The sequence below is a fragment of the Girardinichthys multiradiatus genome, chromosome 7, assembly GCF_021462225.1.
Source record: "Girardinichthys multiradiatus isolate DD_20200921_A chromosome 7, DD_fGirMul_XY1, whole genome shotgun sequence".
Taxonomy (NCBI): domain Eukaryota; kingdom Metazoa; phylum Chordata; class Actinopteri; order Cyprinodontiformes; family Goodeidae; genus Girardinichthys; species Girardinichthys multiradiatus.
In genome coordinates this window covers 24,809,741-24,881,829 of record NC_061800.1, presented here as the reverse complement: position 1 = coordinate 24,881,829, position 72,089 = coordinate 24,809,741, and the positions used below count along the sequence as shown (strand labels likewise).

Sequence of the window (72,089 nt, the reverse complement as noted above, 5' to 3'; positions counted from 1 at the left end):
AGAGTTTGTCAAAAGATGCAATGTTAATACATTAGTTTGTTTCCCATCAAAATCAGCCATTGGTGGGAGAAACCAATTGCCTTTCCGTTTTTGCCTCAGGAGGGTGACAGTAAAAGGTTTTATGGACCAAGGTTCATTGGATGAGCTTAACTTTCCTGGAGAGGCTCAAAGTGACATTGCTTTTCATGTGAAAGGGTTTCATGTGAAAGTTGAGTTAGGCTGCGTATCTGGTAGGAAATTCCTACATGTCTTCCAGTGTTTTGGACACCTCAAGAAGGCATTGAGACAGATAGTTGCAAGACAAATGGTATCTAACCACTGACTTGGGATCGCCTTAGTCTCTCTTAACAGAAAAGCTCAAAGAGGAAGCTGAAGAGACGGAGGTATGGTGATGTTTCTCTAAACTAATCCTCCAGCAGTCTGGTCTCAAAGGAGTGGCAGAAAATACATGGATGTGTAGTTAAATCAGTATGCTATTTATAAACAGAAGAAGTGGTAATCAGATGACCAAATAATTTGTTTTAAGGAGTAAAATGTTTAGAAAAGAGACATGATTAAATCTTAGTGGCAGAGTCGATATTAATTTTAACTCAAAGTTTGGGATAGAAACAAAAAATGGAAAATTACAGCCTTTCAGAAAATAATTACCAATATAACTTTATAAGAAATTATGTTGTGGAATAGAGTCCAAGAGGATTGTGTTGAGAAAAAAGGGTGATTTATTTGCACCATATATTTCATGGATGCTATTTCAAAGGCAGTGGGATGGCATCAACCTGTAGAATAATATTAACTTAACTGAACATGGAAGAACCATAACAGAAAAGCAAAATGAATGCACACACAATAAATACATTGTGTGTGCATTCATTTTGCACACATATTGTAGCAGATTAAATAACGTGTGTTTTCTATACTTGCATCTTTTTGTATGATTACATTTACGTAAAAACAGAAACAAAATCCACTCTTCTGACTTAGAGATGTGTAGCAACAGACTGATTCCAGAAGATTCACAGCTTGAATCCATGTAATGCAGCAGGAGAGTGGGCCAGAGAGAAAAACAAACATATTAATAATAATAAAAAATACTGCTTGATGGACATCCCTGCTTCTAGCCCACTGGGCTTGCTGGCATTATCATACCCTAGTGTCTTCATGGCAAGTGTTGTGCTCAAGAAAGGGAAGGAGAGTGTCCTGTTTTATTGTCATTCTGTCTCCCAAACACATATTTGGAAGAGCAATAGGCTTTATAATTAGTTTGGTATAGCAATGCAGAATGTTTTTGTATCACATGCAGGACATTATTGTACAAAAGTAAATGGTTACCATCTCATTTCATTGTAGATTTTGAAATCAACACATAAGATCTTCTGCTATCATGGGTATAAAGAGATGTCTGCTTATTAATCAATAAAAAATATACTAATCCATCTAATTTTGTTATGATTTGGGGTTGTTTGATGTTTGGTTTCTGGTTTTTTCTTATATGTTCTCACAGTTTTTGAATCATGCTTCTGTTTATTATTTTCCTGGTCATGCTTTAGTTTTTGTTTTGTATTCAAGATTCTCTGTTTTTGCTCCAGCGACATTTTGTTCTGTCTGTCAATTAACCTTATCCGGTTCACCTGCTCCAAGCTAATCTGTCTCCTTGCTCCACCTGCTTCACACTCCATATATACACACCTGTTCAGTCATTCGGCACAGAAACATTTCTCAAAACATGTCTTGTTGCCAAATCATGCTCACGTCTTGTTTTGTGGATCATGCCAAGCCTGTCCTGCCTGTCTGTTTATTGTTTTGTTCCTGCTTCTTCTGAGAGTGAGTTTTTGTTTTTTATTAAGTCGTTTTGCACTTACCGTCATGCTTCCTGCTAGTCTGCATTCCGGGGTCTCTATCTCGCAAGCCCTAAGAAATTTGTATTGATGTTAAAATTTTAATTGTACCGTTTAAACTGAGGTCAAAATAAAAAGAGCAATCATGGGGCAAAATGTGGTGTAGTGGGTGCCCTACATATGGAGGTAAGTAGTCCTCAATGCACTTGTCTGAGGTTTCGATTCCCAAACGCCACACTTCTGCTGCATGTCTTTTTATCTGATGACAGTTTAAAGGTTCAAAGAAAATGTTTTACAACAAATAGCTATGGTGGTTCGATTTAGACCCCTCCCAGACCACCCGTCAGCTTAAGCCGCTGGTACCAACCAATATTGATTTATCCTAACTTTAAAAAGTATTAAAAATATGTCCTGCAGGTAAGATAATTGTTGCTTATAACCTCATAACTGTCTGTACCAGTGGGACTCCTAACAGATTACCATTTCAAATCTTCAAACAACCTTGAAGGCAGCAAATATTACTTATTTTCTTCTTTGCAAAAGAACAAAGTAATAGAAAGGATTTGTCTCTGAAACAGGTTAATTTCATCCTTTCAAACCAGCTCGACCTCTTTATAATTGTCCATTTGTAAACACAGAAATTCAGTCAATTCAGCAACAACCTGGAGTTGCTTATTAATTTAATATGCAGGTAGAATAACACAATGTGAAAAACTGACTAAATGGAACAAATACTGATCACCTAAGGCAGGGCTTCCATTTTATTTTAGCACACATTTTGCTCACTGAAATGCTGAAAAGTTTCTCACAGGGTAACATCTACAGACAGCAACCACACATTCACACTAATATACCTCGCCAATCGAGTGGGCAGGGGTATGCAGTACTGTTTAATGCTGATGAATTGCAGTTAATTGTTAATCAACGTACGCTGTTAATTTACATGCAAGAGGTGCATGTTTCACCACAATTCTAACAATAATATGCAATAATACAATGTTGGGAATATACTGAGCCTTTCAAAATTACTTAAAACTCTCAAAGGTTTTCTCATTTTTTGAGAACAGTAGTGAGAGGAAAGCCATTTTTTAAAGAAAACAAAAAGAGGCCCTGTTTGCCGTTTGTCACAAGCCAAGTAGGGGACACAACAAATGTAGAAGAAAGGGCTCTAAATAAACGAGACCAAGACTGATATTCTTGACCTACATGCTAAATGCTATGTACAGCAGAACACTAACACTGCACATTATCCTGAAAACATCAGTGTCACCGTGAAACATGGTAGACATGGATGGAGGTAAAAACCTGAAGAAGACAACAGATGTTTTCCATTTAATCTGACTGAGAATGAAATGGGAATGTGGTTTTACACAGCATTAACTAAGGGGAGGAAATACAGATGCATGCCACACCTTCAGATTTGTATTTGTAAGAACAAAAATTGAAAGCTATGTATCATTGTCCTTCCACTTCCAAATGTATCACTGCATTGTATTGGTCTATATATCATCAAATCCTAAATAAATACAATAAAATACAAGCTCAAGGTTTTAACTTGGCATTATAATCCAATGGAAAAAGGTTTTGAAACCGGTGCCTATCGCAAGCAGTCTATGGGCCAGAAGCGGGCTACACCCTGGACAGGTCGCCAGTCCATCGCAGGGCAAAAAATTATATAACAAAGGAAAATTATCTTAGATTTTTTCCAAACTGTCACTGTCCCTCATTCATCATGTTAATATTAGCTTCTTGAATCCTTGTAAAATAAGAAGTTATTTGCAACCAGCTCACTCTTTCTCTACCTTACATTTTTTTGACCTCATAATGTTCAAGGTCAAAGAAAAGGGGTTATGAAAATAAAAGAAAAGAAAAAGGAATAAAAACACCACTGTGCTTTATAGTATTCAGATCCTGCTCTAATCTCCTTTCTCAAGATGATGGAAGGAAAGGATCACATATGACGGAAGAGTCTTTAAAATGGATTGGAAAAAAATATGACGAGAGCCCATGCAATCACTCCACCCTCTGGTGCAAGAGCTAAATCCCCAAAAGGAAAGTCCTCATAAACATTCATTTTTTTCAGAGCACCTCTAACTGTGCTCAGATTCCCGTTTATTGTACCTTTGGTGCATATCCACTGGAGCAGCCTGGCAGCATGTCGACCAATCATGTAACCTGGAAACAGGTCTGCTGCCTCTGCCAAAGTTGTAATTTCCATTCCTCTGAAAGGCCTTCCAGTTTCATATAATTTAGATACATTTTACATGAGTAAATTGTGTATTAATTTCATTTGATATTGTCTTAATTGGTAACATGATTTGTTTGTTTAGAACAGCAGGTGGGTTCACAGAACTGCTGGAACATGGGATTTAAAAAGTCATGCTGAGTGGTTATGTTTCATATCCCTTACTAAAGGGGATGAAAAAAATGAGGAACTGAGGAAATGTAAATGCTCCTTCACCTCATCTAAGCCAGGATGAAACTCCATTTTAGCAGCCATACATGCAGAGTTTTCAGGAGAGGCAGCAGTGAAAAGAACACATTTGCCTTCACAAATTCCATGAAATCCTGCCCAGGATTTGCTGATAAGGACTTGGGGTTTGAGAAGTCACACACATATCTCACTGGAGCCTTCATAAATGCTTTTCATTAAAACATTTTCTCGTCAGCAGGGTAAGTGACCTTGAAGAGAACGGTCGTTTAATTACGAAGGTTAAAATATTTGGAGCAATTAGTGTTATCATTCATTTTTTTCTCTCGCCCTTTTTTTCTGCGTAAGATGCAGCGTCCTTGTTGCAGACGGATCACAATGAGAATTAAAATGAGAGTGGATTGGATAGAAGGAATTGCATCATAGTCTGCTGTGGAGTCTGTGCCAGTCATAGGATACTGGTTCAAAATGAAGGTCCAACTCATTTTATTTCCCCTTTGTTAAAGACTTAAAGAAAGCAATAAACAGAGCTTCCATTTTTTCTCTCAGGATGTTTGAAAGTGTCATTATTCCATGAAGAACTGTTTGCAAAACCTAATTGAGAAATTACTTATTTACTGACTCTAGAAGAAGATCGAGCAGATGGAGGAGAAGAGGTAGAGCTGTTGGGAAAGGATCTCACTGCAGTAGTGGCTCTGAGGTCAATATTGCAAACACTGTTTTGATTCAAATACAAACACTTCTGATCCTAGTGCTCCCACTGAGAAAAACATTTACTTATTCAAATTTACTTCCAGTTATTGCCTGAAATGACAAAGTGGGCCTTTCCCCTGCTGTTAATAGATGTCCTAAATGGTTTATACTCAGGCATTTTGGCACGCCATGGCTGTCTATCAGCCAGTTCTTTGATTGTGTTTTATTGCTTTCATTGTGTCATACTGACACATTATTAGCATTCAGGTCAATATTTTGACTGACCCTAATTTTAATGAGGTTTAAACACTATACCATACAAGCCCTGAGGTTCCTTACTTTGATTAAGGATTAATACCACTTTTTCAGAATAAATATAATTTTTATTTATTCATTGCAAGGGTTTGCTGGGTATCAGTCTGAAAGTAAAAAATGTTTTTCAGTAGCAACATATTCTTTAATTGTGACTCATATTCCTTTGAATGCATCAACCAAAAATGCAAAAAAAAAAAAACAAAAAAAAAAAAAACAATTCACATGTTTAAAATATTGATTTTAATCAGAAATGTGTTTTAAATATGATGTTAGTTGAAAATTGAGCATTTTTTCATAGATCTACTAAAGTAAAACAGTTTTTTTTTTGTTCTTTCTGTTTTAGTCCTCCACTCCAGTTCTCTCATATAAAAAACGCACAGACCAAGGTGATTCCTACAGAGCTGTTAGTTTTAAGCTAAATACACTTTTGGAATCACCTTGATGGTGAGAAAGAGTATTTTGTAAATGCCAAACATTGTTATCTCCAGCATTGTAGGCATTTTTGGAAAGATAAAATTATTAATTTGGTCCCTGGGGAGTTATAAGCTTTATCTAGATACAACACTGATATATTTCTTTTAAGTTAGGTGGGATTTTAAGCCTAAATTATTAATAAATCATTGTAAAGTGGTTTAATAAACAAGGGAATAAATTTGATTTAAAATGTTCTGGTATAATTGGTGATGGCATCAGTCACCAATATGTAATAAACATAAAAAAAAATAATATAAAATCCAAACAAGAAAATATTTAAAATGATTGCATCTAACAAGGGAAAAAACACCTTCTGAAAAGAGAAAAATTGTTCTTATAAGAAAGAGTAATACTTACAGTAATAAACTGAATAACTGAGAACTCTTCTCAGTCATCAAATAAGTACAGCTGATAGATATAGCATCATTAAAGGCACACATACTGACTTTTGGCATAGTTACAATATTTTCTCAGCAAAATTTGGCCAGTTGAATTTCTTTATCAAAAAGAAAATGCTTGCAACTATTGTTGTTTCTTTACAGCTCTCCACAATGACAATTATTTGAACAAGGTGTTGACAACCAGTGCACAGCTTTGCTCATTATGAATTCTTATTCTAATACTGATAAAAAAAAAAAGAATCGGTCAAATGATATATTAGAGAAAAAGGACATCTGGACATGTGAAGAAAATGTTCATATATCGATGTCTAATCACTTGTTTATCTCTGGAAAAGAATGTTATTATATGGCACTAAAACAGCCAAAGCTTGTTTCACTCCTTAAATAAACTGTTTCTCCAGTTCTGCTTCAGCTTCCTATTTTGTAAAGATGGCATACATTTTTTCATTACATTTTTGGTAAAAGATATTCTGCATGATATTCTGCGAGATATTAAAGCGAATATCAGTGTTATATGTGAATTTATGAGTATCAGACTTACCCCCACAATTTGTGATATACTTAAACCTAATATGCTGGGAAACCTCACTGAGTGTTTACTTAGTTAAAGCTGCAGTAGGTAGATTTTGTAAATTTTTTTTTTTACATATTTGTTAAAACTGCCCATATGTCCTGACACTACAATATGAGACTGATAATCTGTGAAAAAAATAAGCTCCTTTTGCTCCCCCCAGTGGCACTACTGCCATTTTCAGAAATACACCGCTCCTGGTCAGAAACAACCAATCATAGCCAGGAGGAATGTCTTAGCAGTGTAAATCACGCTCCTGCATGAGCTGCTCACACTTTTCTCCACACAGTGCACACCATCATTTTAGCTCAAGACTACAGATTTGTAGCTGTGCTAATGGTGGAGAAAGAACCTAACATTACAGTAAAACTGCCAATTTCTCGAGTGGCACCTGCTCAGAAAACAAGGACAGGTAAACAGAAGAAAACCGATGCCGAAAAGCAAGTTAAAAAGAGAGAATTGGACCGAGCCTTAAAAAAACCCAAAGGTAAACATCGGAGTGTTCACGGCAGGCTCTACAGTGGGGAAGGAGCTGTGGAGAGACAGCTGTAGCACAGCACAGAGCAAGGGGGAGGGACCTGTAAGGTGGGTTTGTTCAAATTTTTCGGCTAGGTCCACGGTTTTCTTAGAACTCCCTACTGCAGCTTTAATAGTAATCAGACTCCAGTTTCAATAATATAATGTGTAACTGTTGGGTGGTTTACTCTGAAAACTGCAAATAAAGATATGAGCTAAAAATCAAGTTTATATCTGTCGATGATGTTAGAGAAGTGAAACTGGTCATTAACTTGTCATTTTAAATATTCTATTGTTCTACTAATGTTCTACATGTGTATTTACTTATCTGAACCCAGACCCAGTAATAATGATTTCTATAAAGGGTGAGTTTTCCAGGTCCAAACCCAGAAAAAATCTAAAAAGGCATTGGCCAGTATGGGACTTTCATAGTATAATAACCTTGAGTAAAACTACCACGGTATAATGGAATTTACAGAGACTTTTATTCCAAAATGTATAAAATGTATAAAATGATACAATCATTTATTGTGTTTATTAAGAAAACAACATGAGGCCTACTATGGCTGCAAAAATAATGAAACATACTGATTATTAAGTTCTAGTGATATACAGTCCTTAATTTCTTTGCTGCATTCAGTGTAATACTGATAACTGGCCTATATCTAATTCTAATACATACACAACAAGTAAGTGAAGGTTTTTATTAATGATCAAAACCAGTTAGCATATAAGATTTAGCGATCATGAAGAGGAGAAGAGATATTATGGAACTGAATGCTATTAAACTCAGCATTGCATGCAGTTTTATTCAAACCCATGCAAAAGTAAAAAATGTCTGATTTCCTTGAGGCTTTAACTTATCCACTCAAGTTCTATGACACCTGTTCATGTTCTTCTTTAAACACCTTATGTTTTTTATCCTGGTGTAAGGTTGCATTATTTACATGCACTTTTGCAGCTACAAAAATTACAGGATCTGAAAATGTTCACTCTGCTCAGGGCCACAGTTTACCTTAAATGTCGAATCCAGATAAATCCCCATACACATCAACACTGTGAATGTAAAACGACAACAATGTTGGTCACCTGTGTCACATCTACGGGTCTCAGTTTTTATTCTTTTTGATGAATGCCTTTTGTGAGACTCCATCATGAAACAGCTGCCAGTAAAAATGAAAAGAATGACAACATTCATCAATACCAGTACATAAATTTGAGATTACACATAATCATGCACTACACAATGATTTGAGCCCCTGCAATAATGCTGATCCTTACTGTGTGTTTATCCCTGATGTCAAAGAGCTATAGGGGTTACATGTATTTCCATTGAGATATCTTGCTTTAACAAAGTATGCCAAATTTTCCCTTAATGTTTGGAGAGATATTCAGTGGCCTAAAAAGTCCACACAGACAAATGCTCTCATTAGGATGTTAAAAGGCTTGGTTTGCAGTGATATTTACTCAACTTGTGCAGCCTTATGGGTAACCTACTTTAATTCAGAGGGGGAGGGGTTTTGCTGGCAGCTGCCTTTTATATAGCTTTATGCCAAGACTGTTCTCTCTCTTGGTTAAACATCATAATAAGGAATATGGATGTTCTGTTACTTGAGTTTTCTTTAAGTTTATTAATGCCCCTGATTAGAAAAAAACTGAAAACTATGAACAACTCAGTTTGGTTACTATCTATAGTCTTCTATATATTTTGACAAATGACTCCAAAAAACACACAAAAAAAACAAAAAACAAATATCCACTTTTGTCACAGTGAGACACCTTTGATGTTTTAAAATATGCCAACGCTTTCATAAAGGATATAGAGTATATTTATAAGTTTTCCTTTTCAGTTGTGTTAAGTCCTTATGATATTTCCAGGGCCACAATTCAGAAATACGTAAATAAAAAAAATAAAGTAAAAATAAAAATAAAAGAATAAAAGGCAGCCAAGAACCAAAGAATGAAAATATTACATTTCCAATGCCGAACTCTGGCACCTGTGCATAACGTAATGTTTACTCAGGACAAAACTAGTGATAGAGAAGTCCTTAGCTCGAGTTTGATTCCATGAGTTTGAGTCCATGAGATTTTCTGGTCTAGTTTCAAACAACATCTCTGATGTGCAATGGCATGCATCAGCAAGTTCCTTCCAACAACATACTTTCTATTAGCAAGCCAGCTATTGGTTGTGCAAGTCAAATTTTTTCCATATAATCAGTCTGTGTTTTACTAATACTGGTTTAACTGCACCACATTGATGTAACTGTCCAAATGTTATTCCAAGGACACTGTAGCAGTGGAAATTAATTATGGTTGCTAAACATGCATTACATACAGAGAACACATAACAAATTGTAAGCTGCTGTAAAAGAAAGAATATTCATACCTGATAAAGTTTATGCTCACAAACAACTCCCAATCGCCTCAATGGTCTGACTGTTTTGTCTCTGTTTGAGCTTTCCATCCTTGCTATAGCATAAACTGTGAGGTGTCCTCTTCAATAAGGTTTGTGTTGTTTCTTTCTTTAAATCCTGGAGCAAAATCTGTTTCTAAATGGGATACAAAGCTCAACCTAGCATCTTGCATAAATGATCTTTGTAGTAAATTGCTTGCTACACCATTTTTCTTTGTTGCAACTCATCATGTTCCCATTAAAAATGTATTTCTCCTCAGTAAAAATTTCTGTTTCCTATTTAGATAACAAATCATTCACCATAAATGACACTCATTTGTGTTTTTTAAGAGAGACATGGCTGCAAAATCTGGAATACATGATTTATAAGAGATATAAATAAAGAAAAGCGTTCTGTATATTCAAGTAATAAATATTCTTAAAGTGAACAAAATGACCAAATTAATGTTAAACCTGCACCACAGCCTGAAAGCAGAAGGTTAAACAGGTTACTCAGGAATAATTTATGCTTCATTTTCTACAAACAATTTACAGTCTGTTTACTAACAATTCGGTTTTTTTTTATTCCCCTTTCTATGTGAAGGAAAATAATGACCGATTTGTAAATTTTTGCTTTTAAGTCTTTTTTTATTGCAGGTAATTAATTTTGGTGAAGTTTGCTTACGTAAATGAAGCTTCTTCTAACAGGCATTATTAGTGATTGTTCTGTATCACAGCTATAATGGGCAGAGCTTTGTCTGTAATTACACAAGGTCCCTAAACTCTGTGAACTAATAATCATAGAGGTGTAAATTGACTGACTCTACAGATACAATAAAGCTAACCAGAGAGTGAGAGAGATGTCAGCTGAGTGCTCGTCAACATTATTTTCACCCACACAGTGCACAGGCGAGGTTTAATCAGCTACAAAAAGTGAACACACCTGTGTGGGTTAAGTGCTAATACAGCTGATGCAAAACAGAAAACTTTTCTGTGCAGCTTTGCACTATTCTCCTCACATGCCTCACGTTTTCCTCATCTGCATAGGCTGAACACAGAAAAGAAGCAACTCAAAGAGGAAATACTAAACATATCATGACTTTTAGTAAAATATATTTTTTATTTTAATAGAAGCTCGAAGAAAATTAATGATGGATATGATGGAAGGTTTAAGGAGTTTGTAGCCTATTACAACATCCCACACACAAAAAAAACGTGTTTACACTGAATACCAGTAAAATCTTTCTGGTGCTCTGATTTTCTTATGTGTGGACATGCTAGCTTTAACAAATAACCCAAACTATTTGGTGTCTAGAAAAGTCTAGAAATTGGTACCAGCAAAACATTTGAAAACATTTTTCACATTTTCCAATGACAAATTTGGAAATTAGACATAGCTGTTTGTACATGATCAGAAACCAGAATGTCAGATCTGTGATTTTTGTGCTTGCAGCTTTGTGGCTGATATCCAACCTCCGGCCTTTGTAATGTTTTGATCAGTTTTTGCTAATTCTCATTTCTCTTTAAGAGCTACAGCATTCTCTGGCCTTCCTGCCATGAGCGGTCGTTAACTCTTTATATTAGAAGTGTGTGTGAGAAAGCAGTCGATGTAAAACAGGATGTTACTTTTAGTTTAAAATAAGCCTAAATGTTATGGAGTTGATATTTTAAACTGTCATTAGCATTTTGTATTATTGATTAGCTCAGTTAGTATTGCTAATTGTAAACATTGTGTATTATTTTGACAATGTACAGTTTTAACTCATACATTTTCCAAAGCTAGCATGTTCCATAACATCTTTTAAGGCAGGAGCCTAAAAAAAACTATTGGCATGTCTTCGCAAAAGATAGAGCTTTCTTTTAAATGACTTCCTACCCTTTTAAACAAATTTTTTCGCTTTCTCTAAGCTAAAAAACAAAAACAAAAAAACACTACACTTATACTGAAAATAGCTCATTTTGAGGCTTCTTCCCACAGTAATAACTTCCTCACTGAAAGGTAAGCTATGCTTATTTACTAATTAGAAAAATATCAGACTTTTAAATTTTTTATAGATGATCACCAGTCAGGGCTGGTGAAGGTGTAAATGTTTGATTCCAATCTCATTGCTTCTCTGGCACCTTACACTTTAATTGAAATGCCGGATAAATGTGTAAAAAAGCCTTTAAACACCTTCATAGATTCTTTATACATCTTTTACTATTCTGCTCAATGCAGACGGATACCAAGATAAACTTGGAACCTCGTTTGTTGGTCACAGCTTCAGTTTTAACTTCTTACTATTCCTCTGACTCCCGATATAAAAGGGATAAAATGATTTGCTATTTCCTGATTTTATCAAGACACATCTGCTTTTCTTCTATGGAATGTTGTTATGTCCTTCCCATTTTGAAGAGCAAGTTAGTATTTGAGAAGCTTTGTTACACCTTGGCTTTGTTACACCATGGATTACTTGTAAAACGTTACAAAATTACCAAGTAGTTGTTAGGAAAACACAACAATGACCGCTTGCCATTCTGGATTCAGCCCATCTGCCAAGAGAGAAAATTAGTAAAGTATAAAATAAAGTATAAATTAGTAGTATAAATTAGGTAAAGTTTAGGCTTTTTGTACCTTATGTCAGAAAGAGTATCAAACTAAGATCAATATTTTGGAAGAAATGTTTCTTTTTTAAGTCATGTGATGCATGGCACAAAAATTATAATATATATATATGTACAGGTCCTTCTCAAAATATTAGCATATTGTGATAAAGTTCATTATTTTCCATAATGTCATGATGAAAATTTAACATTCATATATTTTAGATTTATTGCACACTAACTGAAATATTTCAGATCTTTTATTGTCTTAATACGGATGATTTTGGCATACAGCTCATGAAAACCCAAAATTCCTATCTCACAAAATTAGCATATTTCATCCGACCAATAAAAGAAAAGTGTTTTTAATACAAACAACGTCAACCTTCAAATAATCATGTACAGTTATGCACTCAATACTTGGTCGGGAATCCTTTTGCAGAAATGACTGCTTCAATGCGGCGTGGCATGGAGGCAATCAGCCTGTGGCACTGCTGAGGTCTTATGGAGGCCCAGGATGCTTCGATAGCGGCCTTTAGCTCATCCAGTGTTGGGTCTTGAGTCTCTCAATGTTCTCTTCACAATATCCCACAGATTCTCTATGGGGTTCAGGTCAGGAGAGTTGGCAGGCCAATTGAGCACAGTGATACCATGGTCAGTAAACCATTTACCAGTGGTTTTGGCACTGTGAGCAGGTGCCAGGTCATGCTGAAAAATGAAATCTTCGTCTCCATAAAGCTTTTCAGCAGATGGAAGCATGAAGTGCTCCACAATCTCCTGATAGCTAGCTGCATTGACCCTGCCCTTGATAAAACACAGTGGACCAACACCAGCAGCTGACACGGCAACCCAGACCATCACTGACTGTGGGTACTTGACACTGGACTTCTGGCATTTTGGCATTTCCTTCTCCCCCGTCTTCCTCCAGACTCTGGCACGTTGCTTTCCGAATGACATGCAGAATTTGCTTTCATCCGAAAAAAGTACTTTGGACCACTGAGCAACAGTCCAGTGCTGCTTCTCTGTAGCCCAGGTCAAGCGCTTCCGCCGCTGTTTCTGGTTCAAAAGTGGCTTGACCTGGGGAATGCGGCACCTGTTGCCCATTTCCTGCACACGCCTGTGCACGGTGGCTCTGGATGTTTCTACTCCAGACTCAGTCCACTGCTTCCGCAGGTCCCCCAAGGTCTGGAATCGGCCCTTCTCCACAATCTTCCTCAAGGTCCGGTCACCTCTTCTCGTTGTGCAGCGTTTTCTGCCACACTTTTTCCTTCCCACAGACTTCCCACTGAGGTGCCTTGATACAGCACTCTGGGAACAGCCTATTTGTTCAGAAATTTCTTTCTGTGTCTTACCGTCTTGCTTGAGGGTGTCAATAGTGGCCTTCTGGACAGCAGTCAGGTCGGCAGTCTTACCCATGATTGGGATTTTGAGTGATGAACCAGGCTGGGAGTTTTAAAGGCCTCAGGAATTTTTTGCAGGTGTTTAGAGTTAACTTGTTGATTCAGATGATTAGGTTCATAGCTCGTTTAGAGACCCTTTTAATGATATGCTAATTTTGTGAGATAGGAATTTTGGGTTTTCATGAGCTGTATGCCAAAATCATCCGTATTAAGACAAAAAAAGACCTGAAATATTTCAGTTAGTGTGCAATGAATCTAAAATATATGAATGTTAAATTTTCATCATTACATTATGGAAAATAATGAACTTTATCACAATATGCTAATATTTTGAGAAGGACTTGTATATATATACAGGGGTTGGACAATGAAACTGAAACACCTGTCATTTTAGTGTGGGAGGTTTCATGGCTAAATTGGACCAGCCTGGTAGCCAGTCTTTATTGATTGCACATTGCACCAGTAAGAGCAGAGTACGAAGGTTCAATTAGCAGGGTAAGAGCACAGTTTTGCTCAAAATATTGAAATGCACACAATGTTATGGGTGACATACCAGAGTTCAAAAGAGAACAAATTGTTGGTGCACGTCTTGCTGGCACATCTGTGACCAAGACAGCAAGTCTTTGTGATGTATCAAGAGCCACGGTATCCAGGGTAATGTCAGCATACCACCAAGAAGGACGAACCACATCCACCAGGATTAACTGTGGACGCAAGAGGAAGGTGTCTGAAAGGGATGTTTGGGTGCTAACCCGGATTGTATCCAAAAAACATAAAACCACGGCTGCCCAAATCACGGCAGAAATAAATGTGCACCTCAACTCTCCTGTTTCCACCAGAACTGTCCGTCGGGAGCTCCACAGGGTCAATATACACGGCTGGGCTGCTATAGCCAAACCTTTGGTCACTCATGCCAATGCCAAACGTCGGTTTCAATGGTGCAAGGAGCGCAAATCTTGGGCTGTGGACAATGTGAAACATGTATTGTTCTCTGATGAGTTCACCTTTACTGTTTTCCCCACATCCGGGAGAGTTACGGTGTGGAGAAGCCCCAAAGAAGCGTATCACCCAGACTGTTGCATGCCCAGAGTGAAGCATGGGGGTGGATCAGTGATGGTTTGGGCTGCCATATCATGGCATTCCCTTGGCCCAATACTTGTGCTAGATGGGCGTGTCACTGCCAAGGACTACCGAACCATTCTTGAGGACCATGTGCATCCAATGGTTCAAACATTGTATCCTGAAGGCGGTGCTGTGTATCAGGATGACAATGCACCAATACATAGAGCAAGACTGGTGAAAGATTGGTTTGATGAACATGAAAGTGAAGTTGAACATCTCCCATGGCCTGCACAGTCACCAGATCTAAATGTTATTGAGCCACTTTGGGGTGTTTTGGAGGAGCGAGTCAGGAAACGTTTTCCTCCACCAGTATCACGTAGTGACCTGGCCACTATCCTGCAAGAAGAATGGCTCAAAATCCCTCTGACCACTGTGCAGGACTTGTACAGGTCATTCTCAAAATATTAGCATATTGTAATAAAGTTCATTATTTTCCATAATGTCATGATGAAAATTTAACATTCATATATTTTAGATTCATTGCACACTAACTGAAATATTTCAGGTCTTTTATTGTCTTAATACGGATGATTTTGGCATACAGCTCATGAAAACCCAAAATTCCTGTCTCACAAAATTAGCATATTTCATCCGACCAATAAAAGAAAAGTGTTTTTAATACAAAAAACGTCAACCTTCAAATAATCATGTACAGTTATGCACTCAATACTTGGTCGGGAATCCTTTGGCAGAAATGACTGCTTCAATGCGGCGTGGCATGGAGGCAATCAGCCTGTGGCACTGCTGAGGTCTTATGGAGGCCCAGGATGCTTCGATAGCGGCCTTTAGCTCATCCAGAGTGTTGGGTCTTGAGTCTCTCAACGTTCTCTTCACAATATCCCACAGATTCTCTATGGGGTTCAGGTCAGGAGAGTTGGCAGGCCAATTGAGCACAGTGATACCATGGTCAGTAAACCATTTACCAGTGGTTTTGGCACTGTGAGCAGGTGCCAGGTCGTGCTGAAAAATGAAATCTTCATCTCCATAAAGCTTTTCAGCAGATGGAAGCATGAAGTGCTCCAAAATCTCCTGATAGCTAGCTGCATTGACCCTGCCCTTGATAAAACACAGTGGACCAACACCAGCAGCTGACACGGCATTCCAGACCATCACTGACTGTGGGTACTTGACACTGGACTTCTGGCATTTTGGCATTTCCTTCTCCCCAGTCTTCCTCCAGACTCTGGCACCTTAATTTCCGAATGACATGCAGAATTTGCTTTCATCCGAAAAAAGTACTTTGGACCACTGAGCAACAGTCCAGTGCTGCTTCTCTGTAGCCCAGGTCTGGGGAATGCGGCACCTGTAGCCCATTTCCTGCACACGCCTGTGCACGGTGGCTCTGGATGTTTCTACTCCAGACTCAGTCCACTGCTTCCGCAGGTCCCCCAAGGTCTGGAATCGGCCCTTCTCCACAATCTTCCTCAGGGTCCGGTCACCTCTTCTCGTTGTTCAGCGTTTTCTGCCACACTTTTTCCTTCCCACAGACTTCCCACTGAGGTGCCTTGATACAGCACTCTGGGAACAGCCTATTCATTCAGAAATTTCTTTCTGTGTCTTACCCTCTTGCTTGAGGGTGTCAATAGTGGCCTTCTGGACAGCAGTCAGGTCGGCAGTCTTACCCATGATTGGGGTTTTGAGTGATGAACCAGGCTGGGAGTTTTAAAGGCCTCAGGAATCTTTTGCAGGTGTTTAGAGTTAACTCGTTGATTCAGATGATTAGGTTCATAGCTCGTTTAGAGACCCTTTTAATGATATGCTAATTTTGTGAGATAGGAATTTTGGGTTTTCATGAGCTGTATGCCAAAATCATCCGTATTAAGACAATAAAAGACCTGAAATATTTCAGTTAGTGTGCAATGAATCTAAAATATATGAATGTTAAATTTTCATCATGACATTATGGAAAATAATGAACTTTATCACAATATGCTAATATTTTGAGAAGGACCTGTATATGTATCCTTCATTGTGCTTTCTGGAACTCTTTGTGTCTTTGTAAAAAAAGTAAATGGACACTCAACTGTAAAGAAGAAAGCAAGGAGAGAGCTAACCATAAAACCAAAAATGAATGTTATTTAATCAGCAGGTGCATTATAAAAGCAACATTTTTATGTGTTAGGTTTTTTTAATCATTCTTTCCTTTTGAGGCTGCACATGTGATGCACTTTCTTTTTAATCTAAAAGATGTACTTTTTTTGCACATAGCAATAAACAAGTGTTTCATTGTGCTTTCATTCTCATATAATGTGCAAATGTTATATTCTCATGAAACATTTTTCCTGTGGGAAAGAAGAGGGAACATATATGCTAATGGAATGCAAACTCATGCAAACCTTGAAAAACCCAACTAACTCTAACTGAAACCACCTCCAGCCAAGGTGGCTGCATCATTAATGGCAGAGCTAACTTGCACAGAATGCTAATGAGAGTTCTGCTCTTTAACAGGTATAAAAGCAAAACTGTGAAGCTTAACATTTAATGTGCTCCATCAAAGTTTTGTGACATCCCCACCTTTGCAGTTTCTCCAACAATGTCAAAGACCTAAAAAGTTGTAGAGAGGCACGCCTATGTCTGAGATGAACCAAAATATTCTGCACTTCTGCCTCCATGACTCCTAATCAGCCATCTTATTCAACATGTACCTCTTTGGTCAAACAGAAACGTTTTGCGCAGCCCTAAACTGCATATTGATTCAATAAACTGTATATCGATTCTAAAAGGCTCGGCCTGTTTCTATACTCTGTCTCGCTCTATCTAGTACCTATTTTCTCCCTTTTTTATCCTATTTATGATGGCAGACAAAGCACTTAAAGGGTGAAGCTTTTTAGACTTAGGACTCTTGAGCGTATGACAGAGCACATTAGCTTCCCCACTTTATGCAGATATTGGCCCACTTTGTCACTAAAAAGGCTTGCAGAGGACTATTTTTGCCCAATTCAAAGTGAGGAAAGTGTGTTGTGACCCAGTAACACGTAGCAAATCCTGTGTGAAGTCCTGCCAGATGACTTCCTCAATCTATATGCGTTTTTTTGTGTTAAACATTAATCACGATTGACAGATCGGTGTGTATTTGAACTCCTCCCAGAGGAGAGTGCAGTCGCTAACTCCTTTTTAACAAGCACTTAAAATGAGGTGTGTGTGTGGAATCTGGAATTTTCTGCCAAAAGGGGGTCAGGGAGAGAGTTGTTTATTACTGACGGTCTCTATGAAATCTAAATGCAGTAAATAACATTAGACACCTTTTAGGGGAGGGTTGTGGGTGGGAACGGCTGCGGGGGAACGATGGCTTTTTTTTTTTTTTTTGCCTCTGACTTCCCTGTCAATTGTGTTTAATGTTTCTAAGGAAAAACAGATTGTGGAAATACACTTTCTTGAACACATGCATATCACTCCAGCCGTACGTCGACTCCAAACTGGGGAAAGCATTACTCAGTGGTGAAATTTGGCGTGCACATTTATTTCTATGTCACTTTGCTTGGTGGAAATCTAACAACACATTAATCAATTTGGCTCACTGTTTGGCTTTTTTTCACAGTCTGTTTTCATTGGGCTGGAATAATCATCTTCTTTGCCCAGTCTTAGTTCAGCCAGTGTAAAATAGCTGTATTTGATTTCTTAAAAAAACACACAATACCATTTTAAGTCTATAAATGCCAAGGATAGGAAACATTAACAATGAGATGCTGCTTAGTTATATTTTAATGTAGCTTAAACAAAAGACGTTTAGTATTTCTCTAACTTTTTTTAGACTAATACATTGACAAAATCAGTACCTCAGATTGAAATTTAAGGGCATGGACTGCGAATATGATTAAGGGTATTACAAAACTGACAGGTTTGCCAAGAAAAACAGTCTTTTTAATTTTTTAAAGCAAAATTTCAAGACAATGTTTGTGCTTTTCATTTGAAAAGCTTTACAGGACAGCTTTAAAGGACTCATATCATGCTGTTACCAGGGCTGCTCTGGGTTTTTCAGATCATTATCTAATCCACCTCATCCCAACCTACAGACAGAGACTAAGAGCTTCAAAACCCAAGGTTCACACTGTTAAGAAGTGGAGGAATCAAAGCAGACGCTACAGGCCTGCTTTGAATGCACAGACTGGACTGTTTTTGAAACCTCAGCCACCGACTTAAACCAACTAACCGATGTGGTGACATCATACATCAGTTTCTGTGAGGACATGTGTGTGCAGACCAAGACCTTCTGCACCTTTGGGAACAACAAGCCATGGTTTACTCCACATCTCAGGAATCTGTGCAAGGACAAGGAAGAAGCTCACAGCAGTGGAGATTGGGCGCGGTACAGGCAGGCCAGGAACAAACTAACAAAGGAGATCAAAGCAGCCAAGAGAAGCTACAGTGAGAAGCTGAAGAACAGCCTTTCTACTGGTGATGCTTTAGCTGTATGGACCGGTCTGAGAAACCTGACTGCCTATAGGAGGCCCCCCACCATTCCTGAACAGAATCCTCGCCTGGCCAACCGTCTGAATGGCTTCTACTGCAGACATGACAGGAAGCCGTTCACGCCTCAAATCATCTCCTCCACATCCCATCCAGGAACAAGTTCTTCCCACAAAGCTACCAACCCCCTACCTTCAGATCCTCCGCCTGCACTAAAAATCTCCGAGGAAGATGTAAATAGGCTCTTTCAGCGCATGAAAACAAAGAAAGCTGGAGGACCTGATAACGTCTTCCCAACATGCCTGAAAGCCTGTGCACATTAACTCGCTCCAATCTTCACAAGGATCTTCAACAAGTCACTGGAGAAATGTGAGGTCCCCTCCTGCCTCAAACGATCCACCATCATCCCGGTGCCCAAGAAACCCACCATCCTAGGATTAAATGACTACAGGCCTGTAGCCCTGATGTCTGTGGTCATAAAATCCTTTGAGCGGCTGGTGTTGAAGCACCTGAAAGACATCATAGACCCCCTGCTGGACCCCCTGCAGTTTCATTACAGAGTAAACAGGTCAGCAGATGATGCTGTCAGCTTAGGTCTACACTTCATCCTGCAACACCTCGACCGTCCAGGGACATACACCAGGATCCTGTTTGTAGACTTCAGCTCGGCCTTCAACACCATCATACCAGACATCCTCCACCAGAAGCTCACCCAGCTCAACGTCCCAGCCTCCACCTGTCAGTGGATCAACATCTTCCTCACGGACCGAAAGCAGCAGGTGAGACTGGGGAGCATCTTCTCCCGCAGCAGATCTATAAGTACTGGTGCCCCCCAGGGGTGTGTTCTATCCCCACTCCTCTTCTCCCTGTACACAAATGACTGCACCTCAGTGGACTCGTTCGTGAAACTCCTGAAGTTTGCAGATGACACCACTGTCATTGGACTGATCCAGGACGGTGATGAGTCTGCATACAGACAGCAGGTGGATCGGCTGGTACACTGGTGCAGTCAGAACTACCTTGAACTCAACCCACTCAAGACTGTGGAAACGGTGGTGGACCTTCGGAGAACACCACCCCCATACACCCCCCTCACCATCCTCAACTACACTGTATCGGCTGTGGACCACTTCAGGTTCTTAGGAACCACCATCTCTGAGGACCTGAGATGGTCTTCACACATAGACACTGTTTGAAAGAAGGCCCAGCAGAGACTGTACTTCCTGAGGCAACTCAAGAAGTTCAACCTTCCACAGGAGCTGCTGGTCATCTTCTACACTGCCATCATTCAGTCTGTCCTGTTTTCATCCATCTCAGTGTGGTTTGGCTCATCCACAAAACAGGACAAGTCCAGACTGCAACGAATAATCAGGACTGCAGAGAGAATAATCAGGGCTGACCTGCCCTCCATCCAGGACTTATACAGGTCTAGGGTCAGAAAATGAGCGGCAAGAATCTCTGCAGACCCCACACACCCTGCACATAAAGTGTTTAGAGTTTTACCTTCAGGCCGCCGCTACAGAGCACTGTTCACTAAAACCAGCCGCCACAGAGACAGTTTCTTCCCCCAGGCTGTTTCTCTGTTGAACATTTAATAGAGTACCAAACAACAGCATACAGATGTTGCAAATGCACCTTTTTATTTATATATGTGTATATTTGTATATTGTATATATGTATATTCTGTAATGCAAAAACAAAATCCAGAGAACAAAGTGTACCGGAGTCAAATTCCTTGTTTGTATGTACGAACTTGGCAATAAAGCTGATTCTGATTCTGAATCTTGATTAGAATTACTGACAGTAGGCATGGGCCAGTTTCTGTCACACCACTCCTATGGTTTAAAGTCCTTCTAATGAGATGCTAGAGAAAGTGCCAGAAAGACCACTTTCTTATGGCTGTGTGTGAGCACAGAGTAGTGGAGCGCTCCCCCTCCCAAACCTGTTGATGTGCACTGCAGATTAATTGGCTGAAAGACCAATTCACAAGACTGTCATGTACAAACAATGGTTGTTGTTTTTTTTCAATCTGTTTTTATAAAGTTTGCATTTTTTTAAATCAGCTTTTTTAAAATTATAATTGTACAGGAATGGCATCTCTGGCCGTTTACTTTAAGATAAGGCTGATTATAAACTATGGTGGGCACACTACAGGCATGTAGGCAGCTAACATGCTCTACCTGAATAGAAAGCCAGACTAAAAAACCTTCTAATAAAAACTTGTTAAACTCCACATGTTACTCTATAAAGAGAAGAACAGAAAAAATTAGTATATTATGTTTAATTAGCACCACCACTAAATTTAGGATGTGTAAATTCTATATGTGTGCTCTAGTTTGTGTGTTTGTTAAAATTAAAATGATAAATTACATATTATTATTTTCATAACGTTTATAACATTTTAGTATTCACCATATTTTTAGGAGTAGTATGAATGATTGTTACTGAAAGGAATTGGGTCAGACTCATGTCATGTCATTTTCCGAAGTTTGTGTAAACTCCAATTTTACTCAAGGTTATCATGCTATTAGTATCTCAGACTGGCCCATTCCTAGCTCACAGTTTCCCTCAAAAAATCCCCTATCTCAACCAGTTAAGGGGATTCAGTTTAGAATTTGATCCTTGAGGCATCTTAACATACCATCTGTAGTTCTTATGTTTCAGACATAGCGTTACTCACTCTCAAGGTGAATGGAGAGGAACAAAAACTACTGCGGCTTGAGGACTTTAATGCTTATATTCAGTGTTTTCCTCATTGCAAGGATGGTTTAAAGAGACTGTTTTTCCTAATCTTTTCCTTTGTTATAGGGCAAATTGCTGTTTTCAATACAACATGTTCTACACACTGTACCTTTGTAAAAGATGTGTAAAAAAGCCCTAATGCAAATGATCTATTTTTTTTTTTGGTTTTGTTGCATAACATTACACTAAAAGATTTGAACTGATTAGATACCATTGAGCTTTGAGGATTTTTTTTTACTTCCTTTCCATCCTCCTCACTTTGTGTGGTGGCTAGATAAACCTGGGTCCTCGTCCAGAATTGTTTGTCACAGTTCCAGTTGCTTTAAACTTACATCTCTCTATAGATACAAACTGTTTTAGATGAGTAGTTTTTTTTTTTCCTGGCTTCATGAAAATCAACACATATATGATTTACTTTAAAAAAGTTTTTTAAAGTAAAACAGTCTTTACCATTTTGAAGAGTGGCTAAGCAAATAATACAATTCAGTTCAGTTCAAATTCAAAAATGCTTTATTAATCCCAAAGGGAAATTAATTGTTGTTGTAGTTCATATTATACAGATTTCTTCAAAGAGCTGTTGTAGATGCTGATGGCTGTGGGCAGGATGGATCTCCTGTAGTGGTCTGTCTGATCTGGAGAAGCCTTTGAATGAAGACACTGTTGTTGTAGGACAGTCTCATGAAAAGGATGCTCAGGGTTCTCAATAATGTTCTGCATTTTATGAAGAATCCTTATTTGCACAATGATCTCCAGAGGTTCCAGAGGAGTCCCCAGAATAGAGCCAGCCTTCTTTATTAGCTTGTTGAGCTTTTTTAGGTCTCTGGCTCTGATGCTGCTACCCCAGCAGATGATGGCAGAAGACATGGAACATTGTGCTGCAAACACCAAAGGTCCTAAGCTTCCCCAAGAAGTATAGTCTGCTCTGTCCCTTCTTGCAGACATCTTCACAGTTGCATCTCCAATCCAGTCTGTTGTCCAGATGAACACCAAGGTATTTATACTCCACCACCTCTTCTCCCATGATGGAAATAGTGTTTGACCTATTCCTGTTTCTCTTAAAATCTACAATCATCTCCTTTGTTTTATTCATGTTCAAGATGAGATAATTGTTTCCACACCATGCCACAAAGTGGTTACCAGCTCCTTGTACTCAGCTTCTTGTCCATCTCTGATATACCCCACAATTGCAGAATTATCTGAGTATTTCTGCACATGACAAGAGTCTGTCTTGTACTAATAATATTAATAGTGTCAGAGTCTGCAGTCTCTGCCTCTCCTGCTTACCTTCTTCCACCACCAGGTGCTGCTGAGGTCTGCGTCTCTGGGTGCGATAGTTGTTCCTCATTTTGATGATCATCTGGAGGAGTATATAGGGGACGGATCGCCAGCACTTCTTTGCCTGAGTGTTTTGCCTACAGCGGTACCATCACCTGGCCAGATCTTGTATTTTGAAAATCTTGTGTCTCTTTGATTAAGAGAAATTACTCACCGTTTCTGTCTCCCTCCTTCCAGGTTCCATATTCAGTCTTTTGAATCAGTCTGATGGTTTATCGCACCCTGCTTCAGAAGAACCCAGATCAAGTCCCAGCTGGCTGTCCGTTCTCCGGTACTCTTTCCTCGCCTGCACGCACCCAGTCCACCCTCCAATGATCCGCTTTGCTTGGACCACGGAAGTTCCTGGTGGATTCCCAGAAGAGGCCCCCCTGGATCTCCAGACTCATTTGCCATCTCCCTGGCGGATCTAGTCCTCCTTGCACACCGTAAGCATTCTTAAACAGAGACTGTCAGCTGTCACTCACCAAGTACTTACCTGACCTGTTTCCCTCTTTTTGGCAGTCCTCCGGTTCCTGTCTGCGTGGCTAGCCCTGATCAATATCTGTTCCAGAAATCTAGCAATAAACTTCCAAAACAGTTTACTGTTCTCTAAGTGTTCTTCCGCATGTGGGTTAAGTCGGCCGTTAAAACGATGACAAATAGTAATAGACCTCTGTCTCGTGTTATATTTATACCCCAGGTAAAGTTGAATTAGAATCAGAATCCCTTTATTATCATCACAAAAAAGCACAACAAAATTTAAAAAATAGCAGCTCTCGAAGATAGTGCAAAAGAAAAAAAAGTACAGCTAAAACAGGGGTTATACAGTTGCTGTTTATACAGAGTTGTTTACACATATATACGTAAATATATACACATAAATACACAGAGAGTGTGTAATACACACACATTTACATACACATAATATTGAATAAGGCAAATAATAAAGAAACAACCAGAATGTAATGTGTACCAGATCTTAGAATATTACACATGTATGTATTCATATTGCACTAATGAAATGATAATAGTTTAGGTTTTGGATGAATTTGCAGTGTTCAGGGCAACAACAGCTTTTGGGTAAAAGCTGCTTTTCAGTTTGTTTGTTCTTGTCTTTATTCTCCTGTAACGCCTCCCTGTAGGTAAGAGTTCAAACAGGTGGTGATCAGGGTTTGAGGGGTCCCTGATGATGCTGTGGGCTTTCCAGAGGCACTGGGTATTGTAGATCCCCTCCATAGATGGAAGAGGGCAATCAATCACTATCTGGGCTGAGTTTATGACCTTCTGCAGCTGCTTCCTCTCTGCTGAAGTGGAGCTGGGGAACCCCAGCGAAATGCCGTGGCATCACAGACTCCACCGAACAGCCGTAGAAGAACATCAAGAGATTAGTTCTCAGGTTGTTTTTTCTGAGAATCCTCAGAAAGTAGTCTCTCCTGTATCTTCTTCATGGTTGAGTTGGAGTTTGCAGTCCAGGTCAGGACTTCACTGATGTAAGTACCCAGAAACCTGAAGTCTGGCACTATCTGCACCCTGTCCCCATTTATGGTGATGGGCTGAATGTCCGGTTTGTACCTCCTAAAGTCGACAATCAGTTCCTGTGATTTGGAGGTGTTCAAGATGAGGTTGTTGGTGGTGTACCAGACAGACATCCTCTGTCTGGGCCACAGACAGAGGATGTCCACCTCAGGGTCCACCTCTATTGTGTAAGCAGTCTCATCTCTGGAGGAGAAGAGCCCTACCACCGTGGTATCATCTGAAAACTTTATGATGGTGTTGTTCGGGCGGATGGGGATACAGTTGCGGGTATAGAGGGTGTAGAAAAGGAAGCTGCCCAAGAGGGGCAGCCACGCATAGCTCCCTCGTTGTTCCACGTGTGTCAGCGGAGTGTGCAGAGCAGTGGCGATGGCATCCTCTGTAGACCAGTTGGCACATAAGCAATCTGGTGGGGGTTTGGTGCAGGTGGCAGGCATGAAGTGATGTGACTCCGAACCAGTTTCTCAAAGCACTTAATGATGGGGTTAGTGCCACTGGCCGATAGTCCCTGAGACTGCTAATATTGTTCTTTTTTGGCAGAGGGATGATGGTGGAGGACTTTAGGCAGAGTGGGATGAAGCACTGGGTGAGAGACTGCTTTAAGATGCTGGTGAAAACCCCAGCTAGCTGGTCCGTGCATTAGTCCCTCATCACCCTCGCTGTCACACTAGCAGCTCCAGTAGCTTTCCGGGGTTCGATGCCCTTAAAGTTCTCCTCACTTCCTGTTCCTGCACAGTGAAGGTCTGGCTGTGGAGGGATGACAGCTGCGGTGTGCGCTCCACTGGTGAATCAGCCTCGAAATGGGCAAAGAAGTGGTTAAGTTCCTCTGCCAGTGAGGCATACCTGGAGGCTGCGGTGGTGTTGCTGGATCTGAAGTTGGTGATGTGCTGGACTCCTTGCCACACCTGCGGACTTAAAATTAAATTTAGTAAGATTTCATTCTATGTTAAAAGTCTACTTTAATTCAGGTAAAGCATAAAATATTAATTATTTGGGAATTGGTAGGGCAACACTAACTTTGCGACAAGTTATTTAAGAAAACAAACATTGCTAAACAGAGAGGTTTTTCCCCACTTAATAAGCAAATTTACATTAAAGGTAAACATTTTTAGTATGGAATTACACTTCTGCTGTAAAAAATAATATATTTTAAGGCTTTTTACACATCTTCAACAGGGGTGCCAATAAATGTAGAAGGTGCTACTTTGCTTTGAGCCATGTAAGAACATAGATTTTTGTTGTTTTTTGTTTGTTGATACTTAAAAGTAAAGCAAAAAGTCAAGTTAGGCAAAATATTGAAAACTTGGAGAAAGGATGACTTGGCTGTGTAAGCAGCTGTAAAAACCATACCCTTTTCTTTATTATGCTTGTGCACCAAAGACATACAGGTACAGTCTGTGAATGATGGGGATTTAATTCCCCCACTGGTTGCGGATTTTGCAACCGCAGGAGAGTGTTGTAACTCTGTTTTTACTGTCACTGTGCTGCAGTAAGATGAACAGCTTCTGGCTATAGTCCCACATTTAATATGTATATATACTGTACATGAGGAGTGTTATTTTTATCAACACAACTGACTTCTGATGGAAAAGTCATTCCCTAAGGATATACTGCAAATGCATATTTAAACTAATGAAAACAACTGCAGATTGCTTTCAGAAGATGTTTTGGTGTCATCTCTGAATCATGTTATGAAAATTCTTTCTTTTTTTCTAATGAAAAAGGGAAAAGGTTAGATTTATTGAGAGCAATAAACATCGCTTTAAAATATATATACAGTGGTTGGACAATGAAACTGAAACACCTGGTTTTAGACCACAATCATTTATTAGTATGGTGTAGGGCCTCCTTTTGCGGCCAATACAGCGTCAATTCGTCTTGGGAATGACATATACAAGTCCTGCACAGTGGTCAGAGGGATTTTAAGCCATTCTTCTTGCAGGATAGTGCCCAGGTCACTACGTGATACTGGTGGAGGAAAACGTTTCCTGACTCGCTCCTCCAAAACACCCCAAAGTGGCTCAATAATATTTAGATCTGGTGACTGTGCAGGCCATGGGAGATGTTCAACTTCACTTTCATGTTCATCAAACCAATCTTTCACCAGTCTTGCTGTGTGTATTTGTGCATTGTCATCCTGATACACGGCACCGCCTTCAGGATACAATGTCACAAGTATTGGGCCAAGGGAATGCCATGATATGGCAGCCCAAACCATCACTGATCACTGATACATGTTTCACATTGTCCACAGCCCAAGATTTGCGCTCCTTGCACCATTGAAACCGACGTTTGGCATTGGCATGATTGACCAAAGGTTTGGCTATAGCAGCCCGGCCGTGTATATTGACCCTGTGGAGCTCCCGACGGACAGTTCTGGTGGAAACAGGAGAGTTGAGGTGCACATTTAATTCTGCCGTGATTTGGGCAGCCGGGGTTTTATGTTTTTTGGATACAATCCAGGTTAGCACCCGAGCATCCCTTTCAGACAGCTTCCTCTTGCGTCCACAGTTATTCCTGTTGGATGTGGTTCGACTTTCTTGGTGGTATGCTGACATTACCCTAGATACTGTGGCTCTTGATACATCACAAAGACTTGCTGTCTTGGTCACAGATGGCCCAGCAAGACGTGCACCAACAATTTGTCCTCTTTTGAACTCTGGTATGTCACCCATAATGTTGTGTGCATTTCAATATTTTGAGCAAAACTGTGCTCTTACCCTGCTAATTGAACCTTCACACTCTGCTCTTACTGGTGCAATGTGCAATCAATGAAGACTGGCTACCAGGCTGGTCCAATTTAGCCATGAAACCTCCCACACTAAAATGACAGGTGTTTCAGTTTCATTGTCCAACCTCTGTATATAAATATATATACATAAGTACAACAAACTATAAAGTAACCACAAACTTTAAAATATTTGTTGTAGATGAACATAACGTAATGCGTAATTGTGAAATAGAAAGAAAAAATAGTACATGGCTTTCAGAATGTTTTATAAATAAAAAAATTAAAAGTGTTGTGTTTAATTAAGCCCACTTCATCGTTTTTACCATAATCTTTATTGCACTTGTTGCAAACCTCGCTTTTGCACATCTAGAAACTGAAATATTTCCCCATTCTTCTTTGCAAAATAGTTCAAGTTTTGATGAAGAGCATCAATTTTCAAGTCTTATCACAAATTCTCAATCAGATTTAAGTCTGGATTTTCACTGGACCATTTTAACAGATGTGGCTGCTTTGATCTGAACCATGGTTTTGTAGCAGTACCTGCATGTTTAAGATCATTGTCCTGCTGACAGATGGACCTCTGTCCCAATCTCATATCTTTTGCAGTGTTTAATAGGTGTTTCTGCAGGATTGCCTTGTATTCAGCTCCATCCATTTTCCTATCAACTCTGACCAGCTTTTCTGTCCCTTCAAAAGCAAAGCATCCACAACGCTGCCACCACAATGTTCCACAGTAGGAATGCCATATTTAGGGTGAGGTACATGGTTTATTTTCACAGTTAAGGGGTTGAGTTAACTTTTCAGATTTGTATGTGTGCTTTTCCTTTCACTTCTCAATTACGCAGGACTTTTCATTTATCTATCTCTGGGATCAACAACCTTTGTTATATAAGAGCTAATTTCCTTGCTGATGCAACATACAATCTTTTGACAGTCACAAAACCTGCTACTTATTTCAATTTATTAAATAAAGAATGGGACAAAAATCTACTTGAGAAGTAAACATACTATTACAGTACATGTTGTTGTGACCAGTTGAATCCTTCACATATTTGTTCAAAAATAACATACGTTACAGGTTAATGATATTTAAGGATGGGCTTGTATCATTAGCATTATACACTATTGTTGAAATTTTATAAAAAGGTTCAGATGGAAGACCTCTGAAAACTAGTTTTTCCCTTTATTATTATGTATAGTTGTAAAATTCATGCTCCAGTAAAGACTACAGAAGAATTAAGTTTACGTTACCTAATGGCTCCAAGGTTTTAGTATTTCAATTATGTTTTCCCCATGCTAATAGAGCTAAAATCAGCTTTTTAGAAGTCACACTGTGGGTATGCATGCTGTGTTCAATGACATCTCCCAGTTAAAATGAAAACGACACTCTCAATATTGTTTATGTTTCTCGCTTGCTCAATGTTTCCCCACCAACAGTTCTCAGCCAAGTGGAACCATCTCCCTTAGAATTTAGTGAAGGTGGAAGACAAGCTCTTAATCGCCTGTGTTATTGAATTATTGAATTAAAAGCTTAAGTACTCCGGGTGAGCATGTCAATTTTTCACAACTGAATGGTACAGTGCTCATTCCATTTTCATCTGAATAGATCATTTGTGTATGTAAAATGTAGAAGAATGGAGGTATTACACAGATCAGTTTCATTGTCTGTAATTCCTTTTTACTGTGACTGTAATCATTCTGAGACAAGTCATATTCATCCTGCAGCTCATGCTAGTCCTTAATCTATATTCAGATTCCCTCAACAACATTGCACTTTTTTTGTCAAGCAGCTGTGGTGTACAGCACTGCATTAATTTGAAAAAAAGGGCTTGCTTCAAAGAACATTATGCATAATTACGGCAGAAGTTTAACCTATTTTACATCCCTAAGTGATCCACTGGTAAACATGTAGTTGGAGGAGTAAGTGTGGCAGCAAATGGTTCAGCCTCCTTTCTACTTGACATTCTGCTCACCTGTCTCCTTCCCCCATGTTCTGAAACCCTGGGACTGATACAGATAAAATGATGTGATGTTTCTGTCTGTATTTCAATGGGATGAGATGCTGTGACCCACGCAATCTCCCTCTCAAAGAGTATTTCAACTTATGCAGATGAGCTCATCAGAGCTGCCTGCTGAGATGAGACATCTAGGTCTGGAATTGTGTCAATACTAGCACCAAAACAAATGCAAATCAAAATCCAAATTAATGTGTTTTCCCCGAGGAGAAACGGAGTCGTACTTATAGTCGGCTCTCAGTAGATGACAGGATTCTGTTATCCAGAAGAAAAAAAAACAAGGCGTTCTCAAACCGCTCACTGCAACAGGGTGACAAAAGTCGGTGTCTCCAGATGGAGGAACTAAACTAAACTAAGTGAGGAGAAGCAGGAGGCGTCTGTGAGATTGTTTTACAGATGCAAAATGGAAAACATTCCAAGCTTCCCAGTATTATTTAGTTTAGTGATCCAGCTGTCCAAACAGACATCCATGTGTATCCTTAAACGCAGCACAAATACAAGCAGATGCAGCACATATCTTCTTGGGTTTTTACCACAGCCACAGCTTTGTTTATGTTCCTGCATGAATAAGTGGGAAGCCATGTTTGAAAAGCAGGTTGTATTTTGATAAAAATGAGCAGTTTGAGCTACTCTGATATGCCTGCAGTCCTAGCCTGTCTGTCACACCTACCCTTATCTGCATTTGATTGAATGGTAAATAGTGCACAATGCATACAAACAGCAAATTTGCACTCCTGCAAATCTAATGAGGTAGACTGCAAATGATGGACATTTCATCAACTCAGTAAAGTGGCTGTGTTTCAGAGCCCTCGGAGGAAGCTTCCTTTTCATTTACTGTATCATTCTTTTTTTTTTTTCTGCACATTCTTGTCATAACCTTTAATCTTCTGTGTTCAGTCCTTTTTGCTACCAAGATGACCTACTTTCCCCCATGGGGTTCATTAAAATTTAATTTAACTTATCAAAGAATTCATTGAAACAGTCCTTGCTTGTAACTTGTATTTGGAGCTAAAGTTGGATCCGCCTGTCACTGTTTGTCAGACACATTTATATGTCAGTAAACTAAGTATACATTCACTAACGGTAGCCGTGACGACAGAGATTTTGAAAACAGAACAGCAGAAACGTGTCCATTGATGTGATGCATACTTTTGAGAAAGGGCTCCAAGCAGAGGGAGTCAACTCTTCTTCTGTGTGTTGCACTAACCCCCAGTTCATGATTTTATTTAACGTTCTAAAAAATAAAAAAATACGTGTAATATGTAGACTGTTATTTTCTCCAGTAGTTTCTCAGAATTGCTGAGAAATAACGTGTTCTAGTACACAGCGTAAGGTTATTGATTGATTTTTACAGATATAATCATGTTATCAAATCCATTTATTTATTTTTAAGCAAAAATGTAGAGGAAACACCTGCTACATGTAACAACAGCTTTCACATGTAAAAAGTAAAACAAGCTGATATAGGGTGGTTGATTATTTAGGTAAAAAGCCTGCACTCCGTTGCTTACCACACATGCTGCTCATAGTTGTTTCACGGCTGGAACCTTTTCCAAACATTCAAATTCTTTTATTTTGTCACCAAGGGAAATCCATAGCAGTCCTCCTTCAGCCAGCTGACCAGCAGTGTGCAGCAGCTGGTGGGGGACGAACACACGGTTGTTACTTTTCGGGTACTCTGCAGTCTTTTCATGGTCTCACATCAAAAAGACTTTAAACTGTTAGAATGTTATGAATTTTGCTTTTGTGGGCTTTGAGACCCGAACTTTTCAAAATCTATGTCTAGTGCAGTCACTCTGGCTCTCTTTTATGAACACGTAAAAAGAACATCAAAAGGACAGAAATCCACTTCTTTCACATAATACAAGACACCGTCGGGAATTGTGCCAGTGAAAAATAACTACTTTCCACACAGTGTATACAAATTTAATAAAGTACACAACGAGTACAGTAGCCCACATTAAGCACAGTTTATTTCCACATAAACTGCAGAGAGGACGACAATAAAATTACAAATACAATCTTAAAAAAATGTTTCTTTTTTTATAGGAACTTAAATGGTTTTTATGAAAAGGGACATTCCCTGTTGCACCACCATTAACAGTTCATAAGACACTTCACTTTTTTTTCAATGTAACGTCACTTGATATGTATTTCGGCTCCTTTGTGATATTCAAAGTAATGGTCCTTATACACTAAATGGAGACAGAAAGCTTCACTGTACAAAAGCAGACAGGACTCATAGCGTAACAGTAGCAGTTTTTTCAATAGGCTCACATAATCGGAGCTGGAAATGTGTAAAATACAGACATCTAACCTGACATGTACAGTACACCATGGAAACATTTGAAGTCCGATAAACACTGATCCCCACACCCCCATATCCTGCGCAAAACTTCCACACCAGTCAAGGACACATATTTCACCTAAACACAACAAGTCACAAACTAAAAAAAAAAAAAAAATAAACAAACAGAACATAAAACATAGAAAGCAGATGGTTTTTGGTTATACAATGCGTTTGAACACCTCTGTGGGTCAAAATAAATCAACTCCTTGTCCTCAATCTGGGGTATTACCATCATCATCACACCCCTGCAGGTGAGAGAAATAATGTGAGCGCCGTCGCCCCACCTATCAGTTGCCAGAGTCCCTCTGGTCGGGAGCACAATCCGACCCCCCACACTCCTGACTGATGACAGAGCTGTGAATGAGACAGCTTGACAGGGACTTAGGCCTGAGCTCGCAGGTCAGGTAGGAGGGCTCCTCCAGCTCAGTGTGCAGCGGGGAACACTGGCCATCTGGAGGGCCATAGGCACTGCTGTCTGATCCCACGTCCCTCTCTTCTTTGGGCTCTCGGCTGGCCAAGTCCGGGGGCACGCCGATCTTGGTGGGGCTGGTGGACGCAGATGGACTCTCTTGGAGCGTTGGGCTTAGCGCACGCTGCGATTTTAAGTAAGGTTTAACATTGGCCACGAGGATTGTACTGTCCCGCTGTTCTTTTCCGAACGTGGTGAGGGTTTTTCTGCTGCTGCAGCTGATGGTGCCATAAATCTCTGTCTCTACCATGGCATCCATTCCCACAGGGATGAAAAGGTTGGTGCGATTATCTGCGCTGTCTGCTTGGCTTCCTACCCGTAACTTTGGCATCCAGCATCTGTCAGAGTGTCCCAGTGCACGACATTCATCGGTGCAGTGGACTGATTTGTCTTGCTCTGCAAAAACATTTAAACATTTGTTATTGGAGCCTGCTGTGGTAAGTATAAACAACGCACAGGAAAATGTAGATGACATTTTGAAGGATGAGCAGCAATGCTAAAACAGAGCAAACAGACAAAAATTCCAGCATTATTCTTAAACTCCAACTAACAGTATATCTGCTGACATTATATTGCATATCAGTCATTTCAAGAATAAAATCACATTTTGCAGTCTAAAGCAACAGCCAGACTATTCTCAGTTAATTTTAATAAAAAAAATGTAACCTAATGTGATAATACAAAAACTGTTTTCAAATTTGTTTCAAAGTTAATTACACACTTTAAATAAAAATAAAAATAAATAGTTATAACACATTCTCTTGCTGGCATTATCAACAATCTGTGTAGGTGTTTTCCTGGAAAATATCACCTGGTGCAGAGGAACTGGTGTTTTTATTTCCATTTCCATCAGAGCTGAGTTAAAAAGAAAGACTAATTTTAATTTAGCATGCCGCTTCTGAACAGAAATTAATGTTTATCATGATGTTCATACAGTCTTCCAAGTTTCACCCACTAAAGCCTCATGTTGATTTCTTGAACAGTTTTTTTGCATTCATTTGCAGTGTGTTAACCTGTAACGTGTTTGTTTATATATGGGGTCCTATTCCAGATCTATAGCTGAAATCAAGATTTACATCTTCTGTATAAAAGGACGCAAATGTTTTTATTTACTCTCTGACGTTAATTCAGAGTCAACTTTTTCTCCTTTAGGTGAGTTATGATTAGCAAAATAATTTCTTTCTGCATTAATTAGCACATTTCAATCTAGCTTTTTTATGCTGCTTTTTTAGAGAAATCACTTTGAAGAAAATAAAATGTTTAGACATTTAAATAGAAATATTTTTTGTAGTATTAACTGATCTGATTTGATTTGTTGTCAGATGGTGAGGAAAAAGAAAATATCTGAAAGGGGCATCCCTAGTAAAATGTGTATCATACATTATGTATTTACTAGCAAGTTGTATTCTGAAAGTGTAAATATTCAAAAGTGTTTCTTTTTTTAAACTTCAACAAACACACACAAAAAAAAAAAACATATGGAACAGTAATTTGATATAAAGATATGCTGTCCAGCAGTATCCTCCTCTATTGGCTGAAAAGAACAGAATTGCTCCTCAATCCTTTGTTATACAGTTCATTGAGGATCAAGAGTGAACAACTTTCTCTACTCAACTTTTATGAATGACCACACAGACACTCACAGGTCTCCACATACATGTCAGTACAAAGGCAGAGAAAACCTAATCAGGCTTATTAAATCAATCCTTTCTCTCATTCACTTACACTCCAGACAGCCTCTGTTGTATTTTTATGATCTCTACATATCAGCCATTTCTGGTTGATCCAGAATGTTTGCAGGAACCTAACTCCTTATCTATGGTTTTCCAGGCTGTTTTTTTGTCTATCAGCCTTAATAACTCTAATTGGTTGCTGTTTTTTACATGCTGCTGCCTGTGTCAAGCATTTTCAGAGCTAATGAAACATTACATTTAGAGGAAAAAATACTTTTCCCTGCATCTGCTGTTCGCGCTTTATGGGGCTGAAGTGGCTGTGGGGTGACACTGGATCCAGTCCAAGGTGACATTTGGCGAGAGAAAGAGTAGCCCGCGCCCTGGGCACGTTGCCACATTGACTAAAAAATAAAAGGTATCCCATCAAAATATTATTTAAAAAATAATTTATGCCACATGCACTTATTAGTGTTTCCTTAATAATAAAAGAAAAATAATGCATATTTATTTGTCTTTTTTAAAAATTATTTTACCTTTTAGTGGGTCAGTTTGTTATTTAATGAGTTTCTTTCGGACTTCTGTTTCTGTAACCCAAACGCAAAAAAAAAAAAAGAATAAAAAGAACTAAAATCAAATGTGGGAGATTCCTCAAGACTCCGTTTTCAGGCTACTTCTGTTCAATATCAACAGTTAAGCCCAAATGTATAAATACCCCTGACTTAGAATTATTTTTCATTTACCAAAAGGTTTGTTTCAACAGGAAATAAAGCATCTATTAAAAAATAATAAAGCAATGTTAAAGGGAAATTTATTTTGAAATAAATATATATAATTTATGTGTTTTGATTTACATTTCATGAAACAAATGGAAAATAAAAAAACTACCAGTACTCCTCTCAATAATCAATAGAAAATCTTTATTGGCATTACATCAATCAAGGCTTTCTTTTAATTACTGAACCACTTTTCAGATGTTTAGACTGGCATTTTGAAGATTAACTCAGATTATGGATATCTATATGGACATTTTCTTTAGGTCAGCTTCTCTGTTTTCCTGTAAAGCACATTGAGAATGTAGCTGTACTGTGCAAATGAACTTGTCTTGCCTTACTTCTCTATCAGTTACCATCCTCCTTAGTGTGTGTGGTGGCAAGGTAACCTTGGGTCCTTGTTTAGCCTAGTTTGCGATGGTTCCAGCTATTTTAAACTTTTTAATTATCGCTTTGACTGTCGAAAGTTAGGCAAGTAGCTACTTTCTTGTAGCTATTTAAAAGGACTCCATGCCATATTCATATGTCCAGGCCATATGTCATGTTTAAACTCCATTAAGTCATTGATTACTCATTATTATTATTATTTTTTTTAAGTAAATTATATTTAAAAAACATGCTTAAAGAAAAAAAATTTTTCATTGCAATCATAAGGGAAGCAATAATTGTGGCACTGGTGATTTAGTTAATGGCAATTATATATTGATGTTTTTTCCTCTGTTTTTGTTTTCTTTTTTGTTTTTTAATTGAATAAATTTACTCAAATTGAGGATTAGATTTTTCAGTGTAAAATTATGCTACTGAAATATCAAATATTTACTGAAAAAAACAATAAATTAATAAACCTTTCAAAGTATAAACATACTTGTTATCCAAGTGATAGATAATTAACTCATGATTGTAGAAGTGTTTACCTAATTAGCAATTGTTGCAAGCACAAACCACATATAGATATACATTCTTAATAACTGTAAAAGGCTGAGAAAATGTTGAGATTCTATGTTTGTACCATAACTCCCTCTTGTAAATTTCACACCACACCTAATTCCAGAGGCATAAAAAAGCAGACAAAAAATAACACATACAAAAAAGCCATTTTCCATGGTGTTATGATGTAGAGAGCGTAATTTTTTTTCCTTTCCTGAGACCATTTTGTTCAGCTATCAAAATTAATTTGACAATAATGCACTGAGGTGTTTTGCATGTAAGAGCATGAAGCAAAATGTCAAAAACGTCTTGTGAGTCGGTGGAAAATAATAGTTTTTCTTCATTTGTTATACATGAAAATGAAACACCAATTTCATCCTCGTCTTGTTCTGTCTACTGATGTAAGTTTACTCTAATAAATGTGTTTTCTTGGCTGTGGTTTTTATGATACTGCAGGAGCTTTTAACCACAGACATAAATAAATTTCAACAGAGATCACCAAATGTGTTAGAATTGCCTGTTGTATTTCCTATTAAACATGAAAGGAAACACAAAAGGACTGTGCAGCTTGGTTTTAAGGTATATATATATATATATATATATATATATATATAGGTAGAATATAAAATGCAAATTTCAAATTTCCTACATTTTGCAATCAATTAATCCTCTCACTCCAGACACATTTAATATAAAAACCTACAGTATTTTATTCATAGTTTAATGCCACTTTGATCACCTCCGTTTTGTCTTGCTCACTTGCCATTTTGTATTATCAAAGTCCCTCAAGCAAGTGTCTGGCTAAATGAGGCACTTGATTTCATTTTGAAACCTGGCTCTGATGAGGATGAGCCTTGAGCAAGAGAAAGCTTCACATGATTGTGTGGAAAAAGTGGGACGATCTGCCTGTTGAAGGCGATGGTACCTTCTATCATACAGCAGGCTTCACTAGTTTGATGAAGGACACACCAAACCAAGAGAACAACATGGATGCCAGAACTCCTGAGAGTTGTGAAAATTTGCCCCATTGTATCCTACATACAATACAAGCTCTTTTGCAAAGTACATGCCACAACTATCACACACTGCAGCTCAAGTGTATTAACACCTACACAAACACACCCACACATAGCCACAGGGTTCGATGAAACTGTTAATTATGCTACACTGGACAAAGCTAAATACTGTTGTTAATTTAGTATCAGAGCTCTTAATGATTTTAAATTTTGGTGGAAAATATGATTAAATTTTGTTTGCTCTACATTTGTTTCTTTAGAGGTTTTTTGTAAAGTATTAGCATAGTAACAGACTTTTGGCCAGCTATCTCAAATACATTTTTTGCATTTAGGCAACTTTTCCTAATACTGTTGTTTTCCTTATAAAAAAACACTTGTTTTAAATTTCTAAGTACTTATGCTATTCTTGCTCTTCAGCTGTACCTAAACCAACTAAGTCTCAACTATAGATGTTTGACATAAGCGATAAGTCAGCATGTAATCTGCAAAGCTGCAGTCTCTATAATGAAATATGTACAGCCTCCATGTTTTTGACCTAAATATCTTTGGTGTCTCCATTTCACTTAATGTTTTCTTCATCTTTGCTTAATCGTTTGAGATGCACAATTTATTTTCCAAACAAAGATCAAAATTCTTTATAGTATTCACACTCTCCTCACTCAAATGTTTATCTTGTTTTTTTCCCTATTCATCCTGTTTCCGACTAGAACTTGTGTGTGAGGGGACAGCACTATTACGGAGTATACATGCCTACATCGTGTGACCAATATTGAAAAAACCTCACATTAGAGATGTCGCAATTAGATCAAGGTACCAGTCTAGGCATTTTTATATCATGTATTTCCACAGTACATTTCTAAACTCAACTCCTGATCCCTGTTGTTTGTGTCTTGTCTGTGATGTTAGTCAAAGCTGTGCAGCTGTATTTTGTTTTTTTAAAACCCCTGCCTTTACTGTGGGATGTTTTTTAATTTAATAAATCTTTTTTTTGTATTTAATTCAATTAAACATTTTTTTTCATGCTTTACAATGCTGTTCATAGTGATTGAGACACTCCACTGGCTTCTGCAGCTTCCTGTCTGTCTGTGTCATGTAACAGGCTAAGCATGTTGTGTTATAAAGTAGGTATGGAGTTTAGCTATACAGAAAGCAGATAAACACTATTCATTAAAAATAAGGCTGCACGGTGGCGCAGCTGGTAGCACTGTTGCCTTGCAGCAAGAAGGTCCTGTGTTTGATTCCCAGCCGGGGGTCTTTCTACATGGAGTTTGCGTGTTCTCCCCGTGTGTGCGTGGGTTCTCATCGGGTGCTCCGGCTTCCTCCCACAGTCCAAAGACATGCCTGTTAGGTTAATTGGTCTCTCTAAATTGCCCTTAGGTGTATGAATGAGTGTGTGCATGGTTGTTTGTGTGTTGCCCTGCTATGGGCTGGCAACCTGTCCAGGGTGAACCCCGCCTTTCGCCCATAGACTGCTGGAGATAGGCACCAGCTCCCCCGTGACTCACTATGGAATAAGCGGTAGAAAATGACTGACTGACAGACTGATTAAAAAATAAATTAAAAAGCAAGAGCCCAACGTTTTTGGTGAGTTTAACGCATACTCAATTGACTGAAAGCTCTTTAAAATAGGTTATGAGTCAAACTATCAAAGAATCGTATTGAAACAGAGAGTAAACCATCTACACTTAGATTAGCACTTCAGCAAAGTGCTCTACATGAAAACAGGAGAAGGACAAAACTTTTTCAAAGACTATAGTTTTAGGTTAAGAGTCAGGTGCCAGAGTGTTATAGCAACATATTGAAGATGACCTGCAGAAACTTCAGTTAGAAGAAATTCAGGCACATACCTGGCTCTAACTTGATTAACTTCAATGTGGTAACTTTATGGATTGGATTCGGTATCAGCAAATCCATAATATTAAATAACTTGGATCAAAATCGGGGCGAGAAGTTCTGATCACGAGTTCTGTAGTTCAGATCGCCTAATGTAATATGCTTCTGCAGAACATGATGACGTGAAAAAAAATGTCTTATTTAAGGTTAAAATTGTTTTGAACAGAAGTGTTGCTGTCCTTGTAAATACAGAAGAATTATCTGTAATTAAGATGGACTTAAATCTTTCAAGTCAACTTTACTCATAGATCTGTAAAACAAATCAAATTTCTTGTGTGTAGGTAAATCTTTTTTCATTTAGCTAACTATTTGAGCTCATATTTTATCCTGCTTTAGTATAACCTACATTAACATTGTTGTCTTTAATTAAAATCTTAATTTGAGTATAGACTTACTTTTACTAAGACAGCAAATCAAACTAATTTGACAAGAAGCACAGCACAGATCCTATGCATTACTCTGTGTGCCATGTTCATTTGTGTTTTCCCTTCTTTTTTTATTTGCAGAGTGAAGACTAATATTCTTTAAGCATAGTTATACAGAGCAAACCTAATAAAAGAGATGCAGGGAGACGTAGGCAGTTGCTGAATTAATATGGTACCTATCTGCAGAGGAGCTTTCATATGATGCTGAGGCAAAGAGATGCATAAGCTCTGAAGGTAAAGCAACAACGGAGTGAGGAGCACTGTAGTCATATGCCTCACTGCACAAGCAGAAATAATCGCAGGGCGCCATTTTAACCTAAAATGTACTTAATTTTAGTAGCAGTTTACTTAAGATTCATCATTTAGTCTTATTTAAAAGGTGATAATAAGATGATATAATTTCACATAGTTAATCAATTGTCCGAAAAATGTAATCATACAGGCTATGATAATGTAGACATTATACTATTCAAAAACAAAAATGGAAGCCTGTCATTAGCTTTCCATTTCTCTTTCACATTGTGTCACTATGGCTCTAAAGAATCCAAAGCTTTACGATGGGTCTATGATCTCATCTAGCCAAATCACGCCAAATGACAAATTGCTGTGATCTTACATGTAACTGTAAAAAAAATAAAAAAATAAATTAAAATAAAAAACCAGATTCACAAAAACAAAAGGAACTGTTTGCCCATTATAAATAGAATCAGAGAAAGCCTAGCAACATACCCACTGTGCATCTGGTGTCTGTGAGAGTGAATAAATATTCAGAGTGCATGATAGTGGAAGCTGCACAGGTGCATATATTACCTGTATCAAAGCAGCCAGGAGACTAGAGGGATGGTAAAATGTAAAGACATAAAAGCAACGCTACTTAACCTGCCAGCTTTTGTGTTGGTGCATTTGGAACAAAACAATTCTCCATTTTGGATAATAGCGTTATCTTGTCTAACTCTGCAAAAATAGTGGCTTTGTTGTTCAATAAATGTACCTGTATTTGACGGTAGTGTGTGGGTAGGCAGATGATGTTTTTGTGTGATGAATTCTGAGGGAAAAATGCGTAATGTGGATCTTCCATCTTACAATCTTGCAGACACCAACACCATTTAAAGGAATAGATAGATTTTTTTTGAAGTGAAGTTTTATGAAGTTATTATCAGTTATAGCTCTGACTACATGTTAGCCTTCCACTGCTCTAAAGAGTCATTTTATTTTTTGCAATAAGACATCTTTCTACTACAGGTTAGGAAACTATTTCAAGACATTTGTGGCCAATTTCCAATCACCAATTTTGTTTCTGACCTGCTGGTACTGATTTTAGCTAATTCAGATTTCTCTTCAAAAATTAAAACGTTTCTACTTTCTATATAAACGGAAAGTCCTGAGCTGTCTCTGCATCGCTGAAAATCTACAAATACAGTAAAATTATGGAAAGGTTATAAGGCGGAAGCATTTCTGCAAATGAAAATAATAATAAATAATAAACGTCAAATAGAAAAAAATACAGCATGTGTACTTTGCTCTTGTTTAAAACAAATTATAGGTCAGACTTTTTCTCTTCTCTGATCTCCCCTATGTGTCAAATTTTTCAATCACTCAGTTATTCATTTTACACACAAGGATCTTAAGAAGCATTTCTGTCGTGATCAGTGATTAACTTTTTATATTAGTAGGAGAGAGTTATTGACGTTACAAAACTCTTACATTTAAACTTGATTAAAATTTTCTTTTAAGACAAAGACAACATGATTGAAGTTAGAGATAGAGCTGATCTGATCGAAACTTGATTTAAATTTTCTTTTAAGACAAAGACAACATGATTGAAGTTAGAGATAGAGCTGATCTGATCGAATATCAGTACTGGACCTGACTGTGGCTGCACAGGTGGCACTGTTGCCTTGCAGCAAGAAGGTCCTGGGTTCGACTCCTGGTTGAGCGTCTTTCTGCATGGAGTTTGTAAGTTCTTCCCAAGCATGTGTGGGTTTTCCCTGGGTACTCCGGCTTCCTCCCACAGTCCAAAACATGAGTTAGATTAATTGGTCTTCCTAAATTGCCCTTAGGTGAGCATGATGTGTTGCCCTGCAATGGACTGGTCCTGTCCAAGGTGTACCTCGCCTTTCGGCCATAGACCGCTGGAGATAGGCATCAGATCCCCCACGACATTGTATGGAAGGAGTGGGTATAGAAAACGGATGGATGGATAGATGGATAGACCAAACTGCTGGCATCATTCTTAAATCTAATATCGAGCTCGGGCCTTTTGACTGATTTCATACTGGACATTAATATTGTCTCCCAAATAATTGTTATATAAAAATAAAAAATAAAATATAAACATGAAAATACTATATAAATTTTAATCTTTTAAATTATGTAATAAAAGATGTTTCAGATTTATAAATTGATGTATTTTACAGCCCGCTATTAGTGGACATTGCAACTTCTGCAGAATGAGAACCTTGCTATTCAGTCTCCTCTTCTTGTGGGACATTTTAGTATTTAAAAGGACAGAGTACAAGAAGCAAGTTTGCTTTTTGTTTGGTCTAGTGGAGAGGAAGGTACTTTAAATGGTTATGATAATAATACCCGAGTAAAAATGTGCAGTAGCAACAGAAATGCAAATTAGAGTAAAGGAAGTTGCTTCATTTTATTTGCTTATTTTTACTTTTAACCTCTATTTGTCATGAAGCGTAAAAGATCCCGATCATATGTTTTTGGCTTTGTTTCACTAAAATAGGAGTTGTTTGATGTAACTTCTTTCAATCTTTAAAGTAAATGTACGCTGTAGGCTGCACTCATAAATAATTAATGATCATTCATGAAAAACGTTTTACCTACATTTACACCACAATAAAGCTAATCATTTGACAGCAGCAGCATTTTTACAACAACTGTTATATTTTGAGTCCAGGCAAACCCCCCACCTCCTCTTCCCAGGTGTCTGTATACAGATTTAGCAGCTCTGTAGCTTAGTGTTTGAGGCATAAAATGATTTTCCAAGGCTTATTGTGTTATTATTTATCTTGTAAATATTAATATGATTAAATGCATGGGCATAAATTGTAGCAATATATTTAAAAATACATTCTAGAAGAAAAAAAAACTAAATGTTTAAGTAAAAATGCTCTAGGTTTGGCAGATATGCTGTATTTATATTTATATATGGGGATTGAATGGGAACTGAAAAATCCTTGACTGGAACATCTCTATTTGGAGGTGAAATTTCTTCAGCATCTTATATTTACATTTAGCACAGCTGGCAAGTTTAGCTTGCAGCTGTGCTCTGCAAATGAAGTTTCCTATTGGTTTAAACGGTACAGCTTAGGGCTGTCATAACTATGCAGACGACACACAGCTATACATTACGATGTCACCAGGTGACTTTGAACCCATCCAAGCGCTGGGTAAATGCCTAGAAGAAATCAGAGCATGGATGTGCCAAATTTTCTTCAACTGAATCAAAACAAAACTGGAGAAATATTTTTTTTGGACCAAAGCAAGAGTGTTGAAAATCCAACACACAGCTTCAGTTAATACAGCTAGAAACCACCAGTCAGGCTCGAAATCTGGGCGTAGTGATGGACTCAGACCTGAACCTTCAGAGGAACATAAAGACACTAACAAGGTCAGCCTTCTATCACCTGAAGAACATCTCCTGGATTAAAGGACTAATGTCTCAGCAGGACCTTGAAAAACTGATCCATGCGTTCATCTTTAGTAGAATTGATTACTGCAACGGTGTCTTCACAGGTCTGCCTAAAAAGTCGATCAGACAGCTGCAGTTGATCCAGAACGCTGCTACCTGTGTCCTCACTAGAACTAAGAAAGTGGAGCACATCAACCCGGTTCTAAAGTCCCTACACTGGCTCCATGTAGCTCAGAGAATAGACTTTAAAATACTTCTGTTAGTCTATAAATCACTGAATGGCTTAGCACCAAAATACATTACAGACTTGTTGTCAACGTATCAACCAACCAGACCTCTCAGGTCTTCTGGCTCAAATCTACTCTGCATACCCAGAACCAGACATGGAGAAGTAGCTTTTAGTTCTTATGCTCCACTAATCTGGAATAGACTCCCAGAAAACTATAAAAGTGCTGAAACCCTCAGTTGGTTTAAATCAAGATTAAAAACGTATTTGTTTAGAGTGGCCTTTGACTGTTCCATCTAAACATTATCAGTTAAGTTTTCAGTCCAACTTTCCTTTCATTTTTTTACCAATCATTTTATCATTATTTTATTTATTTTTTATTATCATCTTATCATTTTTATTCTCTTTAGTTATTTGTGTTAGTTAATTATTTAATTACCTTTATGCCACTGTAATGTACTTTTTCTATTATGCTTCTTTTTCTTTTTTTTATGTACAGCACTTACTACTGAAATTTGCTATATAAACTTGCTATAGAAACTTGCCTTGCCTTGCCTTATGTCACAGCCCCATGTTTCTGTTATAAAACCATCTCACTCAGACACGCCCCGTAGTGAGTCGGGAGTTGGAACTGCGAGCATTGATCATAGCATTTTATGCTTTACACCTTTGATCATATGCTTTACTTAAGATAATATAAATCTACAGGTAAATGTAAACTTTTGAAAGTTTGTTCCTGCTTTGTTGTGTTAGCCCATGTTAGCAATGATGCTGCTAACATCACTTTACTGCTCAGAAACTGGACCCATTCTGTCCTCCACTGCCTCGGCAGCGTCGGCTCCAGGCATCGCAAAGTCAGTGCCTTGAGCCAGTGGCTTAAACTAATAAAGCTAGGTTTATACTTGATGCATTGAACAGTGACGCAATCTCGTCATCCTTGCCCCTGTGCATGGGCCCCGCAACTCTGAATTTTTGTAACTCGGCGCTGACCGCGTGCACCGCACGCCACTCAGAATCAACAAAGTTGAAGGTGAAAACATGTCACCCACAAATAAATCACATCTTCATGAACAGAAAGAAGAAAGTAACATAAAACAAAAACAGCAAACAAAAAAGCCAAGAGAAATATGAGTTATAAAGTGTGATTGTCTGCATTAACAGTATTTAAAGCTTTTATAGCTTTTTTTTGTTATATTGTATCGAGGTAAGGTTTTAGATACTTTACAAAGAGTAAAGGTAATGACACCCCGAAGCGCAACTATAACTGAACCTTAATTTATCTGGCCCGCTGGGCTCCATAAAGCCTCCCTTAACCTTATTACAACATACAAAGCATGAGTCCATGATACTTGAAATTACATATTGTAGCAAATACCGCATCAGTCTTTTGCAATTAAAATATTACAAACACTAATATTGAAAAGCAATTGCAATAAAATATATTGCCATCTCAAGAGTGAGGGGTAGGGAAGGTGAAGTAAAGCAGCGATAAGATAATCATAAAAGGAAAATCGGCCAATTACGGTCACCAGCGCAATTTTCAGTGCATTTCAACTGCACAGAACCTTACTTCAAAAACTCCCAACAATACCTTCAATACTCAGCTGACCAGTCCTATCAGAGAGAACCTAATTTAATCTAATCATTGGTTTTTCCTTTTAACTACATCTCTCACTTAGGAATGGGAATGACATTAGCAAACATACTGATATTAAAAGCATTACCCCACTTGATTGGATTTCTCTTATCTTACAAACCCAGGTCTATAAATTAACTGCCACTGCAGTCAAGCAAGCATCAGCGCTGCATGGGTTTCATATGTACATAATGTCTCTCTCGATATCTCTCCATATGCTGTCATCAGAACTTCAGCTGAATCAAATTGTGCAGAGAAAAAGGTGAAATGATTGAATTTACACCTCCTACAGAGTTAAGTTTGGTCTCCCATAATTCTTCTCAGAACAGACACAACCACATGATCACACATACATAAAAGTGAGACAGACAGGGAGAGATTCACACATCTCCTCTGCCAGCCACAAGAGCGCCTCCATCTCTGCCTTCCTGAGCATGCTGCAAACAAACAGTTCATAGCAATGTAAATGGTGTGGAAAGTGCTGCACAGGGACATGATGACCAAAGCCGTTCCTCCTCCATGGCGTGGACAAGGAAATGAATAACACCGCCACTTCACTTCAAATCCCCCACCCATTATCTTTTATCTTACCAGCGAGGGTTTGCTTTCATGTTTTCAAGTTTATATCCGCAAAAGCTAAATATATCAGTCTCTGCCAGGTCAGCCAGGTTGCCATGAGTCTGACAGTCATCTGAGATTATCCTCCAGGCAGTCTGGATCATTTTGGATTTGCGAAATAAAATTTAACATTTCTATTTTCAGTCATAAAGCCAGCACTCTCTCTCAAAACCACAGCAAAACTAATAACTGAGGAAATCTATCCAAGCAAAAGGTGGAAACAGTCTGTCAAGTTGCACTCAATGTATCTGTCATTTTGCTTTGCAAGTGTCTGCCATGCTTTCTGAGACATGCATGCAACAAATCTATGTTCACAAAAATGACATGATAAAAAAAGAGACACAGACAAAGGTACAAGTTTCCGTGAACACGAGTCTATTTGATGGTTAAATCAGACTGAAAAGGTATGAAACGTTCTACGTTCAGACGATGGACTCTTTCATCCTTTTAAACTCCCCTCTACCTTTCACTCCAGTGCCTTCATGTCATCTTTTGAGACACAGCTCAGGCTGTCTGCAATGTAAAGTGGAACAAAGTATCCTGCAGCACCTACAGCTTGTAATAATGTTGGGAGAGGACATTTTAACACTGGATTCTACACCCAAAAAGTCATTGTTGAGCTCAAGTTAAAAACCAGCAAACTGCAAGTTCTAGCTGCATTAAGTACAAACAATGTCTGCTACAAGAGTCAGTTAGGCATCTTGAAGATGTCCACTCACCCTTCTCAAAAGGCTGGCCATTAACTGATGCCGCTTTCATCTTGAGGGCCTCCCTGGCAGATGTGTCGCAGTGTGAGCCTTTATTAGTATCCTGGTCACTATCAGCTTGGTCACTATCACCATGGCCACTGTCTCTGAGACTCGCTCGTTCTGCATCCTTAAATGTTGAACTGCAGAACGGAACAGACAGAGAGGGGGAAAATTAAACATAACTTGTAACTACTTATAAGTGAGAATCAACACACTGACAGGTAGAGTCAGGGAGCATTACAGTACAGGGTTCCCACACATTTTAATGTGGACTTTTAATGCTTTTCCAGTCTTCTATGTTCAGTTCTATGTTCTTTTATTTGCCAATTTTTAAGGCATAAATATGAAAATTCACTGTGAATATATGGCCCACAATTTTACAGTGGTGTGTATATGGATGGATGGATGGATGGATGGATGGATGGATGGATGGACTAATAGTTGAAGACAACTTTCAGATAGCGGAAAGAGAATAAAGTTGGAAATATGATACATACGACTTAGTCAGATCTGAAAAATATTTAAATTCCACGCTTTTCAGTGTAGAAACCCCTGTGAATATTGCTCTTACCTTTGAACAAACGGCTGCCTGCTACCAGTATAATTGGGCTCTGATGAGAAATTTTCAGTCTGAAAGGAAAAAAGGGAAAACATTAATATGCATTGAACATTTAAGGTTTTTATTTTTAACAACAAACAAACATAAAACACTAAATAATGCCATAGCACAAAACAAGCAGGGGCACCTCCAGAACGTTTTTGACAAGGGTGTCTAGATGGAGACCATTGGAAATCTCTCCTTCTTCTTCTTATTATTATTATTAGTAGTAGTATTTGCTATTGATTTCTTTATTTCGATAACCCTGAGGTGGAAGCACAAAATACCATAGCAGAATTTCCAGATTTTAAAATGACTTTGCCATACACACCAGGGAGGAAGAGAAAGAGGGAGAAATGAAATAATGGACAAAAACAAATGACAAAAATGATTAAATAAATAGATACTGCAACATTTATGCTTTGTTATTTAAATAATATTCAGAGAAAATTTATGAAAAATTAGACTGCTTCAGCGGAGAGTGGCAGCAGACTTACAGGTGTGGCCATTGCTCCCTCTGGACCCCCCTTGTTGCTGTCACTGAAAATATGATTTAACATTTTTCCATGATTTTTTTTATGTAAAACCTTAATGGTATCAGTAAACAAACACAAGAACAAGCCATTGAGGATGGCTGAGGAACAACAAACTTCAGTTGTGACTATATGTATTTTCCTTGGCAAGGAAAAGAGTTCAGCATTTGCCACTGTCATCAGGATCCTTCCCCCTCTCTCCACAAAGTAATGTGCTTGTGTTGATCACACCCACATACCCTAGTGACTGGTGACAGTGCCAGGCCTTGTCATCTGTATTATAATCTTCAAATGAGACTGTCCTGCATATTTACATCGTTAACATCAAATAATTCTACAGTGCTAAAAACCCCTACAAGTCTATGTTGTCAAATTAGCATGCTAGCTGGCTTGGGCATTCAAACCCTGCCATCTCTACAAGACAAGGCTGGAACCTATTAGGGGCGCCAATGTGTGTGTGTCTGTGTGTGTGTGGGGGGGGGGGTTCAGGGTTGTTTGGTTAAAATGTGATTGTAAGGCTATGCTGTGTGCATCTCTCTCTGTCTGCTGCTCGTCGGGTTGGTAAAGTGATCGGACAAGCTGCTCAAACACCTGTCCAATCCCACATTTCAGGCGAGGTTTTGTTTTGCTCCCTATAGCAGTGATTCTGGCAGGGTCACAGCAGCCTTGCTCAAGACTCACACAGTTTGCATGTCTATCTGTGAGGATGCCTAAATTACAGAGACCAACTGTGCCATTCTGCAATTTTAAAATGATTCTCAAATGAATAGAGAGAAAGGGGGAAAAAAATCCTCACTAGTACAAAGCCTTTATAAAATGCATAATTTTACAGTTCAACGGGAGGTTGCTATGCATGCAGAGAGTATAAGTTAAGTCTCAAAAAAGGAAAAAAAAGGAGAATCAATATAATTATGTCTGCTCTGTGTGGCAACTTCTTTTTTAGACATGGTTGTCAGATTTCTAAGGCAAATAATAGTAAATGAATAAAATAAAGGATGCTCCTTACCTGTATCACTGACATCCTATTTGGTTGCGTGTCTGTGCTGAGCCCGGCAAAGCTGGAGTGGCACCCCGACCTGGGCACGGTCAGACTGTTTGGGGTGGTTTTCAGGTACATGACCTCTGACCTGGGCAATGTGAGAGGCAGCGGGCTCTGGTAGTCAAAGCATATGGGCGAGGTGATCAGGGACGGGCTGCTGACAACGTTCATCCGGCTCGCAGAATCCCTCTCCTCCATTTCACTCTGCACCAACATGATGTCACTCTTGTTGATCCTTTTCTTTTTTCCTTTCCCCACTGGAGGATTGGAGTACTCAGCCATGCGGCAGTTATAATTCCCAGCATCCTTATCTTGATGCTTGGACTTGACAGCGATGGCAGTCATGACGGCCAGGAGCATGACAGAGATAATGCAGAGAGTAACTACGAGGGGCAGGGACACGTCCCAGTGCTGCTCTTCCCCACTCGCGCTGGAACCCCCTGCTGCCATTGCTTCCGTATTCACCTTAATGATCAGCTTAGCCACGGCAGATAAGGGGGGTTTGCCATGGTCAGTTACCCTCACCACCAGCTCAACCACTGGGGTAATCTCCTCCCAGAGAGTATGGGCAGTTCTGACCTCTCCTCCCACTGGGTCAATCTCAAACAGGTAGTCATCGTTTCCCTCGGTGATCTCATAGGTTAAGTGCCCACTTTCTCCATGGTCATGGTCCACTGCTTTAACTGTAGCAATGATGTACCCGATCCCCACGTTTCTAGGTACTGGGATCTCAGCCGTATCATTTTGCAGCAGAGGTAAAATAATAACTGGAAGATTGTCATTCACATCAAGAATGTTGACCCTGACTGTAGAAGTGCTCTCCATGTGAGGAGAGCCACCATCTTTTGCTTGAACCTTGAACTCAAAGGATTTTGTCTGCTCGTAGTTGAAGGACCGGGAGGCATAGATTGCTCCATTTGTAGGATTAACAGACACATATGTGTAAACAGATACGTCTCCAATGTGGGACGGCAGTATGGAGTATGACACAGTTCCATTACGACCCACATCTGGATCGTGGGCCACAACTGAGCCCAGGTACTCCCCCGGGATGTTGTTCTCAGGCACCTGCAACACATACAGTGTCTTTGTGAAGCGAGGCGCATTGTCGTTCTCGTCTAAGATTTTCACAGTGAATGACCTGGAGTTGTTCAGAGATGGGCTTCCGTTGTCTCTTGCAACAATTGTGACATTATATTCATCTTTAGTTTCTCTGTCCAGAGGTCTGTCTGTGAGCAGAGTGTAGAAATTATCATTGTTCTCCTGCAATCTAAAAGGGACGTTTCCTAGAACCCGGCACTGGAGCTGGCCATTACGGCCTGAGTCTTTATCAGTCACTCTGACCAGCGCTATGACAGACTCTGGAGGAGCTGCCTCACTGATTGCTCCCTGCCGAACAGAGACAAAACTTATTATTGGCAAGTTATCATTTTTGTCAAGCACTTTCACAGTAATTTTACAATGTCCTGGTATCGGATTGGGGCCGAGATCCTTTGCCTGCACATCAAACTCTATGATTGGATTCTCCTCAAAGTCAATCTCTCCCTGGACCTTGATGACGCCAGTGTTTGGGTCTATTGAGAACAAGTCTTGTATTCGCTCAGATGCATATCCAGTGAAGGAATAGACCACCTGCCCGTTGCTTCCTTCATCCTGGTCAGTGGCGTTAAGATCTATAAGTATTTTTCCAGGAGGAGAATTCTCAGGAATCTCAAGCACATAGGAAGATTTTTCAAAAACAGGGCTATTGTCATTCGAATCAGTCACTCTGACGTTGATCTGCATGGAGCCGGATCTTGGATACTCCCCGCCGTCAATTGCAGTGAGGAGAAGGGTGTGATGACTCTGATCCTCCCTATCCAGAGGTCTCTGAACCACCAGCTCTGGATATATAGTCCCGTCGCCCCTCACTTTTAAATCCAAGGAGAAGGTATTGTAGTCATCTCTTGTGACCTGATAGGTCTTTATCCCATTTTCCCCAGAATCTGAGTCATGTGCAATAGTGAGGGGGAAGCGTGTCCCAGCAGCTGCATTCTCAGAAATATCAATATTCACATGATCTGAAGGAAAGCTGGGCGAGTTGTCATTGATGTCCTGTATATCAATCTTGATCATGCAGATTTCCTTGTCGTTGGCAAACACCTCCATGGACAGCTGGCACTTTGGGTTGCGCCTGCACAACGTCTCCCTGTCAATCCTTTGTTTGGTGAAAATTAGTCCACTCTCGGGGTCAACGTCCACCAGATGCGGGGCTGAATTCTCCAGCACCCTGAAGTTGGATTTCTTTCCTCTCTCTATAGTCCCATACCCGCCGTCTTTTGCAATATTCCCTATAACAGTTCCAGGTCCCTGCTCCTCTGGGACGGAATAATTGAGATTTTTTAACGTGAGGGCTTTCACCCACAGCAAAAGGAAAACGGGTGCAGAGAGACGCATCCCTTCTAAGTGGATATGCAGCGGGGGTAGACTGGAAAAAAAAACTGGTTGACTTTCAACCTGTTGATTAGGAGAAAAAAAAAACCTAGTGCTCTAAACCCGCACTGGGCATGTGTTTCACGCTGATCTCACACTAATTAGGTATTAAACCGATCCCTGAACCGTGCTCTCCCTTTTTAATTTGGATCTTAACCTTTTTTGGATGCGGTGTAGCTGGGATGAACTATTTCTGTAAACAAAGATGACCGCTCGACGACACCTGGTGTATGAATTAAATATCAAATTCAGCAACACTACAGGAGGGGTGCCTTGTGTCTCTTTGCTTTTCCCCCCAAGCTTAACGTGTGTGTGTGTGTGCGTGCGTGTGTGTGTGTTTGGGTTGGGGGGGGGACTTGATGAATAATCGATGACTATAAAGTATTCATATTCCCAACCGCATCCAAGGTTAAAGCGTTTAAATCTCGTGGTTGAAGGTTAGAGCGCGGCTCACAAAAGCGCATTGCCCTTATGCGACATCTACACCTAGGCTACTGCGAAACACTGACATGGCCATTCAAAATGCAGCATTTGCCATTCACATCGCATGTTACTTTCCCCCTTTCTTCTGTGCGGCACACTGTTGCACATACGCGTTCTGTCCGCGTCGCCCATACACAGTCTGCTCACAAAGTGGAATAAAATAAAATAAGCAGGATGCAGAGCCGAGAAATACTCCAGTTCCAACCTTTTGTGCTCAAGAGCGTCTGCGACTTTTGCCCGATGATTGTTCTATAATCAGTCCAGTAATCCCGTAATCCAGTCCAATTGGACCCGGTGCTGTTCCATCCTTAATTCCAGACAATTCCCTTCAGCACTGACCCGTAAAACGACAGGGAGGCAAAAAAAAAAAAAAAAAAAAAAAAAAAGAAGCCACACAGAGGTGCTTGAAGATTTCAGATAATCAAAATTAATCGCTTCTCCTGCGCTCACAGGTTTCTCTTCTCTCCGCGTCAACTGTTGAAACCCGCTCCCCTCACTGTGTTGAGCCGATCTGACCGGAAGCCTCTCGAAACCCTCGCAACGCACTCCCGTGTGTTTCTGGGCACATTTAACATAGTTTCTGATCGTCTTCCAGCGAATGAGTGAGCAGTGACAGATCTTTGCCTTGAGGGGAGTTTCTCCGATAGGGTCTGGCAAGATCGCATGAAGAAGGGCTGTTCTAGTGCTACGTGATTCATTTACTGATGTGCGCGCAGAGAGCAGCGGCATCACAGGGAGGAAGCGTGCTGGAGGATGTTGTTCCTATTACGTGTCGATGTGAACCATAGGGGATTGGAGATAGGTTTAGCGAAATGTGCCGTAGTAGGAGCAGAAATAACTTGACAAGTATGGACAGAGACGGTCCAGTGTTGCATGGGGCCCCAGAGCAAATATTAAGTTGGAGGGGGGCCACATGTTGTCACGGTCAACCCAGCATAACTAAAATCTCCCTTTAAATTGTCCCATCTTGATCATTTGCAAAGTATGTAGAAATCACTTCTTATTAGTAACTGAATGTAAACAGTACCTTGCAGTATATATTCATATTCTTTGAACATATTCTTATTTTGTCAAGTTTGCAACCATAAACAAAAGTACATTTAAAGGAATTCTTATACAAATACAAAGTAATACAGAAAGTGGAAGGAAAATGATACAAGGCTTTGAATATTTCACAAATACATTTCTGAAAAGTGCGGGATGCATATGTTTTCGGAACTCAGGTGTTGTCAAAGCAACTATAACTGCAAGCTGGTATACTGGAGTATGTGCCTGCTTTGTGCATCTAGAGACTGAGGTTTTTTAGCTTAAGCTGAGTTAAATTGGATCGAGAGTGTCTGTAAACATCAGTTTTCAAATCGTACCACAGATTTTTAGTTGGATTTTGGTCTATACCTTTACTGAGTCATTTTGCACATAAATATGCTTTTAACCACTCCACTGATGTTCTCACTATATGTTTAGAAGTATTGTCCTATGGGAAGGTAAAGCTCCGCCCAAGTATTAGCTTCTAACAGGGTTTCTTCCACCATTGCCCTTTATTTAGCTCTTTTCATCTACCCGTTTAACTCAAAGCAGCTTCCCAGTCTTTAATTTCCCAGAATGATGATGGTTTTGTTGAGTGATGTGCAGTTTTAGTTAGTCCCCCACTCATAGCATTTTTCAGGAATTTCTTTTGTTACTTTACTATAATGACCAGATTTGTTCAGTGGCACAACTGATAGTTGTACTGTCTGTAGATTGTTCCACCCAGCTGTGGATTTCTGCAGCTCCTCCTGAGTTACTATTGGCCTTTTGACTGCTTCCGTGATTAATGCTTTCCTCTCAGCACAACTCGTTCTTGGCCTCATTCTTGGTAGGTTTGCAGTTGTGCCATTTCGGAATGATGAATTGTACTGCATCTTATTTATGGGTGTCAGATGAAAGGGGGCTGAATAAAAATGCATGCCACACTTGTCAGACCTTATCTGCTAAAAACCATAAATGGTTTCCTTCAATTTCAAATGATGCACTGCTTTGCATTGGTCTGTCACATAAAATACCAATAACATACACTGAAGGTTGTGGTTATCTGTGCCAAAAGTGTGAACAAGTTCAAGGGTTGTAAATACTTTTGCAAGGCACTGTAGCACTTGGGATAAAGCGAGTTAGGAGTTGACAATGGAAAATAAATTGGTTAAATCATTTATTTCTTTGACTAAATCATTTGCTTTGTATCTAGTATGCATTACATCAATACAAACTCTAGAAAAACCAACATATTTGGTTGTGCTCAGAAGAACTAACAGAAAACTGGAAACGATTTGCAAATAGAAGTAGCGTGCATGATAAGTGTGACCAAAGGTGTAGTATGAATTTAAACTAAGATCATTAAATCATGAATTTTAACTCTGAAACTAACATCTTTTAAATCATCATTACATTTCATTTTTAGAATAGCTTAAATTCCATATTCAGAAAGCATTGGAGATAAATCAAAAGTAGGATAATTCTTTTTTAAATGTGGCTACAAATGTGAAGTTCTAAGATCTGCAATCAGCAATCTAGTGCTCTTGGAACTAAGCAACAGCTTAGCAGGCCAGCTTTAAGTTGACCTGGGATGGCGTGGGGGTGCTGTGGGGTGGTGGTTTGGAGGGCTGACATATGCCAACATGGTTCTGGAAATGTAAAATTAAAGCTTTCAAAATGTTTGGAGAGTAACAGAGACTACTGTCTTCCCAGTGTCATTGAAGCTCCTTATATATTCATAACTTAAGATCCTTATTAATAATTAAAAACAACAGGCTTACACCTGTCTCTTCTGTTTCTTCCTAATTTTCATCATTGCTTTTGAGAAAATTCCATCAGAAGATAAAAAGAGAAAGAGAAGGAGAAGGAGACAGACTGTGGATGTTTCCTGGATAATCTATGTAAAGGACATAAGACAACTGCTTATTCCTCTGAAAGAAACAAGGCTTATTTCACAGCTCAAATATCACAGCTGTTGGTATAACCTGCCTTATGTGGTTATCACATTGCTTATCCACATCAATCTCATATCTCGCACCGGAAAAGAGATTGACTGACATTTAGTTCACTCAGCATTTCAACAATATGACATTTGCATTTTTATTCTCACTTGACCACATCTCAGTGACGCAGCGTTGTGGGGGTGGTGGTGTTGGTGGGGGGTGTGCTCCTTGGCTATGCATGCAGGTACCATACTAGAGCAATTCTAAGAGGAAGCTTTGTCAACATAGGGGTGAGATTACTGTGGCCTGCTTACTCATTTAATTTCATGTTGCTCGGGATCTAAATGAACCTCGAGTTGCTTCTCAGTTCATTTTCGATGTGGGAAACATGGCTGCTTTCCTCCTGTGGGGAGCATCAACTTTGGCTGGCCCCGTTGCAGCCAGCATAAATTGGTCATTTCTGCAGGTAAGCGATAAGGACAACAAAGGAAAACTAATTATCATTCAGTCTATGTTGAAAACCTCACGAAAGAGCTGCTATTGACAATTGTGTCTGCATTGTCACTGTCATACTGTTTATATGATATGAACTCTAAATGAGAGGGTGGTTTATATCCATAATAAATAGGCCATGTCCTGATGTGAGGCTTTGGCTCCCTTGTTCTTCTAAAACCACGCTCACTTTGTCTTGGATAACTTACTCTCATAAGACCTTCATACCAGACCTGGTATGGAATGCAATATCTGCTGCTTTCCCCTTCTTTTTTAACTGCAAGAACAACAGTGTGCATCAGGTGTTCCGTGACAAATAGATTTTTACGTGAAAGCACATTATTCCGATGGCGTAAAAACCATACCTGTTGTAATTCCGGGTGGAAATGACAAACAGTGGCTACGCTCTGTTTAAGCACACTTGTAATATCTTGGCATCTCTCTCATGTGATTCACTTACCACCCGGCGGAAGCATGATTAAAGGTGAGATTAAATTGTTTATCATTCCCTTTTTTTGCTCCCATCTCTGGCTCCACCATACTTTGAGCTGCACACAGGAATACTTATGATGTGGGAGTGCGAGTGATGATCAGGACAAGCTACTGAATCTTGCTGCAGAGTAAATGAATGTAGAAAACAGTCTTAATAGAGCATTTGGCAAACAAATCAATTACTCTCACAATAAAGAAGCATATATCCAGAAAAATCCAATGTCATTCTTAATGCAATAAGTCTTAAAATTGTATATGTGCAGTATAGTGTCTTGCAAAAAATATTTATACCCACTTACATTTTCCGCATTTTGTCACTTTACATCAAACCATCATGTAATTTTAGAACATTTAAATAACAGGCCCAACATAAATTGTAGAACTGGTTTAAAATAATACAGTTTTCAAATATTTAAGTTTAATATAGTTTTCAAATTATTTTTCAAAATCAAAAAATGTGGGGTGCATTTGTATTCAACCCCTTTACTATGATATCCCTAAAAACAATTAAATTTAATATTAAATCACCTAATTAAATAGAGAACACTGGTGTTTTATTTAGTCTTAGTATAAATACAACTGTTCTGTGAATTTCTCAGTGGTTTATAACTCTGGAGGAGCTGCAGAGATCCACAGCTCAGGTGGGAGAATCTGAATACATGAATTGAAATATTTCTTTTGGACATATATGTTATTTATTTTAATAAGAAGAAACAAACAACCATTAAATCATCATTTAAACTGGACAAATAACTATCCCTGTCAAGCTTTAGAAATTAGATTATACATAATAAAAAAGCTGAGTAGAAATAGAATTCAGCTATTTCCAGTTCAGAAAGAAGTAGGAGGAAACAAATACTTACTAATTCCCCTATGTAACTCATCCTGTAACCTATATACAGGACAACTATTAGTCATGCACTCCATAAATATGGCCTCTATAGCAGAGTGGCAAGAAGAAAGCTATTGTTGACAGACATCCATAAAAATCCTGTTTGCCACTAGCCATTTAAGGAACACAGGACCATATAGAACAAGGTAACCTGTTCAGATGATTCTTTAATTTAAAAATAAATCTTTTTGGCCTATGTGCAAAATGCTTTGAATGACAGAAAACTTACATTGCACATTTTAACACACCACCGACACAGAACTGGTCAGAGTTGATGAGAAAATGGATTGTGCTAATATTGGGGAATTCTGGGATAATACTTGTTGGAGGCAACCAGAGACTCAAGACTGCAATAAGAAAAAAAGGATAAACTTTCAGTCTCATTATGTGTTTCTATTAGAAACGTAGCCCAGACTTGCAGCTGCAGCTTCAACTGCAACAAAAGGTGGTTCCACAAAGTATTGACTCGTGGGTGAAAATCCAAGCACTCAACACTTTTTAGAGAATATTTATTAACTACAGGTAACATTTGACCTTATTTGGTTGCACTGGATTATTTTAAACACATCAGATTAAAGGAAGCTGAACACATATGCACACCAGCTTTTTCAGATTAATACTTTCTAAAGTTTGTGATTGTGTTGCTGCAACAAATTAAATAGCTAAATATTTCTGCAAGGCACTGTAGAACCAACAATGAAGCATAAATTTGTCAAACATCAAATAATAATAATTTAATTTCTCTAAATGTTATTACAAAATATAAAAAAAAAACATATTATGTTCTGTCTATATCACTATAATGTGAATTCTAAATTGCAATAAAGTAGATTCTATGCTCCAATAATAATCCATATTTCTGTATAATCCCTTTGTCATGACTCCTCAGAAAGGTATGTGCCTTAAAGGGACAGCTCATTAAATTCATCCACCCCAAAACCCCTTTCTCCTATACTTGTAAGAAGCCATGCAGAAAATGTTAATTTTATGTGTCAAGGTTTTGAGTAGTGAACCCCTGAAACTTCTGCTCCTCATCAGTTGGCACAATGCAGCACAGTTATAGAAACAGGTATATGGGAATACTTTCAAAGTGACCTGGGATATTGTTTGCTATGGTGTGTAATATTATAATGCTTTGAAAGCTTTCACTCTGTCAGAGTGGCTGCTGTGATCTGAACTACCTGAGGTTAAAGCTAAAAATATTTGGTAGAGGCTATTGGGAAGATCACATTTCTGTTTGATGTTTGTGGTGCATACTTTGTTCTTTTTTAAGTGTAAGTGTTCATATTTTCTCTTCTTTGGCAACAAATCTAACAAAAAGAACAAAATAAGCAATGTACAGATCCTACTAAGAAGTGTTTTTCCCTGGAATGCAGCAGCCAATTGTTTATCTCAGTAAGTGAATTGTTTCATTTGTTCACCACCTCTCAGCAGCACAGATTGTTGTGGTGGATGGTGGACATTTAAATGAAAAGGCTGACTCCAGTGAGGTTTGAATCCTGAGACCAATCTGTGGGTAGACTGAAGCAGAAAACACAGATTTTTCTAAGTTAAAAAAGGATTGTGGTCACATTTAGTACCCTTATGGTTGCTTTCTATAACAGAAGAATGCAAGTGGTTAAGGAAGAGGTTACAGAAGATTTCTTAACCAGTTGCATTTACTGCCTAATCATAACCATACAAGACATACATAAATAACTATATGTTGCTAACTAGATATATTGGATACAGCCGTCCTCAGTACTCAGTGTCGGGAATTGTTTTCAGGTTGGCAAAAGTATAGAAAAAGAAAATTCACTGAAAAAAACAGACTTTTTTCAGTATCCTATTGTTTAAAATGTCCTTTTTCCTGTCTTTCTTGGTTCCTTCCTTCTTGGCTTTCTTCCTTTGTCTTTCCTTCCATCATTCCATTTGTCCTACATTTCATCTTTAGTTTCTTCTTTGTGTCTGTCTATACATATTTGTGTCCTTCCTTTCTTTATTCCTTCCTTGTATTTTTATACTTTCTTGGGTCCAACCTTCTTCTTTTCATTTTCCTCTTGTGGCTTGTCTGCCTCACTTCCTTTCTAATGCCTTTACTTTGTTCTATCTGTCCTTCGGTTCTTCCATCCATTCTTTCTAATGTCCTTTTTTTCTTCAGTCATTCCTTATACTCTTCATTCTTTCATTTTGTCCTTCATACATTGTATCCTTCCTCCCTCATTATTGTTTGTTGCATCCTTCGATGTTTTCTTCTTTCTTTTATAATTTACTTTCTTTCTTCTGTTCAGTTTTTCTGACCTTTCTTCTTGTGCCTTTCTTTATATCTCCCGTTGCTACCTGGTGTCCTTCTGTACTCTCTTGTGCCACTCTTTTTTTCCCTTCCTTTCCCATGTCTTCTATGGGTCTTCTTTACCTCCTTAGAAGGAACATTCATTCCTTAGTTTCCTTCCTTCCACACTTTTTTCTTTGTGTCTGTACCTCATTCATTTAACTTGTTATTCCTCCCTTTGTTCCATAATTCCTTGTGCTTTTTCTTTTTTCCTTCTGTCCTTTCTTCCTTGTGTGTCCCTTCTGTTCTTCCTTTTTGTGTTGTGTCTTTCCTTTGATCCTGTCTAGTGTTTGTCCTTATTTCTTTCATCACTATTTTTTGTGTATCATTTCTTCTTTGTTTCTTTCTTCTGACCTATCATTTCTTATTTGTGCCTTGTGTTCTTCCTTCCTCATGTCTTTTGTTCTTTTCCTATATCTTTGCTGTGTCCATCCTTACCTCCTGTCAGTCTGTGGTTTTAGCAGGTTGCATAGGTAAACTCAAGGAAATGTAGAAGTTTCTGTCAAATTGATAGTAAATTTTAGTATTTTCCTTTTTGTTTTATTTTATTTGCTAAAAAGGACTGAAAACTGTAGAATTTCTAGTATGGAAAGGTCTGGAACTTTACATGAAAATATGAGATAACTGTTGCAAGAAAATTAAGCAAACTCAGCAGATATTGACAGGCTCTTTGTTAACTTTCATGTAGCAATACCCTCTAAAAACATGTTCTTATTATTGCAAGAACCTGTAATTCACGAAGCTCTAGATTTCCTTCAAACTATCTTTGCTATACCAAATTATTTTTCTATAAATGCAGTTTCAAAGAAGACAGGGTTCTGACATTGTTGCACTGGGTGGCATGTTGCTTCATTAAGATGAACATGGGAGCTGTTGTTTATTTTTAGTCGATCCCACACACAACACCCTGCTGTTACAATTCACTAGCATACCAAATGTGCATTAATCTGCAGCTGAAAATAGAGCTCAAGAAAATAGAGCCCTATTTACCAACAAGTCATAAGCAGTCAAATAGGTCATTTATAAAGACCTTCTGATTACACTAATTAAAGAAAATATCAGTTGTATTAGACATACAACAACAAAAATGTGAAAGTTGTTTATTAAAGAGCTGTGCACAGCTTGAGGTTTTTCTTAGATTTTTCCAAACAGAACTGTTTTTATACTGTACATTTAACAAAAAAAACAAAAAAAAAATATCTTCTAGTTTTCACTTTTTTGTTACACAATTGGTATATTAGTGTAGTTATACAGAATATGCTCACCAACATATTTACTTGACACAGAAGGCTTAAGTACAAGCTTTGTTGAGGAGGTGAAGGTTTCAGAAACGCTTGTTTTAAAAAATTACACATTTGACTCTATAGGGATGGAGATAACTTGGATTATTCTTAAAATGGGGTTGTGTTAAGAGGCTATGAGCAATAAATGACCTAATTGAAACTCTTTCTGTTTTGATGAAACAACGATGTGAAATCAAGCTATTTGCTTGTTAGAGCACAACTAAGAGGACAGCAGACTTCTGCAATGATAAAACAACTCCTGTCTCAAAAATGTTATAAAGGTTTATGTAAAAGCGCTTAACTGACGTTTAAATTGGCATCATATTGACATTAGACAGTTTTTGATTTAGAAGTCTTATTATTATTATTTACAGCTAAGACTGTAGTTGGTTTAAATCTGTAATAATGATCTTCCCATTTGAAACATTTTGCAAAATGTAACGGATTAAATATATCCAGCCACAATAACTATTTGATGAAAACTAAATAAGTGCAAAAATCATGGTCAACCAAGGCCATATAAATAACCACAGGGTCCCAATGTAATGAAGCATATATAGTTCATTGATGGAAGGACAGCAAATTATTGCTAGACAATTTCTGACTTAAAAGTCAATAATCTGTAAACACTGTGTTAAGAGGTTATGAGCAATAAATGGCATAACTGAAACTCTTTCTGTTTTGATGAAACAACAAACACTGTGCCCTCAAGTGATCAAAAAATTATTTACTGAATAAATGAGAAAATAGGTTTGAGCGCCCCACAGCTGGAGCAACCTTATCAGTTGTCATGCCGAGGTGAGTAGATCTTCATCAGTACAGACAGAGTGTCTGCATAGTGTAGAATGAGAGTGAGTAACATCATTAGCGGGTAATTGGTATTCTATTTAAGTAGCCCTTGAGTAAAGTCTGCAGCATTGGCACGTACTGTGGTTCATATGAAATCAATAAGCTGTGAAGCTCATTTCACAAATCAGCCTTGCTTTGTTGGAAATCAGATTATGTTTTGTCCAGAATCCAATGAACAGGAAACTGACACCGAAGCATTAATTATAGGGTCATGGTTTTCAATGCAGCTTTGTTTAAAATACATGCAGAATGTTTAAAGTATGTAACACTACATTTCATCATGCAACTTTTAAAAGGTTGCACATGAAGTGAAACTAAAACAGAAGAGCATGAATAACACAAACATTCCAAGATTTTAGTCAACCACTGTCTCAAAGGAGAAATAATGGTGTATCGAAAGCTTTTCGTTGTTGACATTGTTTAACAGCGATAAGGTTTGAAGCTGGTTCCACATTGAAATTAATTTCTTGCTTGAACTAGCATTATCTGAATGTAAACAACAGGTAAGAAGAAAAAAGAAGCTAAAGTTAGTAAGTAGCATTGCATCACTTATAATGAAATTGAGAGTTTGTCTTTATTAAACAAAAGACAGAACTTGAAAGCTTGTTATGAAAATATGTTTTGAATACATTTTAAAACACATCACTTCCTAAGTACTGTCTTCCTCTTCTAATGTTAATGAAAATATTTGAAATGTTATTTTTGATTTCTAACATTATGTAAAGAATCTAAATTTGACTGAAACAGACTGATCTTAACCTTTCACACTAGTATCCATTAGCTGTCCATTTCTGTGGGTTGACAATTGCTATGTCGTTCTGTCAAATGAATCCAAATAGCAGAGCTGTTTCACTGCCTGTGTGTGCAACAAAAGCAGCCAAACACAGCTCACAAGCTTTGTTGTCATGATACATGTCGAATAAATTGTTTTTGTTACAGACCAGATGTGGATTTGCATATAAATACAAATCCTCAAGGGTCAATGTTCCACCTCTCCAATATTTCAGTTCTGAGTCAGAACTCTGGAGTGTAGGGGTTAAAGGGCAGATGTTTTTGCATTGCATTTCTTTAGAAAATACTTTGGAAGTGTGAAGGTTCAGACAAAGCTCAGCAAAATGATCAAAACTTTCACTGTTGTTTGGAAGTTTATTTGATTCCTAGTAGAAATCAGGATTTTTTTGGTGGTCGGTAATATGGATCCAAAAAATTCTGGACCTACTCCGCACATAGGATTTCAAAAGGATTTATGCAAATGTACACCTCAAACCACACAAATTACCAGCTCATCAATCAGTCTGGAAAACAAGCACCGAATGGATTTAACCACGGAAGGACTGGGAAACTAATGAACATTTCTGAACAGTTCACATCAAACATTTAAAGCTGAGTCATGAATATCATTATGAAAACGAAGAAAACAACTACATGACCTTAAGTGGGTTGACTGACAGCTATTGCAGATGCAGAATCTCAAGAACTGAGCTGAAGTCTGAACATTTAATTGTGTTAACAAGTCTGTGTCATATAGACATTTCAGAAATGTTCATGCTGGCTGCAGAAAGAGCCAAAATGTCAGTCAGTCAAACATATTGAATAGCTATTATTAGTCTGAAGCTGGGTAGATGTTTTTTCTTTATACTGCTTGGATCGTATCAAGCTGCACTTTACTTTTACAGTCTATTTTAATAAACTCAATCATTTCTTTCAGTTTCCAGATAAAATTTAAAGCACAGATAGCAATAGATCGTATACATTAGGAGTTACTAAAGACTTATACATTATGAACAAATCTATACTGTTTACCATTTAATCAAGAACCTTTTGTTAAGGAATCTGGTACTGTATAACAAATTAGACCTTTAATTGTAAAAAGCCGAAGCTACAAAATCTACAGAATTGCAAGCATAAGGAAGAATCACTCCCCTACTAAAGATGCATTGATTATTCATCCCAGTAATGACCTCAAGTCTTAAGTTGTTAGACTTCAACATTCTAAAGTCCACCATGTAACTTAAGAGACTCCAGGAACAATTTGCTGCTTAAATTTTTAGAACAAGCTCACAAAACATGCTCATAGTCTTAGATGATCAAACAAAAATTTTTTGATTTATCTATTTTATTGTGTATGTGGAGTTTTGAGTCAGGATTCCAGCAAAACTTGGCAGCTCAACTGAGAGCCTTCTCACAGACAAGTTTTTGTAATGCCAGAACATGCTCAACATTTTCAGGCTAAATACAAGGTTTACTTTTAAGACTGTTGTGTGCATTTAACAATTGGTAACAACCCATGTGAACCTACATGCAAACAAGTCAAAACCAAGTAGCCCATAAATGATGCGTAAAAAGATGACACAGGGAATAAGTATAGGACCCAAGAAGACAAAGTGTGTTGGTGCATGGCTGTGCACCACAGCCATGCACCAACACACAAATAATCCTAATGGTTGAAGGTCATACAAACACAGGTTACTATTACATCATTGTAGCTTGTCTACCTCAATGCTGGATCCAGTCTTTATCTAATAAAGTTAATCACACAATTAGGACTCCATTATGAGAAATCCTTTTTGTAGAGCAAATCTGCACTGGCACATGTAGGCAATCAGCTTCTCTATATGGTATGCCTGGAATGCAGCAACATGGACACATGGAAATAGAAGATTACAAACGCACACAGAAAGCCAAGGAACTAAGGGTAATCAGTCTGTATTTAGAAAGGAACCCTTCACCTAATAGTGCAAATTTAGATCCCAATAATGGCCAAAAGATTAATGTCTAATAATCAAGATATCCTGCAAGATGCAGGATTGGTAAAAGTAAAGTGCACTCTCAAGAACTCTGCAAGTGTACTGTTGCAAAACACACTGATGGCATTGGTTACAGGCATATTTCTAAACTTATCAATGTTCTACTAAGCGCTATTCAGATCATGAATCAGCAGTGGAAATTACATAATTTTACCATAAACTAGCCACCACGAACTGCTCTTTGCAGGATTTCTGTCAAAGGAGTCCTGAAAATAATCAAGAGAGTTGTCCAAGAGCTAAGGAAGACCTGAAATTAGAAGGTACAATTTTTTCTTGAAAACAGTAGGCAATATGGAAGTTATGCACATTCAACATGCAAAGCTCAAGTTTTAATCCACTGAATTAAAACTTGTTCTTGACATGAATGAAGAGTGGGTAGAAGAAGCCAGAGCCTCAACCTACACCTTTTTGGTTAGTATCTGTGCAAATAAACACTGTCTGAATGGTATGCATATTTGAATCTTGTGACCAAACTAAACTGAACAGTAAAAGCATATTTAAGCTCATTTAAAGTTTACGGCGAACATTTGTATGAATCAGTAAAATACAGGTAGAATGCAGTCTGGTCAGAAGAGGCAGACATTGAACTCTTTGGATGTCATTGCACACACCCTGTTTGAAGAAGAAATGACACTGCACATCACCCTCAAAACACCATACTAACAGTGAAGTTTGGAGGCGATAACATCTTGGTGTTGAAAAGTCTTTTCTCCAAAGTTTTTAATAAATTTCAGTAACTGTGCTCAATGCTTCTTCTCTGGTCAATCCACTTTATTAGACATAATAGGATTTATGAACCACTTTGTTTTGATTTATTTGTATGTGTGGATTACTTAGGTTGTTACTGACAGCTAGTGTAAATCTAATATCAATAGGATGATTAGAAAAATATTTCCATCAAAAAGCACTGATGTGCTCAATACTTATTTTAACCATGGTACATATTGAAGTGAGATATAACATACATGACAGCTCTGGGGAACATTAAGGACTTTGATCACAACACTGACGGAACGACATACATGGTTAGCAATACATAAAATCTAAATGGGATTAAGATCATCACCAAGGAGTCAGTGGGTGGCTAGAAAAAGATAAATGAGCACATCTGCATCTGATGCCTTGTCTGACATGATTTAATCACATCTTAGAAACTGAACCACTATTTAAACCTTGAGAGTGTTTTCAAAGGTGGTAGCATTTTACAATGTTTATTAGTTTCAGCGCCTAGCTTAACCATGTTTTGCTTATTTCATGCTCTATATGTATTTCTGAGCTTTTCTTAGCCAATCACTTTCCTCACACAACTTCAAAAGTTTACTTACTTTCAAACAAATATTTGAGTAACATCCATTATGTTGTTTGTGTTTGAGTCTCATTTATTGCATGTGTAGCAGGACAACAGATACTTGCTTAGCCCTATGTTGGCTTGTCAGTGGCAGGGTGGTTAGTAGAGATCTTCAAGTGGAGTTGTTTTGTGTTCTGATCTGATCCCAGTATCTTAAAGATCTGCTGATCCAAAAATGTTTACGAACCAGAGTGCTACTCCCTAAACATTTAGAGTTGTTTTTCGGTCACAGAGCTGTATAAAGCTAATATGAATAAACCATAAAGGCACTGTCAGCTATACAGCTGCATTATGTGTGCATATTTTTATTTTTATCTACAAGATTAACAATGTTAAATCTAAACAGAATGTAAAGCGCCAAAACCCTAAGTTGCTTTAAATCAATATTAAAAACCTATTTGTTTAGAGTAGCCTTTGACTGTGCCATCTAAACATTGTTAGTTGCGTTTTCGATGCAATTCTCCTTTCATTTTCTTATCCATCATTCTATTCTCTTTATTTTATTTTATTTTTTTAATTACCTCTGTTGTTTTCTGTATCATTGTAATGTTTTTCCGTATGTACAGAGCCTTGAGTGCCTTGTTGCTGAATAGCGCTATATAAATAAACTTGACTTGACTTGACTTGACTAAAGCTGAAGGGGTTTGTGAAAGAGGGGCAAAATGGACTTCATCAGATTGTAACAGTAGTTTAAAAGAGGTTTGCTGCTCTTTATTCTGCTTTTTGAGGTGCAAAACATTGTTAAAAGCATCTGAAAGGTCATTAAATTAAACAACAAAATAACAGTGTAATTTTATGAGCCAATTTGCTATGAGGAATGTTAATTATTCTTGCAACTTTAGATCGAGTGTTTATGTGAGAGATGGAGAGAAGTCCTACCAAACTACTCAAAATATCAGGTTACTGTTTTAGCAAAGAGAAATAAAAAACATGGCCATGGTTTCAGACTGTTTTAGTAACAGTTATTGGTAGATAGCTTTGTTCGCACAGTTGGCATCACTGACTGTAACAGTAATCTCTTCATTGTAAAATGAAGAGACACATTCTTCCAACAGGCTACATGCCTTCGAGAGCTCAGAAACATATTTTACCTAAAATGTGGCACCAATTATCGAGAAATAAAAAGGCTTTGGAATGGCCAAACAAACATTTCCTTACTTTTTGTTCATATACATTCGTCTGATCAAAGGCCCCAGTGAAGAGCCAGCCACAACAACCCTGTGCTTTCTAATCTATACTCATTAGTCTATACAGTGGCTCTGATGGTGGGCTCTGTGCTAGGGCCTTTCTGTATGCAGGTTTCTTGAAGGGCTATTTCAAGATTTTATAGTAGAGGCATTGCAGGCTTTTTTCCTAGTAATATGTATAGCAGTGCATTATATGTAAAATGTTGCCAAGGTGGAAAACATAGATCTTTACCCCAGTGAGCACCTTTCCATGTAAAACCCATCCATAAATGCCAAGGGTAAAGGTGGCAGTATGCAAGCACTGATCCACCTCTGTGAAACATGTGGTAAGAATGAAACATGCAAATCATTTACGGTGAAGAAACACCTTACATGTTTCATTCCAAGTATTTTTTTCATGCAGGGGGATCATTGGTGGCACATCGCCACCTACAGAACAGATCAAAAGTTTGGACACACCTTCTCATTCAAAGAGTTGTCTTTATTTTCATGACTATGAATATTGTAGCTTCACACTGAAGGCATCAAAACTATGAATTAACACACGTGGAATTATATACTGAACAAAAATGTGTGAAACAACTGATAATATGTCTTATCTTCTAGGTTCTTCAAAGTTGCCACCTTTTGCTTTGATTACTGCTCCACACACTCTTGGCATTCTGATGATGAGCTTCAAGAGGTAGTCACCTGAAATGGTTTTCCAACAGTCTTGAAGGAGTTCCCAGAGATGCTTAGCCCTTGTTGGCCCTTTTGACTTCACTCAGCGGTCCAGCTCACCCCAAAACATCTCATTTGGGTTCAGGTCCGGTGACTGTGGAGGCCAGGTCATCTGGCGCAGCACCCCATCACTCTCCTTCTTGGTCAAATAGCTCTTACACAGCCTGGAGGTGTGTTTGGGGTCATTGTCCTGTTGAAAAATAAATGATGGTCCAACTGAACGCAAACCGGATGGAATAGCATGCCGCTGCAAGATGCTGTGGTAGCCATGCTGGTTCAGTATGCTTTCAATTATGAATAAATCCCCAACAGTGTCAACAACAAAGCACCCCCACACCATCACACCTCCTCCTCCTTGCTTCACGGTGGGAACCAGGCATGTAGAGTCCATCCGTTCACCTCTTCTGCTCCGCACAAAGACACAGTGGTTGGAAACAAAGATCTGAAACTTGGACTCATCAGTCCAAAGCACAGATTTTCACTGGTCTAATGTCCATTCCTTGTGTTCTTTAGCCCAGACAAGTCTATTCTGCTTGTTGCCTGTCCTCAGCAGTGGTTTCCTAGCAGCTATTTTACCATTAAGGCCTGATTCACACAGTCTCCTCTTAACAGTTGTTCTAGAGATGTGTCTGCTGCTAGAACTCTGTGTGGCATTGACCCGTTCTCTAATCTGAGCTGCTGTTAACCTGCAATTTCTGAGGCTGGTGACTCGGATGAACTTATCGTCCGCAGCAGAGGTGACTCTTGGTCTTCCTTTCCTGGGGCAGTCCTCATGTGAGCCAGTTTCCTTGTAGCGGTTGATGGTTTTTGTGACTGCACTTGGGGACACTTTCTAAGTTTTCCCAAATGTTTGGACTGACTGACCTTCATTTCTTAAAGTAATGATGGCCACTCGTTTTTCTTTACTTAGCTGCTTTTTTCTTGCCATAATACAAATTCTAACAGTCTATTCAGTAGGACTATCAGCTGTGTACTGTATCCACCTCCTGCACAACACAACTGATGGTCCCAACCCCATTTATAAGGCTTGAAATGCCACTTATTAAACCTGACAGGGCACACCTGTGAAGTGAAAACCATTTCAGGTGACTACCTCTTGAAGTTCATCAACAGAATGCCAAGAGTGTGCGTAGCAGTAATCAAAGCAAAAGGTGGCTACTTTGAAGAACCTAGAATATAAGACATATTTTCAGTTGTTTCACACATTTTTGTTCAGTATATAATTCCACATGTGTTAATTCATAGTTTTGATGCCTTCAGTGTGAAGCTACAATATTCATAGTCATGAAAATAAAGAAAACTCTTTGAATGAGAAGGTGTGTCCAAACTTTTAATCTGTACTGTACCTCCATTTTCAGAATGAATAATCAGCAGCTTTAGAGTAAAATCAACAACTTAATATAAGACTGATGGTGGTTTATAGATTTAAAAAGTAGTATTTGCTTAAACCTCTGTGAAATCTTTGAGATTGGGGTTATTTTAAACTGATTAAGTCGACTTTGGCCTTGGCCCCTCTCTAACTCTGCTAGCTTCAGTTTCCAGGAGTAATAATACTTTGGAGTGAAATGAAGACATCGAGTTATCCACTGCAGCTACTATATTAACAGCTTAACTGCTGTTATTAGATAACTCTGAATTACCCTTTATTACCTTATATCAGAAAGTGGAATGAGGGTAACATTAGAGATAAACTATCCATTAAGTCTTTGTTTGTTTGAGCATTTAACAAATGTTTCAATTGAATATTTTCACTGTGTTTACTTTGGACTGACTCACCTGATGTTAATTATGGTTTAAATCTTGCAATTAGCTATAATCTGCAGACAGCATTTCACATCATTGTGGAAAACAAGAACCTTGAAGCAATACAATTTTTATCTTTTTATGATGCTCCAGTGATGATTTTAATAACATAAAAAGGCAAACCCCTGTCAGTTCTATTTCTACATGGCTCCGAAGACAAAAACAGATTTGAATACAGTTCACCATAAATAATTTTACAAATCCTCAAGCTTCTTCAAATCATAAAATTAGAACAGTGCCATAGAAAGACAAAATGTTTATGTAGGAAAGTTGGAAAACAGTGATAGAGATAATTAGACTTTCTTCAGCAGAAAATAATGTCCTCTTTCAAATTCATTGCCTGGTCCAAAACATGAAAGAGGCACAGAACAAATATTATGTTATTTGTGAAGATTAACTTGAATTGTACGTTTTTGTTTGATGATCAGCTGCACTTTCAAATGTATATCCCCAGGGAGTTTATTTTGTGATTATTTGTTTTTATTTGAAAAAGGAGGTTTCTAAGAAGTCCTGTAGATTATGGTGAGCTTAGATGATTCTGTAACCACAAGACATAGATGCTTTTAATGTCCAGAACTACCCCATTTGAAGTTTCAATAACTCAAATATTTAAATTGAACAGAGAAAGGATACCCCAATCTGGATTTAAATGTTGGGACCCCAGCCATGGTTTACAACGTTAAAGGCCAGTAAGACCTTTTCTGGAACTTTCAAAATAAATTGCATTAACCTACTTCCAGCACAGCCAGGACCAGAAACAAGAGGGGTAACAGCAGACTTCCTGTGACATCACTGTTTGAATAAAAAGCTCACGTTCCAACAGGCGGACCTCTTCCTCCCAAGCGGAACTGGAAGGAGAGGCTAATGTCTTTTTGCTGGCAAACAGACATAACTCTTCAAACTGGATCCAAGAGTCTCATACGATCACGCGATCATATGCACTAAGTTAAGAAGGAATGAATTGCTGTTTGTGGATCCGCTATTATTTCATGAACATGGATAATTAAGGTACAAGCATTGCTTGACATTTCTTTCTGAGGTCTACAGAAGCAAACTGTTTTCAAGAGAGTTTCCAGCAAAGACCTTGTCTCTACAACGCCGAGTGGAGCGGTGTTCCCGGTCTGAAGGAAGGACAACAGTACCGCAACACAGCATGCTGCTCTGCGTGCAGTTCATCCCACAGCTACAGAGGTCAGCTGCAAGTTAACCCTTTGTTCACCAGGGATGCTTTCCTCAACTTTTTTGCTCCGGACAACCTCTCCTCAACACGGTTCACATAAGAGGTGCTGTTTGGGGAGAGAAGATCAGTTCAGAATTAAATAATCTAAATAATGTTCGTTTAATGAGGTTTGTTTTTGTTTGTGTTGAGAAACTCAGCTACAGTAAGTGCTGGCAGACTAGCACTCAGCTAAGGATGTGTTCTGTGTTGTTTTTTTTGTTTTAAGTTAAGACAAACTTTATTTAAAGGGTGGTTTTTAAACATAGAAGAATGGCCATAACACAGCATCCATGCTTTGCATTTCAACCCTTTTATTAGTGGTATTTTAAAAGTATGTGTTTGATTCTGGTAACCAGCTATGTTTCTTTTGTTAGCGCCAACCGCTAACGGCTAAGAACACGTGCTCGCCCCCTTTGAATCAGCTGAAGATCATTTACACAGAAAGGCTGTTAGTTTCCAATCTAGGAAATAATATTTCCTTAAATATTATTTTACTATACAGGATGACTAATTAAACACAATTAAGACCCATTTATCCGGAAAGGTTTGGTTCTTATTCAAAATAACATTTCCTTCAATATTTTAATATTAATATTTCTTTAAATATTATTTTAATAAATAAAATGAGCTAAGTAAACACCATTAAGACCCATTTATCCAAAAAGTTTGGTTCTTATTCAAAATAATATTTCCTTAAATATTATTTTAATAAATAAAGGCAGCTAATTAAACACTGTTGAGAATTGGTAATCCAGAAAGTTGGTTTTATTTGGCAAATCATTCAAAATAATATTATCTGATATCGGATCTTGCATTGTGATTGGTTGTTTAAAGGTATACCAATTATTGCCCAAGTTAGTTCCAAAACGAACTTAACTTCATTCCCAGATTCTTCAAGATAATCCTTGGTTCTCAAGCATAAACATTGCATTAATGTTGCATCACTCTTTTGGTCATGGTTGTAAACAATCTTTGATTCACTTGTTTATATTGTACATAGCCCATTGGTCTTCCTTATTCTTTCATTTTGCTTGGTAGTTTAGTAGGGTTGTGTTAGCATAGCAAAGAGTTTGTTGATTGAAATATGTTTGACTTTGAGTTGACCTATTTTCGTTAATAAATTCTTGTATTTTAAGAAATTGTGTGAATTCATTCTGTGTGTGTACACTGTTTTGCCATTCAGTAATGCCAGAGCTTGGCTCATCCCTTTACATTTTGTCCTAATGCCACCGGCTTATTGGGCTGGTATTCACAGGATAACCCTTAACAGACCAAAATATTATTTAATAAAATATTAAAGTTTTAATATTAAATAATAAATAATATATTCATATTCATAATCACAACATAATTAAGATAAAAAATCTGCCGATAGTGAGTCCTAAGCCAATAGTTGTTTAGAATCAATGCAATGTATTTGATGAAGAAACTCAGAACCTTTAATTGCAATAAAATAGGACACTACAATTCATAAGTATTACATATTATACATTACTGTTTCAATTGGGTCCCATTTCACTAACTGACCCGTGACTTATTGGAAGCTGTAATCTCTCTTAGGCAGACGCTGATGTGAGATTCTTCCAATATGATGGACTTGAGTAAAAAAACTACCACTGTTTCACAGTGTTTACACAAAAACTACATGATAAAAATTTTTTAATTTAAAACATAGAAGCAGCTTTTTTTCTGCATATTTCTTTTTCTTTATATTGTTTGCGTTTCATAGCATGTTAATTTTGGCTTAGATACACACACTTAAGAAAAACAATAAAGCAAACAGCCACTATATTTAGTCAAAACTTTTAGGTGCCTATTGCACAGCTTTTCAGCTCTTTACACCTTAAGACAAACCTGCATGTTGACCCTAGCTGGTTAATCAGTCTGGTTACCTCAGGTAGACTGCTGTCAGCTGCTTAACAGGTGTGCCTCTCCTAGCCTTTTAACTGTAATTTTAAAATAGCTTTACCTCATTGAGAGAATTAGTTACACTCCTTTAGTTTTGTGGCCTTGACTGAAAGTGTTTTTCACAACCAGAAATATAAAAAAAGGCCAAATTTGTCTTTCTTGCAAGTAGGGTGAGACTATAGCAACCTTCTTAGATACAAACGTTAAGTAGACCGAAGGAAAATTTGTCAACAGTTGTTTGAAAGCAAGGACAGATTTGAATTTAGCGTCATTACAAACAGACCAATGTTTTCACGCCTTTATTTCTAATTATTTCTAATTTATAATTATGATTTTCTACTTACAGCTAATAAAAACATGACATTTGAGATTAGAATTTTACATCATACCAATAAGAGGAAATCTTTTATACCGGAATCTGGGCTTAATGGAAAGTATGTTTAACACCTGCTTAAAAGTTATTTTCAAAAGCGTCATTGGGAAAAAAAAACTTCTAATTTCTGGCTGTATTGATTGTATTTTTTTGTTAAAGAAAACATTAAGGCACATTCATTCCCACGGATAATGGATAAAAATCAGACACATCGATTAGCAAGTTGAATATTTGCCCTACTTAAACCTCAAACATTTTAGTGGTCTCCTGACTGTTAAATGAGAGTGTACACCATGGTAAGATTAAAAGATATCTCTAAGTTACCCCAGAAATAAGGTTGTGACAAATGAGGGATTCAAATAAACTCAAAAAGTTTGAAATCAGCTATTCTACTATATGGAAAACAATCTACAAGAGGAGGACATTCAAAACAATTGCCAGCATGCCTATGTCTGG

The 72,089-nt window shown here is 38.2% G+C and overlaps 1 protein-coding gene across 1 annotated transcript; it reads right to left on the bottom strand.

Annotated features, from left to right (window-relative positions):
- Positions 1-31,385: 31,385 nt before the first annotated feature.
- Positions 31,386-51,697, bottom strand: LOC124870760 (protocadherin-17-like). The gene is made up of 4 exons (XM_047369551.1): positions 48,011-51,697; positions 46,445-46,503; positions 45,844-46,013; positions 31,386-32,690 (listed from the first exon to the last, which is right to left on the bottom strand). Exons 1-4 carry the CDS (start codon positions 50,477-50,479, stop codon positions 32,113-32,115), a joined length of 3,276 nt encoding a protein of 1,091 aa, XP_047225507.1. The 5' UTR covers positions 50,480-51,697; the 3' UTR covers positions 31,386-32,112.
- Positions 51,698-72,089: the final 20,392 nt, after the last annotated feature.

Bases quoted from the DNA above. Each gene is read 5' to 3' on its own strand.
- LOC124870760 (XM_047369551.1), bottom strand. From the start codon at position 50,479: ATGCGTCTCTCTGCACCCGTTTTCCTTTTGCTGTGGGTGAAAGCCCTC. The intron at 46,014-46,444 runs GTAAGAGCAATA...TCCGTTCTGCAG, and splicing joins AGGCAGCCGTTTGTTCAAAG to TTCAACATTTAAGGATGCAG. The intron at 32,691-45,843 runs GTGAGTGGACAT...ATGTTTTTGCAG, and splicing joins TGGCCAGCCTTTTGAGAAGG to AGCAAGACAAATCAGTCCAC.